The sequence below is a fragment of the Panthera pardus genome, unplaced genomic scaffold (genome assembly GCF_024362965.1).
Source record: "Panthera pardus isolate Hobbes unplaced genomic scaffold, ASM2436296v1 HiC_scaffold_1, whole genome shotgun sequence".
NCBI lineage: Eukaryota > Metazoa > Chordata > Mammalia > Carnivora > Felidae > Panthera > Panthera pardus.
The window spans coordinates 78,653,737-78,714,684 of NW_026526654.1; the positions used below are offsets into that span (position 1 = coordinate 78,653,737).

A 60,948-nucleotide genomic window follows, 5' to 3' on the forward strand; every position below is an offset into this window, starting at 1 on the left:
TATAGAATGAAACACAGGAGAAATCTTTATGGCCTTGGGTTACACAAGGATTTCATGACACTAAAGATAACCTATAAAATAAAATTGATAAATTGGACATTGTCAGTATTAAGAACCTCTGCTCATCAGAAGATTCACTGAAAGAATGAAAAGATGAACCATAGACTGCAAGAAAATCTTCACAAATCATTTATCTGAAAAAGGACTTTTATCAATAATAAAGAACTGTAAATATGCAATAATGAGAATACAATTAACCATTTAAAATTTTTTAATGCTTATCTATTTTTGAGAGTGAGAAAGAGTGAGAGAGAGCGAGCACGGGGGAGGGACAGAAAGAGAGGGAGACAAAGAATCCAAAGCAGGCTCCAGGCTCTGAGCTGTCAGCACGGAGCCTGAGGTGGGGCTCGAACTCGCAAATTGTGAGATCGTGACCAGAGCTGAAGTCAGACGCTTAACTGACTGAGCCACCCAGCTGCCCCACAACTAACCATTTTAAAAATGGACAAATAGGGGCTCTCAGGTGGCTCAGTTGGTTGAACGTCTAATACTTGATTTCAGCTCAGGTCATGATCCCAGGGCCAAGGGATTGAGCCCACACTGGACTCTGTGCTGAGTGTGGAGCCTGCTTAAGATTCTGTGTGTGTGTGTGTGTGTGTGTGTGTGTGTCCCTCTCCCCTGCTTGCATGCACTCTCTAAAAAAAAAAAAAAGAAAAGAAATAAAAAGGATAAAGAAAAAAATAAATGAATAAAAAATGGATAAATACTTTGAAAGACACTTCATCAAAGTAAGTATAGAGATAACAAATAAGCACATTAAAGAGACTCTGCATCATTAATTATTAGGGGAATGCAAATTAAAATAAAAAATATTAAAACCACTACATACCTATTAGAATGGCTAAGGTTAAAGAGACTGACCATTCCACGTGTTGGTAAGGATCTGGAGTAACTAGAGCTCTTCTGTACTGCTGGTGGGAATGTAAAATGGTACACTTTGGAAAACAGCTTGGCAGTTCTTAAAAGGTTAAATACATACCTATCACATGTTTTCATCACTCCACTTCCTTGAGAAAAGAAGAAAATATCAATAAGAAGAATTACAAGTGGATGTTCATAGCAGCTTTAATTGTAGAACCAAAAACGGAAAACTACCTAAGTTGTCCATCAGTAGAAGAATGCATAAGCAAATAGTGATATCTCTATATAACGGAATTCTCAACAATAAAAATGAAAACTCTTTTTTTAAAAAAATTTTTATTTATTTATTTTTGAGAAAGAGATAGAGAGGCAGAGAGAGAAGAAGAGAGAGAATCCCAAGTAGACTCTGCACTGTCAGCGTGGAGCCCAACACAGGGCTCAAACCCACAAACTTTGAGATCATGACCTGAGCTGAAATCAAGAGTTGGATGCTTAATTGACTGAGCTGCCCAGGCATCCCATAAACAAAAGCTTGGTACATAAAACAATGCGAATGAATCTCAAATGCATTATGCTAAATAAAAGAAACCAGAAAAAGTAGATACTGCATGAAATAATGGTCAGATCAGTGGTTGTCTGAGGACTGGAGGTAGGAGGCAGGAAAGAGTGTGAGTGGTGATTACAAAGGGACAAGGGAACTTTCAAAAGGCAGATATGTTAATTATTTGGGATGATGGCTTTGTATGTCCAAATTTATCAAATTATAAACTAAATTACATCATAATGTATAATTATATAAATATACATTTATATAATTTGTATATATAAATATATACATCATAATGTATAACTATATAAACAAATATATATTTTTATATATTTATATATTTTTGTATATATTATATATATTTATATATTTATATAATATATATTATTTACATATTAAATATTTATATATTTATAAATATATACTTACATATTTTTAAATATATAACTATAAATAAATAATATAGCATAATTATAATATTAGTGTAATAAACTAATAATTAATATTAAATTGCTGATAAAACATATAATAATTACAATATAACATAATGCATGATTATAATAGTTCTGTATAATTGCATAATTATAAATTATGTAAATATATTTACATACATATAGATATATATAGTTACATACATAAACTAAATTATCAGTTTATTCTATGTCACTTATACCTCGACAAAGTTGTAAAATTGAAGAAAGAAATGGTCATGAGATTAATAATAATAATAATAATAAAACATGCTGTGTAGATTGTTCCCTGCTCAGAGGAGCCCTTCCAAGGGAGTGACTAGGCTTTGAAATCCTGGGGTCATCTATCAAGATGAAGGTGGGTCTTTTGTAACTTAGAAACCCAGGGGAACCCTCTTTGTGTAATTTTTTTTTTCAGCAGATGTTGCCTTTTTCTAATTCATGGAAAAGTTCTCTTTGTGTTAGCAGCAATCTTGCCAAATCTACATGTAATCATCATCATAATTTTTTATAGTTCAATTTTATTTGATGGTAAGAAAAAGAATCCAGTGAGAGTAATGGAGTTGCTAACCTTAAAAGTTTCTATACACATGAGAAAGCAGATCATAAAGATTCCTTAAAGTTAATAGAAGACATGAAAACCATTAAGTGATTGGGTTTGTTACGGTTTTGTAAACTACATATTTCAACTTTACTATCTGCTAACTCTTGTTATAAAAGATAAGGAAATCAGCACATTTGTACCTCCCCTTACATGCCCTTCCCCACACTTTTTGAATTATGGTTTTTATATGATTATTTTGGCATTGTCAGGATAAAAACCTAACTGTGTGAATTATAGTTATAAAACTAAAACTATGTAAGCCTGTGTAAATACCTTGATTCTGTATTTAAATGGATTCGGTGTCCACTACCTGTCCTTGTATCATGGTTTCCCCAGCTGTGATGATTTTTCACTTCTATCTTCCTCTTGGTAGTCTTTGTTAACAAACTATATTTTTCAAGGAGGTGCATTGGATATTCCTTGAATTCTTGCAATCCTACCTGTTGTTTTTATACTTACAGAACAACTTGATCAGGCAGATGCTTTGGGGCTCACATTTGATTTTCCTAACACCTCTGTAGACAAATGTTCATTGCTTTCTGATTTGAGTGTTTCCATCCAGACACCTATATGATTCGTTTAAAGGGCAGTATCAGCCAAGTTCACTGGCACTTAACATTGTAGATTTTCTGGAGCACAGTATGTCCTATCAAGTAGCAAAGTTAAGTTGTTCTTTTATTTCAGAAACTTTTCTGCTACTATTTGAATTCTGTGTCCTTATTGTTCTCTTCTCCAGAACACCAATTCTATGTATGTTACACTTTTCTTTTTCTTCCATATTTATCCTCATACTCTGTACACAATCACTTTCCACCTCTCAAATTCTTCAAGCCTAACTACTGCCTGTGTTTTCTGTCTAAACTAACTTTTTTAGTTTTGTGGCTTCAGATGTAGTTTTAACATCTTCAACATTATGCTGTTTCTCTTCTAAGAGAAAGAGTCTCTTCTCTTCTAAGCTTAGGCCTTAGCTTTTAAGTGGTTTCATAATACATTGTTTTAATAGGTATATGTCTTTTCTGTAGCTTAAACACTTGTAAGAAAAGATCATGTGGAATATAATTTCTTTGAAATGATGGAGAATGATCATTGTGAATTTTTATTGAGTTCTTCGTGTAATTTATTTTGAGATGCATGTTCGCTTATGTTCTCATCCTCCTACTCTAAAATCTGCTACCCCCTCTCCACTTTTTTCTTCTGAGTTTCTTTGTACATGTCCCTCAGTGGTTCCTCTGTGATTGTTACTCATATTTGAATATTATCTACTGATTTCAAAGAATAATATGAGCCTGAGACTGAGGTGGAGGACAAACCGAGGACTCTGCTGTCTTATAATAAATACTCTGTTACCAAATCTGTTATTTCCTCTCAATTTTTTGGATATTCTTGGAGAACCTCTTAAGTGAAGGACAGGATAGTAAATATTTTAGGTTTGCAAGCCATACAGTCTTTCTCTCAACTACTCAACCTGGCTGTTGTAACCTGTTATGGACTAAATTGTATACCTTAAATTCGTAGGTTGAAGCCCTAACTCTCAATGTGACTGTATTTAGAGATAGGGCCTTTAAGGAGGCAATTAAGGTTAAATGAGACCATCAATGTGAGGCCCTAGTCTAATAGGACTGGTGTCCTTAAAAGAGGAGGAACAGACACCAAGGATGTGCATACACAGGAAAAAGACTATGTGAGGATATAGTGAGAAGGTGGTCTGTGAGCCAAGGAGAGAGGCCTTAAGAGAAAACAACTCTACCAGCACTTGATCTTAAATTTTCAGCCTCCAGAATTGTGAGAAAACAAATTTCTGTTGTTTAAGCTACCCAAACTGTGATATTCTGTTATGGAAGCAGCCATAATAAATAAATAAATAGCCTGAAAGCAGCCATAGAAAACATGTAAACAAATGAATATCGCTGTGTTTCAATAAAACTTTATTCCTGGATGCTGAAATATGGATTTCAGAAGTTTTCTTGTTTCACAAAATATTACTCTTCATTTGATTTTTTTAACCACCTAAAAATATAAAAACCATTCCCAGCTCATGGAACAAAAACAAGCAATGGCTGGATTTGACCAGCAGGTACTAAATGCAACCCCTATGCTAAAGGGAAGGTTGATTCAGAGTGAAGCCTAGTGAGTCACAAACCTTTGTGTTAAGATCTGATGATTGGTTATTCCCCTTGGTCCTTTACCCTCATTCACTTCTGGGTATAGAAGTTAATATGGCACATTAGCCTGTGCTCATGAGCCCTCTTCTCCTGCCTTCCTTCCATGATAAGGAACTGCACACAAGAGCACTCCCTGCTTGTCTCAAATTCTCCTAGTACTGGTTATTCTAATCAAAGGATCATTGGCTAGACCTTCCACTATTGTGACGCTTATTTCTGGAGAAGTCTGCATCCTGTTCAGAGTCTGAGGTTTGGGGCCACTCTCAGTGCCCTCATGTTGGCAGAACTTTCCATGGTAATTGACTTCTGTGTTTCATAGTCTGTGGTTTAGGCTTATGGCCATCTTCTTGATACACTGGTGGTGGAGGTTTGGGTTTTTTCTTTTTTTCCATTATGTCTTTGGTCTTTAAGGTACTGAAGTACAGTAAAAGATCCTTTACACACACACACATCTTTGAATGGAAGTCAACCAAATGCTTCTGGACAATTAAGAATGTGTCTTTTGTTTTCTGTCTTCCCAGAGTGTAGCCCAGAGCTCGGCCCAGGGCTAATACCTGCTGAATCAAAAATCTGTTTTCCCTATGAAATACTTCCCCATCTCTTCTATCTACACTGGAACTGTTCTCACATGTGCCACCATCATCTCTTCCTTGGCGATTGCACCAGTCTCCGAACTGGCCCCTCTCATCTGCCCTTGTTCCCCTTCAATTCATTCTTCACTTTGCAGCAAGCAATCTTATATCACAAATATGAGCATGCCACCCAAAGAAGTGCTCTTTATTCTTAAGATAAGGCCTGGAACCAGGCATATAGAAGGCATTCAATAAATATTTGTTAAATCAAAGATTGTGGGAATCAGGAGCCTCAAGCCGTTGAGTTATAGTATCCTCTTTGGCAGTTTATTAAATCTCTCTTTGCTTCAGCTTTTCTGTTTGTAAATACCTGCTTATGACCATAAAACAAAAGCAAGATAGTAGGTGAATATTTTAGTTAATGTCTTCCAAGAGGCAGATACCAAGTAGGATTAGACATGCAAGAGATTTATTGAGAAAGGGAGCAGGGAAATGTGGGAAGAGCCTCCATACAATATCGGAGGCGTGATACCAGTGGGAGGAGAGAGGGAATAAGGAGCCACAGAGCAGTTCCAAGAAAGATTTAGCCAGGCCAATGGGAAATCCTGGAGCAAAGTCATCCATAGAGAGTGTCCTGGCTGGAAAGGGCCTATATCAATACCCCTACGAAGTTCATTCACTGGGTCAGAACAGCCTTTGTGAAGTGCAGCATCAGCACTAAATGGGTGGTGGTTCCAGGGGGGCATTAGCTCCCTGAGCAGAAGATCAGGGTAGTGTATTGTTATAATTGCCACAAGTAGGAACCCCTTGAAGTTAGAAGAGGAGGCATTAACTGAACACAAGAAAAAAAAAGGCATCATTCAGTAGTTGTTCAAGGACTGTCTGCTGAGCTTGTGAGTTTCATATCATAAACTCATCAGCCTTGCCTTTTAAGTTCCTTCTTCCTGCTGTGTTCCTTTCATCCTTTTCACTACTCACCAACACCTTTATTCAGAGGTTGCAGGAACAGAGAAGCAAGAATTCAGACCATTTTTTCAACAAATAGCAAGACCAAATAGCCCACCTCCCCCATTTTTATTTTCTTTAGCTCCTTCTTTCCTCCCTCCCTCCTTTTCTTCTTCCCTCCATTTCTTTCTTTCTTTCTTCCTTCCTTTCTTTCTTTCTTTCTTTCTTTCTTTCTTTCTTTCTTTCTTTCTTTTCCTTCCTTCCTTCCTTTCTTCCTTCCTTCCTTCCTTCCTTCCTTCCTTCCTTCCTTCCTTCCTTCCTTCCTTTCTTTCCCTTAGTGGTAAAATGCAGCAAAGTGTTTATACAAGTGTTTTTGTCTAAAGATGATGTTTAATTATATTTTGATACATAATAGTTTTGAAGTCCCAGACCTCCATTAGCACAAACAAAATTAGTGATATTATATTATTATTATCTCCTAGATTTCATCTCTTATTCTCATTTTGTTAAACTATTGATTTTTCTGTGACTTTCAAATTCAGAAGGAAAAGGGTGCTCCAGGAAAGCCAATATCACCAGTGTTTCTTCCATACTCAGAAGAAAATATGTTCTTAAGAGTCATTTTTGTTTTTTAAAGTACTTAGGATTTATTCAGGAAGTTACTTGAGCTGAGGCCAGACAGAAGAACAGACCAGCCAACTTCTGACATTTTCCAGGGCTGTGTGTCCAGAACGTGGTGACCCAAATTTTCTCTGTTGGCCTATATTAAGCTGAACATGTCACGGCCTAAGTCATCAGGCTTATGAGACGTTTCGTATTTTTAAACCCAAAACCACTCTTATAAAGAAAGTGAAGCATTAAATAAAATATGCCACTATAATTTTTGAATAATCTTAAAAGCTGGCAGTGCTGGTCTATTAAAATAAACCAGAAAGCCAATGCAAATAGGCCTATGAAGCAGTCAAACCCAGGGGTTGCCCAAGGAGGCCGGCCATGTGGTAACAGACAGACCAAACTCTTGATTTTGATTTCTCACTTATGTACACCTAAAAGCAAGGTGGGGTTATGATTACGATAGTACAGAATTGGGGTGTGGTAGAATTCCTGCTTTTCCATAACTTTCTTAATGGGGGGCAATATTTTTAAAGTTAGAGATGAAACCGAGTATAGTAGTTGGACAGAAAGATATTTTCATATAGACACACATAAGTGTTCACTTCACTCGTTTATTTAGAATGCATAGAGTAAGCATGTTATGTGCCCAGTCTGATCCTAGATACTGTGGATCAGAGATGGTCCACAATTTTTAATTTAATCTTTACATTTCTATGGAATCTCATTCAAGTTGAGAATATAGTTTCTTCCTAATCCAACTGGATGTCCAACAGCACACCCAATTGTAGTGAAAGTTTTTTACTACTAACTTTAAGGTGTTCTTAAACATGTTAACCTCACTTATCTAAGTCAGTTAATTATGTACTGTAATAAATTCTTCACAGAATAGCATTCTAGTTAGTTTATGTGTGTATGTCTTATATCTTCTAGATTATCAAATCTTGGAGTTTTTTACTCACCCACAAATTGTCTTAGAATGAATCAGCCCTCTTATAAAGCTAGATAGCTGGGCCAACACATTCAAAGTATTTCTCACTGAGCCTATGATATTACTTGGCTAGGAAATCTGTGTTTAAATCATGAAACCAAACACTTTTTATGATTATTAAATAATTCCAAACTAAATAAGGAGAAAAAATGTTTGATTTTGAGCTGATTAATTCATACTGCCATTTCTCCATTTTTAACAGATTAATTCATTGGATTTGCAGTCAGAGTTTTGTTTTTTACTTTGAGTGTCTCATAACATGATATTATTACTCATAACATAATATGTTATTACTATCTGGTAAATGTTTGTGTAAGTATAGTCATTAATTTTCAAATTTTCTAACAAAATATAATGAAAATTCATATGATGCTTTATAGTATTGCATTGATGTTCCCAGATAAGTAGTGACATCTTCTAGAGGAAAGGGTCAGGAACTGGTATGTTGGGGTCAATCTGGGGCAGCCCAAGTCCAATGTCCAAGTTGGAAGGGGACACTCAGTACAAGGTCTAAAGGAAGGAACACAGGAAGTCTGAGCAAGCAGGACAAGACCCATATTTTTGGTTCATGGTCCAGAGACAAGAGGAACATCTGGAGGCTCCATGCCAGTCTGGTTGTCCCAGGAGCATCGTGCTCAGCTGCTGCTTTCATACAGACTCCTGGTACAGGCTGCCTCGAATCAAAGGATTGGTCAACTTTGCCTAGTGACACTATGGTTGTATGAAAGATGGAAGTTTTTAGGTCCTTATTTTTTTTTCAGTTCTGGAAAACTTAATTCAAATATTTATCCAGATGTAAAATTCCTTGGATCATTGTTTAAAATGAACTTTATTAACTAAACTGGATCCAGGAAAATTCTATAATCAGTTTTGTTATTAAGAAATGAATTTTTATTTGAAGCATTCCTTTCTTCCTTCATTTATTCATTTCTGGGACTTGGTCCAAAACTTATATAAAATATACACAGAAAGAGAGAAAACAAGTGGCCTCTTTATATAAACTAATCAAGAAGGAAATGAAGCCACCCAAATGTGGCCTATGCCATCTGTGCTCTGTGATAAATAGCAAAACTGCAGTCATGTTTTTTCTTTAAATGTTAACTATAAAATATAAAATCCTTTTTATTAACACCAGATGTCAAGAATGCTTATTAAAATGCCATGGTTTATTAAATAACATCATTTTAGACTCACTGAGCCAGTAAAGACTGGTGGGGTTTTTTTGCATTTAGATTAAGCATCTGAAATTATGTATTACTTACCAGATCTATCCAAATATGTGAATGCTAATATATATATATACACCAAAATTTAAATTTAGAAGTGGAAAGATTTATACATCATGGGTTTGACCAAAATATTTTTAAATCTGCAAAGTAGATTTTCATTTGGCTGTTATGTTTAAGATTTATTGAGATTTTTATATGCATGAAAAAGACATTACTTTATGTATCTCAGGTCTAGAGGAAAGCAGAGAAGTTCGAATAAAAATAAACAGTAGCTCTAAAATTATGTATTTTCTCTATCCTTTTTAGCAGCCTTTTCTTTGGCTTTCATAACAAATGTAATTGTGAGGAAATCTATTCTCTTCTGTTTCTCCACATTCCTCACCAAGTAAGAGTTCCTACAGCCTTTTCTCAAGCCGAGTCAGGGAAGGAATAGCTTTGAGAACTACTATATAGAATTTTTGCAGAAATCAGAAATAAAGAGTTTTGGGAAATTTCTCTGCAAGCCCATGCTTGGAATATTTTGAATTCAAATTTAAAGTCAATAATGAGAGTTTAACATGGTGATTAAGGAACATTACATATTCATTTTTTTTCTTCATGTTTTGATACTTTGGTTGAACCTCTCTTAGCAGGGCTCCTTGAAACGATTCTGGAATTGCAGAGCTTAATGCTTTGAATATTTTCTTTTCTCTTTCATTTTTACATATAGTTTATACATGACCTATTAGGTAGCTAACATGAAGATTAGGAAAGTTATTTTGAGATGTAAATTCACCTACATCAATGTCAGTCAGCCTTAAATTACTTAGGCCAAAGTCAGTGTTTAATACTCATCTCTTGTATTTATTTGTCCAAGGAAACCAACTTTCTAATGGTGATCTGGTGATGAATCTTATTTGCTCATTGCTACTTAGACATTATTTTGTAATGTTTAAATCAGGGTCACCCCTGAATATTATTTATTGAGTTTGAAACCAGCAGGTGTATTCTGGAAAAGTAAAGAGCAAATAGTAAATGGCTTACATGTTTACCTAAGAGTTTATTTTCTTTGATATTTTATCTGCTGCTTTGGGTTTTAAAGGTTTACTATGAGAGCATTAGGAACAAATGGGCCCTTTGTTTTTCAGGAGCAGCAGGTGTTGAAACAGCTTTTCAGTTTAACTTGGACAATAGTAGTTAATGTATTTATTGACTTGATTGATCATTACATGCCCCAAGGACGATAGCCTCCCAATAAAAATTATCTGGATATTTTTATGGTTATCTGGTATTGTTCTGTTCATTTAATCTGCGTATTTGTCTATGTGGGCAAGGGATACGTGTCTGGGTAAATTTGCTGCAAGAAGCAATTGTACTTTAAATCCAGCCATATCATAAGACAATTCCTAAAATGTTGTTATTCTTAAACCATGTGAACATGGATTTATAATTACCATGGCTTTAGAGGTATTATAAACTTAATACCTTGTGGAAGATCTCACCAAATGAGGCAAATGATTCTTAAACTTAGTTCAAAGGAATTTACTATGACTTATCCATGAAATAATTCTAACAGTTCTAGAGTTCCTAAATCTCCAACTTTAATTATTTACTTGCCCCAGCCATCTACACAACAAAGTGTCAAACATGCAGCATAATGCTAGAAATGTGTATTTCTATATATTGACAAAGCACTCAACAAAGACTTACTGAATAAAATATTCAGAGGAAAAAAACCCATTGGTGGTCTAGAGACATTTAATTAACTAACCTGGCATCAGTGAATGGCATTATCCCACATTCTGCTCCCAAGTGCACCCTTCTTTCTTAGGTTTAAAAAAAACATGTTTTTTAAACGTTTATTTTTGAGAGAGAGAGATAGAGCATAAGCAGGGGAGGGTCAGGGAGAGAGGGAGACACAGAATCTGAGGCAGGCTCCAGACTCTGAGCTGTCAGCACAGAGCCCGACGTGGGGCTTGAATTCCCGGACTGCGAGATCATGACCCGAGCCGAAGTTGGACGCCCAACTGACTAAGCCACCCAGGGGCCCCTTTAAAATTTTTTTAAATATTTGTTTATTTTGTAGAGGGGAAGGAGGGGCACAGAGAGACACGGAATCACAAAATCCTAAGCAGGCTCCAGGCTCTGACCTGTCAGCACAGAGCCTGTCGCAGGGCTCAAAATCACGAACCACAAGATCATGACCTGAGTCAAAGTCAGATGCTTAACTGATTGAGCCACTCAGGCACCCCTTTTCTTTCTTATGTTTCTGAAACTGACTATAATCTAATGATAACTTTAGATGAGTATAAATAACTATCTCCAAATTAGTATCAGTTCCTTTATTATCTGTCCATTAGTCACATTTTAGATCTTAGACCTATTCTGTTCATGTGATGTTTCTGATCTAGGGTCTACAGTGCTTCTACCCTATCATTTGGGTTTCCAAATAGAGGGGTTTGAGTTACAACAGAAGGCATGTATCTAGAGAGTTTTATGTGTCTTTTTTAATTGTGAAAAAAAATGTATATAACATAAAATTTATTATCTCAACCATTTTGAGTGTATGGTGTAGTGGCATAAGTACATTGACATTGTCATACAACCCCCACCGCCTCCATCTCCAGAATCGTCTCCATTTTGCAAAACTGAAACTCTTTCTTCAATAAACAATGACTCCCCATTTCCTCCTCTTTTGGGCCCCTGCAATCTAGTGGTTTTTAGTGGAAATTACTATGCTAAAATATTGCTGTATTTCTATAAGTATATTTATGCTCACCATCACATTTATGAATGTTTAGGACTGATGGATTACAGAAAATACATATGATATATTTATTTTTTGCCACATCAGTTTTCTGAGGTAATGGGTGTCCCTACTTCTACTTCTAACTTTTCATGTACTATTTAGATGGTTACATGTGTTAAGGGTTCAATTTTAAATATCTCTAAAATCTTGGAACTTCAGTAATCTCTTCCAAATATCTTCAGTTTTCAAAAACACTAACTTTTGTTGCATTAATTTCAGGCACTTAATTTCTACCTTTTTTCTCATCATGTCATTCAACATTAATGTTTTTCGTATTTCCATGTCACTTTATGTATTTATCAAACGTAAACTCTATATACCTTTTAATGTAACGTTCTATACTTAAGACTAAATAATACTCAACCATACTTTTGTCAAATGGTCTATTTTATCTGAGAATCCCTATTTCATCTGGGTTGCATTGTTTTATTTTGGAATCAGGTAATCTGACTTTCAGTTCTTCTGTCAAGGATTATTTGTTATTAATGTATGAGTGGCTATGTTAGCACTCAATCTCAAGGAGTGGTGGAGGAAGCATACTGAATATGTTTTGTTTTCTTTTTAAGCTCTCAGGCTGAAATTTCTCTGCAGTAATTGTTCTCATAAGTCAGAGTTTTTAAACAGCTGAGCTTGAATTCTGCTTTATTTCTTTCTATGATGATTATTTCTTTGTATGATGATTTCTTTGTCTGATGATTAAATAATTTATTTCTTTGTTTCTTTGTATGATGATTATTTCTTTTTATGATGATTAAATATTATTATGATATTTAGAAAATAATTCTTAATATTTTATTATGTTCACATAACAAAAGTTACTTTCTAATTTTATTCTACTTACTATTCCAAGTCAAATAGTCATTAAATAAATTTGCTTCCAAACCAAGTCAAAACCATTTAAATATTCTATACTACTACCTATAGTCAGGTTGGATTCTTTTTAGAGCAGTGAGTAGTCACCTAGTGGATGTTACCTGAGAAATGTAGAGAGAGATTTTTCTCCTCGGTCTCACATGTCTGAAATTTTACCATTAGAGGTTCAATACTTGGTGTCTGCTCTCAGATGGTACCCTTTATTTTTATTTTTTTTTGTAATATAATCACCTTTTAATAAATAATGACAAAAAATCCTATGTATTTGTGAATATATGTATGTATGTACGTGAGCTTATATACTTTTTTATGATAACATGAGCATAGAAAAAAGAAAGATACATCTCAGGTTGTTGGTGTGGGTTACAGATGGTACCCTTTAAAATGTGAAGATCCTTGGGAAAAGTGACTCTTCTTATTGTCAGTCACCAACTCTTTTGTGGATTTGTTTTATCCAGGGTAAGTTCAAGTGGAGGTATAGAATAGGGTAAGAGAGACAGAGAGAAGGAGAATAAAAAATAAGGTAGGTAGGAACTGAGGTAACAAGGACAAAGCTTTTACTGCATCAATAGTTTGCCTCTTTCATCCCTGACTCCCATGGAGTATCATTTACTTGATGCTTTGAAAAAGTCAGTAAAATTTAGGTTTCTTTTTCAGAATTTCCTTCAGAAAAATCAACAAATATCCATTGTATGTCTCTTCCATGCCACAGTTGCTGCTCAGCACCTCACATGAATTATTTTACTTACTCCATAAAGCAACCCCATATGACTGACAAGGGAATGAGGTTCAAAGAAATTTGGTAACTGTCTGAAGGTCATGCGGCTAGTTACTATCATTCTGATTGCTAAGCGTATGATCTTCACCTCTAGACTGTATTTATTCTTAGGATTAATGGGCAACCATTGAACGTTTTCAAGAAGAGTGACCTGATGAAATTGTATTTTAGAAAGTTCACATGGGTGTGACTAGTTTGGAGGGGACTAAGACTAGAATCAGGCTAGAAGTTAGGAAGCCATTACAGTTATCTAAGCAAGACCTGAATGTTGCTCATAGGTGGAAGGAGGAATGAAAAGAAGTAGATGGATTCAAGCAAGATTTGGGAATAGGCATCAACAATGTATTTAGAAGGACAGGAAAGAGTCAAGGATGATCCTTGGGTTTCTGATTTGAGCAACCGGGTAGATGGTTGTTTTAGTCAGTTCAGGCTGCTATAACAAAAATACCATAACCTGGATGGCTTAAACAACAAACATTATTTCTCTAGGTCTGAAGGCTGGAAGTCTCAAATCATGGCACTGGCAGGTTTGGGGTCTGGTGAGAGCCTGTTTTCTAGTTTGCAAATGCCCATCTTCTCGCTATGTCCTCACATGACAGAGAGAGAGAGAGCTCTGAGCTCTTCATCATCTTAAGGGCATTACTCCCATCTTGGGGGATCCACCTCCATGTACTTATCCAAACCTAAATATCTCCCAAAGTTCCCGTCTCCAAATACTATCACACTGGGGATTAAGCTTCAACATATGAACTGGAAGGTCAGGGAGACAGTCAGTCCATAGCAATGGTGAAGCCATTCACTAAGATGGGAACACAGAAAAAGGGTCAGCAAGAGACTGTGGGGGTGGGGGGGTGGGGTGGGGGGTAGATAATGTTGAGCTTTGGACACATGGAGTTTGAGGTGTCTGTGAAATGTTCCAGTAAAGATGTCCAATAACAGAAAAAAAAAATTAAAAAAAAATTAAAAAAAAAAAAAAAGATGTCCAATAACAGTTTCCTCTATTGGCCTGGAGCTCAAGGAAATAGATATGGGCTGGAGGTATAAATTTGGAGGCTATCAAAATATGGATGGAAAGTAGATGAGATCACCCTGGAAAATGTGTAGAGTGAGAAGAGAAGGCCCTGACCAATGCCTGAAAAACAAAATAAAACAAAAGTAAATGAAATCAACATATAAGAAGGGCACAGGCAAAGAAAGAGCCCACTGAGAAAATGAGAAGGAACAGCTAGAGAGGTAGGAAATACAGCAAGGACAATGTAGGAGAACAAAAGCCCAGAAAAATAAAATTTCAGAAAGGAGGAGTGCTCAGCTGCCTTAGCTGTTGGAATGTTAACTGAGAAAGTGAGGTAGGGACTGGTTTTAGCATTAGGAGGTGGCACAAGGGCAGCAGAGTAAAAGATAAAAACTAGACTTCAGTCTTCTTTTGGCTACTAAATGGATGCATAGGATTACATAATACAGAGGGAAAAAGTTAAACACATTTCCCTTGTGAATGACTATCTTAATTATGTTTATTATTCCAAATGATTTGTCCAGCCTAAAATCATTCAATCCTAATACCCATGTGGGAATTTTATTTTCATTTCTGGAGGTCATTCAATTCTAATTTTACAATCTGATGGTTTTTTTTTTTCAAACTTAATGATGTCATTTTTGATGAAAGCAGTGGAATTTTGAGATATTAAGATAGTTGTGATTTTTCCTTGCAGGTGCTCTCTGGCAAACGAAGCAAAGAGAGAGCAGGTAAGTCTCCTTGATGAAGGATTTTTTACTCTATTTGCTTATCAAAGTTGTTTGAAGAGCCTTGCCTCATCACTATAAATTTAAGCATGACATGAGTTTTGCAGAATAATCGATAGTCACAGTGTAAGGTTAAATTAGAATATGTCCTACATCCTGAAGACTGGATCAGTTCACTTAGTTTTCTGCTAGTTGTCATTCAGTCATATTATGGGTTTAATCCTCATTTTGAAGAGATAGTTTTTACACAGAAAGAAATCCCTTTGTCTAACCAGTGTTTATCTTGAAAATATACTGTAGATTCCATATAGAGTACACCTATATGGAAACAACTGCCTAGAAGATGAGTCTTCCTGACAATCATGAAAGGTAGCAATTTTTATTTGTATGGCTTCCATATTTGGAAATGTTCTGTGTAAATCAGTATGTTTTGCACCTTACTTTACTTAATTTCTTATTTAAATAACTACATAAAATAACAGCTGGCAACTCCCTGAACCACCACTTCTTACCAACTAGGTAGTAGCTATTTGTATTATTTCAACGGTATTTTTTTTTTAATTTGAGCAGTCATTGTGGACACATCATTCTGAACTTTCTCATTTTTCCTTACTTCATATGGCCATTTAAAGGCTTGTACATAGAAGGAAACCACTTCAAAAACTATGTGATTTTCCACTATACTTTTCTTCTTATATTGAAGATTATATACTTTTAGAGGAGTTCAAATGTAAATTTAAAGCTTCTTTTCTCTAAGTTTATATCTTTAAAGCATGTTTTGGAAATAACCTTTTCAAATAATGCCACTAATTATAATCCTCTAATGCTGTCCTTGTTTGGGTGACCATGATTATGTCCATTTTTCCATTATTTCCATTTTTTAATGCTCCCTTTTCTTTAATTGTTGGAGAACCAGTTTTAGTTCATTATTCAAAAACACAAGATCTCAGCTTCAGTCAAATTGGATCAGTATCAGCATTGGATCTCTGAGATATTGTCATCTGCTGTTCTATCTCTTAGGGAGATTTGCAAGGAGACTCTTACACTGGACCACCAGGCAAAGTGACTGGCTGGAACTTTGTAATGAAAATGTCTTTAGTGAGACAGTGGGGCCCAGCAACTGTGCCACTAAAACCAACAGACTTTATCGCTGCTATTTTGCGAAATACTTGTAGCATCAAGTATACGTAATTTTGTCCATATTCACTTCTTTATTTGAGACTTTGACAGTACTGAACCCTCAGCCACCCAAAACCTCAGTGGAGTGCAAGCAAAGCCCTCTTTCAAGTTCATGTGAACGTGTCCCAATAGTAAATTGTGCCATAAGTAGAAAGCTCTGTGCTTCACCTCTCGTTTTGAAATTCCAACCCGAATTCAAGGAGTCGATACTACGTTCACGTCAGCAAAGAGGGTGCTTCACTCCAGAAATGTCCAAGTGAGAAATTTACACAAATGAACAGTATGTGAAAGTTTTAGACAAAGTGTTTCCCCTGGATATTTGATAACTAGAATATGTTAGATCTGTTTTCTTTTTATCATAAGCATATCCAACTTAGGATAATTTCCATCATGTAAAAGCTATAGTCAAGGGAGCAAATAGAAAAACAACACGGTCAACTCCCAGCAAGAAATGACATGTAGCTTTCTAACAAATCTCCAATGAGGAAGTTCAGCTTTAGTGGCTCTGATGTGGTGAAAAGTACCAGTGTGGATGTGGAGTTTATCTACGATTCAGGTATCACACAGTGGGTGTTCCGTCTACCAGAGACTACATTTTTAGCTGCTTATCAATTCTGCCAGCTGGTGTCATTTTTGACAGAAAAAAAAATTGAATAGGCAAGCAGGCCAGCAGAAACTAGAAAAGAGTCAAATCACTTCTCACATAAATATTTATGGAAAACACTCTGGGAGTAGGCAATATTGGTGAAGGATGTCTGAGAACAATTTTTCTGCACATGTAAATCAGAGGAGAATTTTTGAAGCCTAATTCAAATTCCCTGAGAATGTAACATAGTCCATAAGTTTGGGGTGTTTCAATGATAAGTTGTCCTCTTTTTTTTTCCAATCTCATCTTTCAAATTAAATTATTTTCACAATTAAAATTTTTAATGATCCTTCCTTCTTGACATTTGTAAAATATGGAATGGGCTCCCCTTGCTTCTAATTTCGCTTTCCATAATGGCTTCTTGGTTGGAGTATCTAGGAGCTTCTCTCTGTATGTTTTACCAAAGATGTAATAGGGCAGCCAGATGGAAGATATATTGGTGGCTGCTTAATGCATACAGATGTAAGGTGTAATATGACAAAGGAGGAGGATGTGGCTGTGAGCCAGCCTCACTGTTTGCCCTTGTAAGGTGACTTCTGATGATTCTTTCTTGTGTGTTAAAATGGCCTGATCCACACTTTCCTGTGGTTTTAGTCACTGGTAAGGGATAAATGTGGAGCCCAATGGAATAGCGATCTTGAGCAGAAAAGCTGAGGTATGATGATGTGGCCTAAAGTCCAGTCATTGTTATTGCTTTCACTAATAGATTAAGAGAGAGTGTCACAAGATAACCATACTCTTTTTTTAAAACAGTGTAAACTGTCCACTAGGACCAAGAGATCTCAGCCTAGTGAAGAAAAAAACATTTACTATGGTAACAGTGCAGTAAATTCTCTGAGTTCATGCCTATCATCCTTTGGTCCTTGTTGGATAAAAAGTCAAAATAGAAATACATAGTACATATTATGGAATGGATTCTGTAATGGAATGAAAATTTATTTTTAAAAGTGAATATAAATGTTCATAAATAGGGGCGCCTGGGTGGCTCAGTCGGTTGAGCGTCTGACTTAGGCCCAGGTCATGATCTCGGGGTTCGTGAGTTCAATCCCTGTGTCGGGCTCCGTGCTGACAGCTCAGAGCCTGGAGCCTGCTTCAGATTCTGCGTCCCCCTCTCTCTCCGCCCCACCCCTGCTTGTGCTCTGTCTCTCTCTGTCTTTCAAAAATGAATAAACATAAAAAAAATAAAAAAATAAAAAAGTTCATATATATATATGTATATGTATATATCATATATATATATATATATATATATACACTTTAAAAATTAACTCATACAGCTATGGTTGACTTAATCTGTCTTTAAATTTAGTTTCTCATTGTATCTATTTTTCATTTCTTTAAATTTGTAAATAGGATAGCAAAGCCAAATTCCAGCATTCGTCACTATCAAAAATATTTGATTCTTGCACTGGTGTGCTATTCTTGCATATATTGTACATATTTTGCTTTGAGATTATAAAACATTTCTCTTCCGTGTAGAAAACAGTTTTAAAGCCTAAGGAAAAGAGGATCACGTCTGAAAAAAAAAACTTGCTTTTTTTTTTTTTTCTTCATATTTTCACTAGGGCAACAGGGATAACTCCTCTAAGAACAGTTTCAAAAGAAGTTTTGTGGCCATAACTATTCATCCTTTCTGCAAGTACTGTAATTACTTTCTGCCTCCTCAGCTTCATTGTGTTATGGCGTTTTGTTAGGCCTATTATCAAGGTTATGAAGGATCTGTCACAAACAGAATTCCACAGGCATTGAAGATACAGAGTATGCACAGAGTCAAAAGTATGGCCAAACCCAATGATTGCAAGCAAAAATGAATACTATGGAATGTGCGTATTTTTCTATTTCACTGGAATTAATTGTAATGATGAATGCCTGAGCTTGAGAGAGTCTTGGTATCCCTCACCAATCCGAATTAGAAACTATAACTTCATTGTAATTCATCAAGTGTATGTTGAGCAACTATGTCTCTGGCACTATGCAAGGTATTAGCAACACAAAGATAAATAAGATAAAATTATCCCTCCTTCAAGAAACTTACCTACCTTAATCCTCTCTCTAAATGTTTCTTCAGTGAAACCAGTGCTTTTCAGTATATTTATAATAATTCAATAAGGTTTACAATTGTGATTCCCTTTATCTGTATAAAGATGAACAATTATCATTTTGTTGCAGTATGCCCACATGAGGCAAAAGGAGAGCACGCGTGCGCTGAGAGGAACCTTAGTTTTATTTTATTTTAGTGTGAATCTCTATCCTGAATTGCAAGTGCCACATAAGCAATATAAATCTAGCTACATAATCTTTCCCTCTATATTTGAGCAATGCCAGTTTATTCTGAACACTTAGTTACAGGCTTTGCAAGCTGCTAACTTAAATACAGGGGGGGAAGAGAGTGATTTTTATCTGCCATTCCTACATCTTGCAGCTGGCATTCAAAGTCTCCGCTGCAATACTTCCCAAATATTTACCAAAAATCTCCAAATAACAGGGAGATTGCTAAACCAGCAAATATGAAATTTGTTTTATGTGAAGAAGTCATGTGACTTTTGCATTGCTGTTCCCTCTGCTTCAAATGCTCATCCCTAGGTCTTCCCATGTCTGTCTCCTCATTATTCAACTTAATGCCACTGCTTTTAAAAGACTTCTCTGTCCACTCTGTCTAAAGAGGTTGGCCCCTCCTTCCACTAGTTTCTATCTCTGTAATTTCTTTGTTTCCTTCACAGTACTTGTCAAAAATTGTAACTTCCTTCCTTCCTCCCTCCTCCCTCCCTTCCTTCCTTCCTTCCCACTGGACTAGAGGATTCATATCTTATTATTTTATCCCTTGTACCCAGCAGACTGATGTTCCATAGCAGGTGCTCAAAAACATCTGTTGAGTAAATGCATCCATGAATAAATGTTTTATATTAATATAATTATGTGTCATCCAGAAAAGCATATGCAACAGGATGACCATAATGTTTATCCAGTGGCTTTGTGGCCCTCTTGACACATTGCTGAGGACCCAGTCTGAAGAAGATAAGTCTGGGATATTAGAGGAAGATAGAGGATCGGTATTTATTGGGTGCCTTTTATGTGCCAGGCAAGCATCATGATACATTGTGTGAATATTTGTTCATTCAATCCTCAAAAAACCTGTATAACATAGGAGGTATTGTCCTTGCTTTATACATATAAAACAGTAAGGGTCAAGGAGATTGAATTGCTCAATGAATGTCTACATTAGAATTTTAACAGGGTTCTGTTTGCTTTTCAAGACCATATACTTTTGGGGCGCCTGGGTGGCTCAGCTGGTTAAGCGTCTGACTTCGGCCTAGCTTGTCATCTCGCCGTTCCCAAGACTAAGCCCCACGTCGGGCTCTGTGCTACAGCTCAGAGTCTGAAGCCTTCTTCTGCCCCTCTGCCCCTCCCCCGCTTGCACTCTGTCTCTCTCTATCTCAAAATTAAATAAACATTAAAAAAAAAGACCATATCCTTTTCACTAAACAAATACTTTCTCAGGAGTATAGTGCATGAGGGGATGGTGGCGGGGGGGGGGGGGGTAGCGGTGGTGGTATTGCTAGTTGCCACAGCTTGTCTCCCCATAAACTTCAACCACTGGGTTTTATGTATATAGAAGTCTATTGAGTGGGTATTATAACTCATTACATAATGGACACAAAGAAGAAAAAGACAGTGTCTTTCCTCAAATGGCTCAGGGTTAGTGGAGAAGAGAATAAATAAATAGATTACATAGAGCGAAATTATATAGATATTTTCTATTACGTTTATATTTCTACTGTTATTTAGAATATAAATATACCAGGGACACAAGCAGGATCCTTAAAATCAGGGAAACAGTCATTATTTTTGCAAATATGATTAGTGAACCTTTATTTAAATATCCTCTAATAAGTAGCAATTTTTTAAATAAAAGAATGAGTTCTAAACACAAAACCAAAGCCAAGCAAGAGGTTTGTCTTCCTGTTGCTGTTGTTGCTTCTAAAGTGCCTTTGGAGGAAACCAGACCTGAGCAAACCCTAAATGATAAAAGACAAATCAGTACCTGGTTTCTTCGTTTTGTGGTCTTCTGGGAAATGAGGCAGGCTCTCCTAGAGGATGACACACCTTGCAAAGATGAGATCATGACCAGAAAGCAGAAAAACAGAAAGCTATTACAAGACTTGGTAGCTCATTTATTGTCAACAGGGAAAGAAGATTATCTTGTTACAAGAATCCTTCTTTGATATAATCAATAATTTCTTCAGTCAGAAACACAGAAGCATCAATTCGCTTTGTTGTTCAATACCATTTATTGAAAATAATATACTTTAGCTGAAAAACATCCTTCTAGCCTTACATCCTATTTGTTTCATGATCTGAAAGGAAAAGATTAAAAATCTCTATTCAATAACATGATTTTGCCTTATGTGCTGTCTAAAAAACAGGACTTTCTACTTTTATGTGCAGCATATTGATTCCTTAAATAATGAAAATAAAATATGACTTCATTTTCAGGTTCTACAATATACCCACAACTTGTAAATAGATTTGTGATTAGTCAATGTTTATTTTTATTATTCTTGAAACCGCAATTTCTGTAAAAAGTGTGCTAAAGAAAATACTAGAGTTAAAAGGCAGCCATAATTTTGCTTCTGAAATTGATTTTTATAAGTATGTTATGTCCAAATATATAATCTTGAATGTATCATTCATGTACCATTATTTTCATTGCAATTTTAATATAAATAAATATAGTCCCGTGGAAAAATTTAAATCATATTGACTGCAGCATTACAACAGATGAATAACTTTGATATATGTTTATTTCTAGCAACTAATTCAGTCTTTGGAAATACTGGAAGGTATTTCTTGTAGGTACAAGTTGTTTTGTGAAGCTGCTCCTTCCTCTAGGGAGCCCTGCAATTATCCTGTTGAAAATTATCCTTTTATGAAGCATTGTCCTAACCCAAAGAGCTAAGCATATGCTTAAAAAAAAGGAATATTTTGCCCCATACAGTTTTTTTACAGATATTTTTATTGAATGCTATTCAATTAAGTCTTACTAATTTATATCTATGCTTTTTGTTAACATATTCCTCTAAGAAAGGAATAAAGATTCTAAAATCACATTAGAATATGGGCACCGTTGCCAAAAGCTAGCAAGTGATCGTGGTTCCTCTTTTTTCAGCTGTCAGCACCAGAACCTTGTAACCTAGAACCTTCCAACACTGGAAACATGGCACTACCTACCCTACTCCTTTACTTTGCAGAGCCGTAACTGCCCTGCCCTCCTAACCCCGTCACTAGGCATACCCTGCTCTTTCACACTTAGGAGAAAGGAAAACAAGATACTCCCTGACTTCTTTATCTGGCAAATTCCTCCTCACATTCAAGAGGCAGATCAGAGGCTAATCCATCTGTTGAATTTTTCCTTAATCCCACAAGCAGAGTTAACCAGTTACAGACACTATCATGCTGTCTGTTAAGGCTCCTATAAAATTTGTAACTTCAGGGCACCTAGGTAGCTTAGTGGGTTAAACATCCGACTCTTGATTTCGGCTCAGGTCATGATCTCATGGTTCGTGAGTCTCATGGATCATGAGTTCAAGCCTGCATTGGGCTCTGTGCTGACAGTGCAGAGTCTACTTGAGATTCTCTCTCTCCCTCTCTTGCTGCCCCTCCCCTTGACTCAAAATAAATAAATAAAAAAGCCTTAAAAAAATGCTTGTAACTTCTACTGTAAGCTGCTTGAGAGCAAGTACCAGAACTTACTACTCTTTGTATCCCTGGTACCTGCACACAGTAGATTCTTGATAAATTTTTGTCAGGTGAATAAACGAATGAAATAATTATTCATTTTATATTTGTAACAACCCCTGAGGCAAGCATATAGAATTATCTTGGTTTTACCAAATAACTATTAAATGATTAATAGGTATTAAATGATTCATCAAATTTATGCAGCTCTTAACTGGTAGGCAAAACTAAAATTGAAACTTTAGTCAAATAATTTTTCCAGCACACTAAGTATTGAGTTTCATTTGTTTGTTGTTTTGCTTTTGCTCTCGACAAAATTTTTCCATGATTCAATTTTAAGGTTGGTTATTTGAAAACACATGTGGCTCATAACAGTGCTAATAGAACCATAATGCAAACCACAAATGTGAGCCAAATATGTCATTTAAAATCTATTAATCTCATTAAAAAAACTGGTGAAATTAATTTTAATAACATTTTATTTAGCCCATATCTCCAAAATATTATTTCAACATATAATAAAAATTTTTTAAGTTTATTTTTGAGAGAGAGAGAAGAGAGCAAGTGTGAGTGGGAGGGGCAGAGGAGAGAGGGGGAGAAAGAAAATCCCAAGCAGGCTCCGTGCTGTCAGCTCAGAGCCCAATGCAAGGCTTGAACCCATGAACCATGAGATCATGACCTGAGCCCAAATCAAGAGTCAGATGCTTAACTGACTGAGCCACCCAGTCACCCCAACATATAATAAAAATTAAAACTATTAGATATTTCACACTTCTATATTAAGTACTTATAACCTGGAGAGTATTTAATACTTTATAACACATCTCAGTTCAGACTAGTCACGTTTCTAATGCTCAATAGCCACCTGGGTTGGTGTAATTCTACCATGTTGGACAGCGCAAGTTATAACATCTTTTTATAAGTCAGTCTGCAATTTGTTATTTGATGTGGTCCTGTGGAGAGCAGTATTGTGTGAATCAGTTCCAAACGGTGAGAAAGGGGAGATCATCATGGCATGGTTAGTGAAAATCTGTAAGCCACTAGTGTGAATTATAGTGTCTTTTCCTCCATCATTTTGATTTGGAATACTTGTAGGAATTATTGATTTCCTTAATGGATTCATTCAGAACACTCTTACCTTACTCTGAAATTCAAAATAATATTTTTAGGTTTCACATTTCTTAATGCAAAACTAAAGAACATTGTTCTTTTTGGAGACAGAACACCTGGGTGTTGGAAGCAGAGAGGACTAAGTGTGAGTCTGGGCCTGTCACCTCCTCATCTCCTCATCAAGGGCAAGTTACTGAACTGTTTAAGCTTCATTTTCCTCCTCTGTGATCATAAATAACAACATACCTATTAGGCACAATTATTATGGGGGTTGTATGAGATAATAGATGGAAAGTTCTGAGTATGATGCCTGCTTGTGGTTGATGCATGGTGGCTATCACTGGCATTATTATTAATAATAATTAGCTCTATACAAAGTTCTCATAATCCATTCCAACTACAACATATTTACTGAGTACCCAAATGATGAATGATACAGCATTTTAATGGTCAACACAAGTTCATAAACTGTGAATGGAGTGAGCAGCAAGGTTCTCTGACTTTTGAGATATCAAAGCTCATTCTTTATGCAGTATCTTGGTTAAGTCACATTCTGTTTTCTTGGATATAAAATGTGAAAGGTGTTTTGTTACAATAATAGGAGTACAGTGCCACTTAACAATATTTCATAAAAAGTTTTATAACAAGTACACTCTATTTACTATTCTGAAAGGTAATTTATAGTTAACAGATGCCCGTAATTTCAAAAACTGATATAATGCCTTAAGTGTAATAAGTGAAATAAAAATGAAAGCAATTTTTAGTTAAGTGATTATATATTTAATATATAATGTTCAGGTTGGCTACATGAGAAGGTATAATGAAATAGTCCAATGCTTATTATGAATAGTTTTATATTTAAAAGAAGTAAGAATATGAGAAGCCATTTGGTAGAAGACTTCTAGGAAAACAGCTATTTTACCAGCAAAATGAATTTATTGGGGAATAGGAGAGGAATTGCAATTTGGGACATGCAAGTTATAGTGAGCCATAGGCCACTCCAAAGAGACAAAGGGGAGGTCAGCTTTTATTATGTTTTAGGAGGCAATTTGGGAGGGTTGTTTTAAACAAAAGTTCATTGGAGAAGAACAAGAGTTCCAGGTCGTGGCAGTTTCTTAGTGGCTGCAAGTCGTTAGTGTGTGGTTGCTGGAACAGGGAGGGATCTGCCTTCTTTTTCTTAAAACCAGAAGATGAAATTCCTATGTGGCAAGTGTTGTCCCTTGTCATAATAATTTCTGTCTTTCTACATTCTGCTGGTTATGGAGGCTGCAATGAGTGGTACATGCGGGAGAGCTTTTCCTTCAGGGCTTCTTAACTCCATTTTCAGTGAGGTCTCCTTTATTCATTTGCACAGAATAAAGTATCACCAAAAACCTATCTCCTTTCTTGAAATTCCGCCACATATCAGTGCATCCAGTCAAGCTCATCTTTCAAAAGACACTAGAGATAATTTCCTTCAATGAGCAACAGAATATTAAGGAGGGATTAGAAAAAGTAGCTCTAGTACGAGAAGCTATAGTAAAATTGTGTTAAGTGATGTATGAAAACAGTGTTGAAAAACCTAGGTACCTAAAAAATAAATCATTTGAACAGAGATGATCATATTTAGCATTTTAAAATAAGGACAAAATAAGACTCAGTATCAGTCTTCCCCCAATGTATATGGTGGTTCAATTGCTGGATAATTCAGTACGTATTAAAATCATACTTGTTTGTATCTAAAATGGAATTAGGGTTTAGTTTCAGAGAAGGTCAGATAACTTAGGTGGCAGGAGATTTGGAAGTCATGTTGAATGTAGGGCAACTCTTCACTCTGCAGTCCTGTCCTGTGGTTTTCAAGATAGTCACTAAATTCTAGCAGTTCCCCATCAATGAAATAAACAAAAATGCACTCCCTTCATTTTTTCCCCAAGGGCACACATTCTAGTAGGTGTAGGATCTCCATTGAGAAGCACTGGCTTAGAGAGGAAGAGCAGCCTCGCATTCGGGACTTTCCACGCAGGTGCACGGCATGTCTTGAGGTTCGGGTACCACCTGGAATAAGACTGGGTGCACATTTGTTACCCGTTCCTTCAGCTGCATGGTGCCAGCCTTGGCGTGCCAGTTCTGACAGTTCCTAGACATGTCAAATGCTTGCTGGACACTGCTTGTTGATGACTTAGATGAATCTTTTTCCAAGTAGGAGGCATAGGCAAGGTTTCATGTTGCCTACAGTACAGTCAAAAAACCAGACCAGAAAACGAAAAACAAAGCAAAAAACCCCACAAAAAACAAAAACCCCCAAATCCACCATAGAATAAACAAGTATACAATGCATATCAGCTACTCCGTTTGAATAATTGCATACATGTGGTTTTCCTTTTCACTGAGCTCTTATATAAGGTGAAACTGCAGTTTTCGTTCATCTCTTGAGGGTTTTAATGAGATTTAAAGGCTTCCATGATCTATTCTTAGCTCTAAAACTCCTATCAAAATCAGTCTGTCATCATTTAATAACAATCAGATCAAATTAACAAATTCTTAGACTCTCAGAGGATTTTAACTTATCATTAAAAGTCATCTTTCAATTGTAGAAGCAAACCAGTTTCTCTCCTGGAAAATTCACTAAAGGCAAGCTTGTCAAACTGTGTCTATTTTGAGTAACATGGCAAGATTCCTGAAAGGTACAACTGAGCTATATAATAACATGCAAGACAAACTTGGATTTTTACACATAAAAATATATCCTCATTCCTACTGCATATGGCCTTTTTTGATAAGGAATCCTATGTTCCCTATTACCCACAGGATGAAATCCAGAAACCTTGTATGGCCCTCAAATTCCTAAGCAGACTACCTGCCCTTTTCCCCCCACCCTCTCCCACACTGCCAGACAGACCTCACTTCACTCACTCCGTCTGATGGCCTACGCTTCCCTCCTCACAGTCTCACTCAGGCCAGATGCAGGAGACCTCGGACCTGTAGTTGAACCCCTGTTTGGTCCCTTAATCACTTCACATTCAGAATCATTTTTTCCCATAAGTAAGTACAAAGCAGGAGGAATGAGCTGCAGCAATGTACAAAGAAGGCTTACTGAAGACCCTGGCACAGATTAGATGCTGAAAGTGTTAGTGCCTTTTAAGGTCTTTATCTCATGATCTAAAAAAACACTATCTTTGAAACCGGCCCAAATTCTGCCTCTGTGAAAATTTCCCTTGAGATCTCAGCTGGAATTAATCATTCATTTACAGATGAAGAAATTTTGTTACACAGAGATAAAGAAACTTGCTCAGAGTTTTGTAACTGGTAAGTGGTAGAGATTCCATCCTAGGTTGTCTGGCTCTAGTATCTGTATGTTTTTATTTTGTTTTTAAAGTGCACAGTTCAACGGTTTTTAGTATATTCACGGACTTGTGCAACCATTCACCAAAGTACATTTGAGACCGTTTTCCTCACCCCAGAAAGAAACCCCACACCTGTTAGCAGTCACTCCCCATTTCCCCCTGTATCCCCTGGCTACCACTAATTTACTTTCTGTCTCTGGATTTGCCTATTCTGGATACTTCACATAAATGGGATCATATGCTATGTGATCTTTTGTGACTGGTCACTCTCACCATAATGCTTTCAGGGTTCATCCATGCTATGGCAAGTATCAGTATTTCATTTCTATTTATTTCTGAGTATTCCATTGTATGGATATAAGGCATGTAGCTTATCTATTCATGAGTTTATGAACTTTTGGATTCTTCCCACTTGTTGACTGTTATGACTAATGTTATCGGGAATATTCATTTACGCGTTTTAGTGTGAACATATGTTTTTATTTCTTAAGTACATATTTGGAATTGCGGGGTCATACAGTAACTCTGTGTTAAACTTCTTGAAGAACTGCCAAACTATTTTCCAAAGTGGATACACCAGTTTAAATTTCCACCAATAATGTATGAGGGTTCCAATTTCTCCACGTCCTTGCCAATACTTATTATTGTCTGTCATCTTAGTGAGTATGAGTAGTGGTACGTATCTCATCATGGTTTTGATGTGCATTTCTAACTACTAATGATGCTGGACTTTTTCCACATGCTTATTGGCCTTGTGTATATCTTCCTGGAAGAAATGTCTGTTAAGTCTCTTTGTGAAGATATTTTTAAAGCCCATTTTTAAATTTTTTTTTTTTTTAAGTGTTGAATGGTAGGAGTTTTAAAATACTCCTATTCTGGGCTGTCTTTTCACTTTCCTGATGATGTCCTTTGGAGTAAAAACTTCTGAAAATTTGATAAATTCAAATGTATCTATTTTTTCCTTCTGTTGCTTATGTTTTTGGTGTTACGTCTAAGTAGTCTTTGCCTACTCCAATCCAAGTTCATGAGGATTTACTCCCATGTTTCCTTCTAAAAGTCTTACAGTGTTAGCACTTACATTTATGTCTGTGATCACTTGGAATTAATTTTTATGTATGGTCTAAGGAAGGAGTCTGACTCTGTTCTTTTGCATGTGGATGTCCACTTGTTCCAGCATTATTTGCTGAAAAGAGTATCCTTTCCTGCCCTGAATTGACACCCTTGTTGAAGAAGAGCCTGTGTACTTAATTTTAATAGTGTGCCGCTTCCATCATTTCCAAAGCTTGCCAGTCAGATCCATTCATCCTTACAAATGACATTTTCTTTCTCAGTCACATCATGCTCTTCATACTTCCTTGCTTCCCCACATTCTTACAGCCTGTCTGGAATATAGTTCCTGATCTTGTCTGACTGCCAAACTCTTGCTATCCTTAAGAGGAGCTCAAATGGAATGTACTTTGTCTCGTTTTTATGGCTTTACCTCCTGCACATTATTAATCTTTTTAAATGTTTTACTTTTCATATTAGGTCATTATCTTGTTATTGTCAATTCCTCTCTTTTTTTCTGAGGCTCTGATTCTCTTTCTCTAAGCCCCTGCCAGCACACAGTAGACACTATAGATATAAATCTGTTGAATTGAATTAATGAAAATGGCCTTGGCCAGGAATTTTAGGGCCCATAAGAAGCCCAGGAAGATCCTAAAGAAATCAAGTATTCAATAAATATAAAAGTTAATAAAAATGAAAACTGCAACCCACAGCGAAAACATTATCATTTTCTCGTGCTTCTGATAAATTTCCTGCAGACTTATCATTGCTGTATCACTGTTCAGAACAGAGAAGCTGTTGACAATTTTACAGGCTGATAAAATGTTCTGTGAGCTAATGCACTTTTCTAATGTATCTTATAGACTGCATTACTGAGAATATTTTAAAATCAATTTTGTTAATGCTGATCTCTTGCTTAGTTTTATAGCATATTTAAAGAAGATTAAGAATGTTTTAGTTGCCAATCCACAGCCACTTTCAATGCATAGGCCCTTAGTTTTAAAGAAAATTGATTTATAAATGTGTTTATGAAACAAACATTGTATACAAATGTCTGAAATGGAGGTCTCCAGAATGCTGCAGCACATAGAGAATAACAGTAAAGTAAGAGCACTTTTCCAAAGGTCAATTCCAACAACAAAATGGAACATAGAACATTTTTATTTCCTCTTGTAAATTTTTTCCGCATTTGATTTTTTTCAAATTGTAGAAACCAGTGAGGTAATATAAAGACATATAAGCTAACAGTTTATCATCTCCCCTTTCATTCTTATTGCCACTGCTAAGCAGCCACTCTTGATAGGTAAGTTTTTGTTCATAATGTTCTCTTTTCTGGTCCAAACATTTACATATCTATAAACATGTCTCAGGTATCTATTGCTGCATAACATTTATCCCAAAAGAGGTGGGATGGGATGATTGGTAGCTGTCCTTACAGACATTGGTACCCCAACATTCATACCTAGAGGTTGGGTGCTTTGTTTGATCTGCATGAAATAGAGGCACAATACATATTACTATAAAACTTTTCGGGGCTCCTCGGTGGCTCGGTTAAGCGTCCAACTTTGGCCCAGGTCATGATCTCACGGTTTGTGAGTTTGAGCCCCATGTCGGGCTCCGTGCTGACAACTCAGAGCCTGGAGCCTGCTTCAGGTTCTGTGTCTCCCTCTTTTTCTACCTCTCCCCCACTCACGCTCTGTCTCTCTCGCTCTCAAAAATAAATAAACATGAAAAAAAAAAACTTGTCTTCCTAATATAGTAGACATTCTCGTAGATCACAAAGATCTAATTCTAGCCATCTTCCTCTATTTTTTATGCATATTACCCACACATATATGTATGAAATCAGTGAAATTTCCCTGTCCTCTTTCTTTTAAAAAAAAGTTTTTTTTATGTTTATTTATTTTTGAGAGAGAGACAAAGCATGAGTAGGGGAGGGGCAGAGAGGAAGACACAGAATCCGAAGCAGACTCCAGGCTCTCAGCCATCAGCACAGAGCCCAAAGCGGGGCCGAACCCAAGAACTGTGAGATCATGACCTGAGCCGAAGTTGGACACTTAACTGACTGAGCCACCCAGGCACCTAGTCCTGTCCTCTTTCTTTATTGCATTTTAGTAATCCCTTTCTCTCTAGCTTCTCCCATGGTGCCCTCTCTGCCTCACCTGCATTAAACAACCATGTTGAGAAATGATGTGTTTTCTTCCAGACTTTTTTACTTAATGGTTTGTGTCATTTTCTAACAAAAATGAAGTCATACTATGCTTCTTTTGTGCATCATTTTTTCTCCTCATTCAAAACTTTGTCATTGAAACTCTAACCAAGTCAGTTGGTGTAGAAAGGAAGAGAGAAAGAGAGAGAAAGAAATTACCTTTCTTTATTTCCTTCCTTTCCCTTGTCTTTCTCCCTCTCTTTCTGTCTTTCTTTCACACTTCCATTCCTTTAAAACTTTTTTAAAATTAAACTTTTTATTTTGAGATTCGCATAGATTCGTATGCAGCTGTAAGAAATAATATAGACAGCTCTCATTTACCCTTTATCCAGTTTCCCCCAATGGTAACATCTTGCAAACCTATGGTGCAATATCACAACCAGGATATTTGACATTGATACAGTCGAGGTCACTCTGGTCACTAAAATTCTTTTTATACCTACACCCATTTCCCTTCCACCACCATCCTTCTTCACCTCTGGCAACCAGTAAGCTTTTAAAATTTTTTTCTATAATTTTGTCATTTCAAGAATGTTACATAAATGGAAGCAAGGAGTATGTAACCTTTTGGGATTGACTCTTTTCACTCATCATAATTCTCTGGAGATCCATCCAGTTTGTTTGTGTATCAGTAGTTCATTTCTTTTTGTTGTTGAGTAGTATTTCATAATATAGATTTACTATATATTATGAGTAATGCTGCTATAAATAGTCATGTACAGATTTTTATGTGACCATGAGTTTTTGTTTTTCTAGATAAATGCCCAGGAGTTCATTTGCCAAGTCATATAGTAATCCCATGTTTAAAATGCTTTTGAGAGGGTTATATCATTTTGCATTCCCACCAGCAATGTATGAACAATACTGTTTCTCTGTATCCTAACATTCAGAGTTTTATTTTTTTAACCACTTTGATAGATATGTTGTAATATCTCATTGTGGTTTTAAGTACATATATCCTTAATGGCTAATGATGTCGAAATTTTTTCATATACTTATTTATCACCCGTATATACTCTTTAGTGAAATGTCCTTTCATGAATTTTGCTATTTCCTTTTTTCATTGTTGAGTTTTGAGAATTCCCTGTATGCTGTAGATGCTAGTCCTTTGTCAGATATACAGTTTGAAAATATTTTCTTTATAGCTTATCTTTTTATCCTCTCCACATGAATGTCACAGAGAAAAAATTTTTAATTTTGATGCAGTTTGTTAATTTTAATGATGTTTTCAAAGAACCAACACTTCGTTTTGTTGGTTTTCTTTTGTTTTTGTTTTGTTTTGTTTTCAATTTCATTGATTGCTCCTCTTATTCTTATTTCCTTTCTTCTCCTTGCTTTGGGTTGATTTTGCTCCTTTTTTTTTTTTTCAGATTCTTGAGGTGCAGTCTTAGATTACTGACCTGAGACTTTTCCTATTTTGTAATGTGCATGCATTTAATGCTATAAATTTTCCCCTGAGCTTTAGCTGTGTCCCACAAATTTCGATATGTTGTATTTCATTTTCATTAATTTAATGCATTTTTTTTCTTTCCGTTGAGACTTCCTCTTTGACTAATAGATTATTTACAAGTGTGTTATTTGGTTTCCAAGTATTTGTAAATTTCTGTTAACTGCTATTGATTTTTAGTTTGATTTCATTGTGGTCAGAGAATACTTTCTGTATTATTTCAATTTTTAAAAGTTTGTTGAGGTTTATTTTATGGTGCAGGATATGATCTGTCTTGGTATATGTCATATGACTTGAAAAGAATATGTTTCCTGTTGCTATTTGGGTGGAGTGTTGATTGTACCATATTAGATGATGTCATTGAGTTATTCCATACCCTTGCTGATTTTTCTTTACAGTTATTCTATCAATTGTTGAAAAAGAGATGTTTAAGTCTCCAGCTGTAATTACAGATTTATTTATTTCTCTTTTCAGTTATATCAGAGTTTGCCTCACCTATTTTGTTTTTATTTTTTTATTTTTTATTTTTATTACTATTATTATTTTTTATTTCAGAGGAAAGAGAGAGCATGAGCAGGGGAGAAGGCCAGAGGGAGATAGAGAGGGAATCTCAAGCAGGCTTTATGCTCAGTGTGGAACCCATTATGGGGCTCTATCCCACAACCCTGAGAACATGATCTGAGTTGAAATCAAGAGTTGGACACTCAACTGACTGATCCACCCAAGTGCCCCTGCTTCACATATTTTGAAGCTCTGTTTGTTGGTACATACTTGTGCAGGATTACTATACTTACTGGTGAATTTACCCTTTTATATTCATTTAATGTCCCTCTTTATCTCTGATAGTTTTCTTTGTACTGTGTCATACTTTATTTATATTAATATAGCTACTCCTGACCTTTTTTTTTGGTTAATTTTTGCATGATACATCTTTTTTATTCTTTTATTTTTAAAACTGCTTATGTTTTATATTTGAAGTGAGTTTCTGCCACTTAATTCTACCAATTTCTGTCTTTGAATTGATACACTTAGACCATTTACATTTAATGTAATTATTAATGTGTTAGGGCTTAATTGTACCATTTTAATTGTTGTTTTGTTTTCTCTGTTTTTCATTTTTATTTTCTTTTTCCTGCCTTCTTATGTGTTACTTGAACAATTTTAGAATTTTATTTTCATCTAGCTATGGTGTTTTTTGAGTGTATCTTTTTGGGTAGCCTTTTTAGTCATTGCTCTAGGTACTACCTCATCTATACATAACTTTCCACAGTTTGCTGGTGTTATTTTACTAGTTCATATAAATCATAAAACACTTATCTCCCATTGCATCCCTTTACTCTCCCTTTACAATATTTAATTGTCTTAAATATTTTCTCAATATACATTTGGAACCACATCAGACGGTGGTATAATTTTTGCTTCAACCATCAATATAATTGAGAAGATGCAAGAGGAGAAGGAAGGCCTATTGTTAATTACCCATAGTTTTGCTCACCATGTTCTTCCTTCTTTCTTTTATTGTTTTCTTTTGGTTTAGAGAACTTTGTTTAGCTGTTGTTTTAGGGTAAGTCTGCCAGCAACATGTTCTCTTTTCCTTCATCTGAGAATGAGATTTTTCTTCATTTCTGAGGAATACTTATGCTGGATATAGGATCCTAGATTGATAGTTGTTTTTTCTTTTTTCCACACTTGAAAAATGTAATGCCATTTCATTCTGGATTCCATGGTTTCTGATGAGAAATGTGCCATCTTTCCTCTCTCATTAGTTGCAAGATTTTTGTTTTGTCTTTGATTTAAAAAAAATGTTATGTTTATTTATTATGAGAGAGAGAGAGAGAGAGAGAGAGAGAGAGAGAACAAGTGAGGAATGGGCAGAGAGAAGAAGAGACAGAATCCCAAGCAGGTTCTGCACCATCAGCACAAGATCATTACCTGAGTCTAGATCAAGAATTGGAAACTTAACCGACTGATCCACCCAGGTGCCCCTGTCTTTGATTTTTAGACTTTTGTTTTTCTCTTTTAGTTTTCAGTGTCAGTATGGATTTCTTTGACTTTATATTGTTTGGGGTTTACTTAGCTTCTTGAATGTATACATTTATCTCCCAAATTTGAGGAGTTTTCACCCAATTTTTTTTTTTTTAGTATTTTTTAACTCCACCCTCTTTCTCCTATTCTTCCAGGACTCTGATGTTTGAGCTTTTGTTATAATTCTACAGGTTCCTGAGGCTTTTGCTTTTTTTTTTTTTTTTGAGGCTTTTGCTTTTAAGTAATATTCTGTCTGTTGTTTTAATGGGTAATTGTTATTTTTCTGTTTTGCCGTTCATTTACAGTTCACTACAGTTTTTTTTTTCTTCAGTCCACTCCACTCCATCCTACTGTAGCATCCATTCATTAGTTTTCTATTTCAGTTGATATGTTCTTCAGTTCTAAAATTTACATTTGGCTCTTCATTATACTATTTGTTTGTGGAGAATTTCTATCTATTTGTTGAAGTTCTCTATATTTTATTTGTTTTAAGTTTATTTGTAATTGCTTTTTGAAGCATTTTTATAACTGCTTTCAAATCTTTGCCAAATAATTCTGATATTTCTGTCATCTCATTGTTGACATCTGTTGATTGTCTTTTTTCACTCACTGTGAGATCTTGCTGGATCTTGGTGTGACAAGTGAATTTCAGTATTCAGTATTCAGGATTAAGTTATGAAACCCTGTATCTTATTTAAGTCTTCTGTTTTAGCTTGCTTCTTCAGACACTACTCTGACTGGGAAAGGATAGGGTCCCCTTGTTACTGCTTAGTGAGCATAAAAGTCGAGATTCTTTATTTGGCTTTCATATACCTGGGGGTGGGGTTGAGAATTGGCTCCTTGTTATTTCTGGATAGGGGTAGAAGTTCTGGCTCTCCACTAGGTCCCTACTGATCCATTCCTGTCTGGGAGGGTTAAGAGTGCTGTAGCAATAGCTCTCCAGCTAGCCTCCACTGTCACCATGACATTGACTCTTCCATAAGAATGGTCAGTGGTAAAAGTCCTTATTCTTCTCTAGTCTGGGCCTCTTCCAACAACACCCTGTGGGGAGGGGAAGAGGCAACTTATTACTGATAAGTGATGATGAAAGTCTAAGCTCCTTACTCTGCGTCTTCCAACACCATCCCTGGCAAGGAGCATTGGGTCCCTTGTTAAAGTCTGGTGAAGTCCCCATTTAACCTTTGCTGATTTAGCTGGGGGAGGGGATACAATTTTGGTTCTTTTCCTGTGGTGTTTGGCTGCAGTAGAATAATCATTTTTAAAAAATTTCCTGTCTAACTGGGCCATCCCTTTCATGCTCCTTTGGCTAGAGAGAGCAGGCTTTTGTTGGACCTCTTTTGGTCTGCACCCAATGGCGTTTCCAGGTTACCAGCTTCTCCAGCAAACAGTCTTGGATGTATGAGGCAAAAAGAAAACCCCAGGGAATTAACTACATTTAGGTCCTGAGGTCTTTAGCTTGTCTGCCTTCTTCCTTCAGACGCTGCTTGTATTTGTTTTATGTATAATGGTCAGAGTTATCAGTTGTATTTAGCAGGACAAATGAGAAATGTATGTCTACTCCCTCTTGCAGGAAGCAGTTGTATTTCTTTTTTTTCTTTTTTCTTTTTTTTCTTTTTTTTTTTTTACATTCTGTGCGATATTCCCTGTTGTGAATGTGCTACAGTTCATCAAGTATCCCCTACTGAGGAATATTTCCACTAAGAAAATACTGGAATATTTATATTGGTACTTATACCCTAACATATTATTGCATTTATTTCTAAGAAATGCAATGGGGACTGGGGTTGGAGATGTGTATTTTAAAGTATAGTAGCTATTACATTACTTTATCAGTTCACATTTCCACCAGCAATATATTTAAAAACCTTTTTTCCCACATGTCTATTTACAATGGTTATTATTGACCTTATTGTATTTTTTCCAATATTAGAAGCAAAAAATGATATTTTACTTTATTCTATATTATCTTTATTCCATATTTTTGTATATTTATTACCTATTTATAATCAGTTCTGTTATTTGTCCCTTCATAGCTATTACCCCTTTTTCCCCATTGGGTTATTAGTCTTTTTTTACCCATCAATTTGTAAGAACTATTTGAAATTATAGACCCTTTATGTGACATATGCCTTATCAATCATTTTTTTCAAAGATACCAATTGTTTATTGATGTTGCTTCTGATGTCTTTTGGCATATGATTTTTTAAATTTTTATGTAGTCAGAGATGTTTATAATTTCTTCTATCAGACTTATTATCATAATCAACAGTTTGATATGTATACTTTGCAAATATTTTATCTGAGTTTTTGTTCTTTATTATCCAGTAACTACTTGCTCAGAGTAAGGCTTGGTCTGGTTCAATGAAATCTAAAATCTTCAGTACATTTGGTTATTGAAATTAAAATCTTTCTGTCTTATAGGCAAATAAAATTTACAATAATTAGTGTTTTGGTGAAAAATAACTAATTTTATCTTCCCCCCAATATTTATACTAATTATTTTATTTTTCTGACTTAATTGCAGTTTCTCATAGCAGAAATCCCTAACTGTATTCTTATTTGACTGAAATGGTTTAAATTTGTTTTATAGTTTTGAATAAATTTCCTGTTAAGTTTTGATAGTTTTCATCAAACTTTAAGGATTTTTTATTACCATCATTTTGTTTAGAGTTTTTATTTAATGGCTGCATAATCTTATTTGATCAAATGACCTTTTCATATGTATTATGTACTTATTTCTTTTTTATTGATTCAAATCATTCCTGCATTCCTAGAAATGATTTCATTGGTCATAATATATAATTATTATTATGCTAATATTAACATTCTTCTTCTTGAAATAATTTCTAGTTTACAAGAAATTTAAAAATAGTTCAAAAAGATCCTATATGCTCTTTGACTCAATTTATCTATATAATCATTACTCAAACTTAACCAATTTTTAACATTTTATCATTTTTAAGACATTTTACCCATTTGCTTTGTCATTTACAATCCCTCTGGTTAACTCAGTTTTTTTGTTTGTTTTTTGTTTTGTTTTGTTTTGTTTTTGCTAACCTAAGCAAATACATGTTTACTTTATTATTTCCTCTTCTTTTTTCCCCACAAAAGTTAGCATTCTGTTTATACTTTTTTGTATTTTTTTTTTTGGTATCACTTAATATATCCTGGGGAGCACTCCATATCAATTGAAGATTCTTTCTTGTTTTAAATATTTGCATAGCACTCCCTTGTTTGTCCAAACTGTCTTCTATGTTTGAGCTTTTAGGTAAGTTTCCAACATTTTGCAAATACAAATAATGCTGAAAAGCATAATCTTACACATATGTATTTTCATATCGCAAGAATATGTAAAGGGTAAATTCCTAGAAGTGTGATTGCTTGGCCAAAAAAAAAGCTTATATCCATTTGTATTTACACCAGCAATATATCAAAGTGCTTGTTTCCTGCAGCCTCACCAACTGAATATAATAGCAGGCTTTTAATTTTGCCAATCTGGTAGGCTAAAATGATATCTCAGTGTACTTTAAATTTAGATTTCTCTTATTATGAGCGAAGATGAGCATCCTGTCATTTGTATAACTGTTTTGTGTTTTGTGTGTGTTTGTGAATTTATATTCATGTCCTTTGCCCATTTTTCTGTCAGTTTTTTAAAAAGTTTATTTATTTTTGAGAGAGAGATAGAGCACACGAGAGTGGGGGGAGGGGCAGAGAAAGAGAGAGGGAGACAGGAGATCTGAAGCAAGCTGTGTGCTGACAGCTCAAACTCACAAGAGCCATGAAATCATGACTCAGCCAAAGTAGGATGCTTCACTGACTGACCCACCCAGGCACCCCTCTGTCAATTTTTTATCTTTTTCTACCTTCAAGTTTTAAAAGTTCTATACATATTAGGAATATTAGCTCTTTATTTGTAATACACATTGACAGTATTTTCTGCTGGTTTGTTATTTGTCTTTTGCCTTTGCTTATACAGTTTTGCCATACAAAAGTTTGTTTTGTTTGTGATGTTTTGCCTTGCCCGGGTTGAATTTATCAATATTTTGTTACATTGCATCTGGACTTTGAATCACAGTTAGGAAGCTTACTTTCCCCACACCTAAATTATTATGTAATTCACTCATGTTTTCTTCTCATTCTTTTTTTAAAAATATTTTTATATTTATTTTTGAGAAAGAGAAAGAGAGAGAGAAGGGGAGAGAGAGAGAGAGAGAGAAACAACACAAATGGGGGAGGGGGAGAGAGAGATGGACACTCAGAATTCGAAGCAGGCTCCAGGCTCTGAGCTGTCAGCACCGAGCCTGATGCAGGGCTTGAACTCATGAGCTAGAGCTTTGAGATCATGACCTGAGCCAAAGTCAGATGCTTAACAGACTGAGCCACCCAGGAACCCCTCTTCTCATTCTTATATGCTTTCCTTCATTTTATTTTTTTAACATTGGGTATTACAATACTAATATGTTGCTGGATATTTGCTAATTTTTAATTTTAGAATCTTGCCCCTATCATAATTAGGATTAATTACAATTTTCTGTATATTTCTATATCTTTAGTATAAAGTTATCCTGGTTATATAAAATAAATTAGGGATGTTTCTTTTTCATGATAAAAATAGTTTAAATACACATCCCTATCAAAATAACACCAGCGTTCTTCATAGAGCTAGAACAAACAATCCTAAAATTTGTATGGAACCAGAAAAGACCCTGAATAGCCAAAGCAATCTTGAAAAAAACAAAACAAAACAAACAAACAAAAAAAAACACAAACCTGGAGGCATCACAGTCCCAGACTTCAAGATGTATTACAAAGCTGTAATCATCAAGACAGGATGGTACTGGCACTCAGATCAGTGCAACAGAATAGAGAACCCAGAAATGGACCCACAAGCATATGGCCAACTAATCTTTGACAAAGCAGGAAAGAATATCGAATGGAATAAAGACAGTCTCTTCAGCAAATGGTGCTGGGAAAACTGGACAGCGACATGCAGAAAAATGAACCTGGACTACTTTTTTATACCCTACACAAAAATAAACTCAAAATGGATGAAAGACCTAAATGTAAGACAGGAAGCCATCAAAATCCTCGAGGAGAAAGCAAGAAAAAACCTATTTGACCTTGGTCATAGCAACCTCTTACTCAACATGTCTCCAGAGGCAAACAAAAGCAAAAATGAACTATTGGGAACTCATCAAAATAAAAAAGCTTCTCGGGACGCCTGGGTGGCTCAGTTGGTTAAGCAGCCGGCTTCGGCTCATGTCATGATTTCACGGTCCATGGGTTCAAGCCCCGCGTCGGGCTCTGTGCTGACAGCTCAGAGCCCGGAGCCTGTTTCAGATTCTGTGTCTCCCTCTCTCTGACCTTCCCCCGTTCATGCTCTGTCTCTCTCTGTCTCAAAAATAAATAAACATTAAAAAAAAATTAAAAAAAAAATAAGCTTCTGCAAAGAGAAGGAAACAATCAGCAAAACTAAAAGGCAACCAATGGAATGGGAGAAGATATTTGCAAACGACATATCAGATAAAGGGTTAGTATCCAAAATCTATAAAGAACTTATCAAACTCAACACCCAGAAAACAATCCGGTGAAGAAATGGGCAAAAGACATGAACAGACACTTCTCCAAAGAAGACATCCAGATGGCTGACAGACACATGAAAAAATGATCAACATCACTCATCATCAAGGAAATATAAATCAAAAACACACTGAGATATCACCTCACACCTGTCAGAATGGCTAACATTAACAACTCAGGCAACAACAGATGTTGGCAAGGATGTGGAGAAAGGGGATCTCTTTTGCACTGCTGGTGGGAATGCAAACTGGTGCAGCCACTCAGGAAAACAGAATGGAGGTTCCTCAAAAAATTAAAAATAGAACTACCCTATGACCTAGCAATTGCACTACTAGGTATTTATCCAAGGGATACAGGAGTGTTGTTTTGAAGGGGCACATGTACCCCCAATGTTTATAGAAGTGCTATCAACAATAGCTAAAGTATGGGAAGAGCCCAAATATCCATCAATGGATGAATGGATAAAGAAGATGTGGTATATATATACAATGGAGTATTACTTGGCAATCGAAAAGAATGAAATCTTGCCATTTGCAACTACGTGGATGGAACTAAGTGAAATTAGTCAGAGAAAGACAAATATCCTATGACTTCAGTTATATGAGGAATTTAAGATACAAAACAGATGAACATAAGGGAAAAGAAGCAAAAATAATATAAAAACAGGGAGGGGGCAAAACATAAAGACTCTTAAATATAGAACAAACAGAGGGTTGGTGGAGGGGTTGAGGGAGGGGGAATGGGCTAAATGTGTAAGGAACATTAAGGAATCTACTCCTGAAATCATTGTTGCACTAGTGCATATATATATATGCACTATATGCACTATATGCTAATTAACATGGATGCAAATTTAAAAATAAATGAATTAATTAATTAAAAAAAATAAAATACGGGAACAAAAATTGCATTGCAATGATCTTGTTTTATAATAAACTAGAACTTGAGAGATATTTACTTACTTTTTATCCTGTTTTATAGCAAATATTCTGTTTAACTTCTGTTGCGGATCATTAGGCAATTTTCATTTTCTTAAGAAATCATTCATTTCCTGAACATTTTGAAATTATTTGTCATAGATCTGTGTATAGAGACTTATACATGGTCAAGAGAGACCAAATGCACCCTCTCTATAGACTATCTATTAAGAGAGAATCTTAGAATATTGGGGGTTTTAAATGTTTATTTATTTTTGAGAGAGAGAGAGGCAGAGCGTGAGCAGGGGAGAGAGGCAGAGAGAGAGGGAGATGCAGAATCCGAAGCAGGCTCCAGGCTCCAAGCTGTCAGCACAGAGCTCAACATGGGGCCCTAACTCAAGAAGTGTAAGATCATGACCTGAGCAGAAGTGGGACACTTAACAGATGAGCCACCCAGGCACCCCACTGGAATATCATTTTTTAATATTAAATGTTATGATTCTAATTTGTATTACAGTACTCCAGTATTATTCCTATAAGCTTCCACATAAATGGGTAAAAATGGAGGGAAAATCACAAACTGTAGGCTTGTTTGTTTTATTTTACACAGTGCTAAATAATTTCTTTTACTTAATAAGCTAGTGGGTGTTTTTTCATGTAGGCACATTCTTAGTGTAATGTTTGCATGTGGATTTTATGATATATTAGAAATTCTAATTATAGTGAATGAAATTACTAACTAAACAGTGTACCAGAGCAATTGTAAGAAATCAAGAAAATAATGTCAAAAAACAAGATCTGCAATGTGCCTTTTCCTGTTTCCTTCTTAGTGATCCAAATATAATAAATAATTGACAGCCTCAGGAAAATAAATTGTTTCATTGATCATCAATATCATTTAGACTCAGGGAGTATTAAAGCTGGAAAAAAGATTAGAGATAATTAGTCCAGCTCTCTCACCCTGTAAGGGAGGAAATGGAAACCCTGACTTTATGACTTGCTCAGACTTAGCCATCACATACACGTGGTTAGCAATAGACCAAGAAGCCAGTTTGCCTGCCTCCTGCATCCTAGTCCAGTGCTCTTTCTCAATTTCCCCTTCATGTTTAATGGGGAAGGACTCGAATGTTGGGCTTAGTGCAGATTCTTGCAGACTTCTGCTTTCAGTCAAAATGAATCAGTGTATGCAAAAGGAGATGATCCTCCAGGAAAATGAGTGTGCTCTTGGCAATTCAGAACTAAGCTTTGTGATGGAGTTATTTCTTCAAGATCCATTAGTAAATCTCACCCTCCCATTGGAAGTCCAGCAGAAGAAACAAATCTGTTGATGTTTGGCCTTCGTTATTATTCTCAGTGTTACCCTCTCCCATTGGAGATTTTTTCCCAAAGATCTTCAGAATCCTCAGATGCCATTCAATGAGACTGTAATTACAAAATATCATGAAGGTTATTATCATTTGGTGACAAAATTTGGCCGACAATCAAATGTTGGATGTATGCATCTATTGTTCTAGTGAAGCCTGAAGAGTCTGAAGTGAAGCTGACCACACAGGTGGTGTCTTCAGGCATACAGGGCCCATGGAATGGTCTCAATCATTTGCCAATTGCTTTGTAAGTCACCTACAACAAAGCAAAATGCAAAATTGAACCAAGGAGTTTCAAGAAGCTAGTTTAAAAAATAAACTGAGTAAAGAATATAAAGAGAATGATCAAAATGATGATTCTTTATCCAACACTCATAAAGATAATACTTCTTTATTTTTTAAAAATATCATTTCCAAAGAAATCTATCTCTTTCTATGCCTGCTAAATTAAGATCCCTCTTAGCTTGTCTCTGATTGGGAGACTCTTCCCACCTTCTCTGTGTTTTCTCAGAACATCAGCCTAGACATTGCTGAATTGCACACCAGTGGAGCCCCCTGCCAGGGTGCCCAGGCCTTAGAAGGATCAAACAGAAGTCAACGGCAGAAATGCATTTGAGGGGGGTGGTGTCTCCAGAAGGTGGACAACAGCCGAAATCCCAATGAAAAGAATGGAATCTGAAGTGATCAATCCACTTCTGGCAAATAAGAAAGTAAATAACAAAGAGGGTAGAAATAGTCTTTGCCTGCTATCTGTCATATTTATGCCTTTTATTCTGGAGAATGGTGCTTATTTCCACTGACAGGAACTAACTCTGTTAGGGAATTTTCTAAATGTAATTAAAAAGCCGTGGTTGTTAATGAACATATGTTATTTCTCTAATAAATTCTAATATTATATCAGTGATATAATAAATCTTGCTATGTTTCAATATTCAGAAAACCAAGTATTTCAAGTCAGAGATAATTGCCTTGAAATAGATGGAGCCAAAGATATTGTAGTGGTATGACTAGCAAATTAAAGAGCTGCTCTTTTTAAACAACCTTTTAAACACTAAAAACTTTTGAGGCCATTTTGATACTCAGAGCAGCTGGATTGGGGGAGGCATGGCTAGGAATAAATGTCGAATTTCTAGAAGTTGTGAAGAAAATGAACCACATTCTTCCTTGAGCTGGTAACACAATGCCCTGCTGATGTTTCAGGCTGGGGATTGGCAGCTCCTGCCTCCTGCCTCCTGCACTGTTCTGTATTGAGCACAGACTGCAGAGGCTGTCTGCCAGAGTGTTCTGTGTGGATCTAGAAAAGGATGAATGCAGGGAAGTTCATGACTCCATTTTACCACACCATTTGTGAGGGTAGTTCAAAAGACAAAAGTCGAATTATTTTGTGGAAAGAGTCTAGTTCTCTTTTAGTGCAGGCAGATGGTTTTAACCATCCCTCATAATGGGTCCCCTTTTATAAGGGAAGGCTCTTCTTCAACACAGAGAAGGTAGAAAGCCAAGCATTCTGGGTGGGTGCTGCAGATTATGAACCAATGACAAGTCCTTCTTTGTTACCGGAAAGGAGTGAGTTCTAGAGTAGGAGATAAAGCCTGGTGGCTGCGGAAGTTTGTAACCTTGGCCTTTTGGTTGGAAATGCATTAGGCATCCTAGTTCTAATTTCTCTTGAGATGTTATTCAGATCAGGCAAGATGTCCCCAGTCCACACATTAGCCTTTTTGCTCTCAACAAGTCATTTGAAGGAGAGGGTGTATAGTACCTATTCTTCTCCATCTGTTCCCTGCTTCTGCTTCCACTTATTTGACCATTAGCATATTCCATGACACCAATAAAATGAAGGTGGCAGATTATCTCAGAAGATTTTCATAAATCACCCAACAACTACCTCACCTAGTCATATATCACAAGCATATCCCTACAGTGGAGAGGCACACATAGCTATTGATTTTTATCAAGCTTGCATTAAGCACTTAGGAGTAGACAGCAATAAATTAGTAATCACCTCAGTGTTTTCCAAGTTCAACTGAAGTAGCATTAGAGGAATTCTGAGATGCTATATCAAATATACACTCCATGGCGAAGGACACAGAGAAGAGAAGACAGGAGAAAGAGGACGTTACATGGGAAAGATAGGGGAAAATTAAACTGTAAAGAAGATGTGCTGGGAAAAGTTATTGCTCTCAAGGTTGACATTTGTGTATAACACAAAGGCAAGTTGAAATTATGGAGTATAATCCTTTCTTTGTAAGGTATTAGCACTTTCAGTTAAGACTGGTAAATACAGATGGCTGTATCTTATTTCCAGAAGGATGTTTGTGTGTCCTGACCTGCCATGTTCTGAAACAAATTTGACAGTATTTAGTCAGGCAGGTACCATGCTAACTTCCACTGCCCAAGCACTGAGCATGATATCCAGAGTGGAGAAAAACTTCGTGTGCCAGGGCTTTTCTCTGCCAGCAGAGGAGAAAAGGCAGCAGAAATATTTTCTCTTTCCACCCTGTGCCCCATAGCATCTATAATTCACAGTACAATTTGTCACCAAACAAGAACATTGTGATGCATAATGGGAAGGAGAAAACTCGCTACCTCTTTCCTCTCATTTTGTAATTGAAGCGTTATTCTCTTTATTCCTTCACTCATAGTGTAATGGCTAAGATTCTGGCACCACACTGTTTGAGTTACACCATGTTTCCATTCCACACCAGCTGGGTGACCTTGAGTAAGTTACTTGACATCTCTGTGCCCTCATATTATCGTGCAACCAATCTCTAGAAATATTTCATCTTGGAGAACTCTGTACCCATTAAGCAACAGCTCTCCTTTTCTTCTCCTTCCCAGCCCCTGGCAACCAGCATTCTACTTTCTGTCAGCCCCTGGCAACCAGCATTCTACTTTCTGTCGCTGTGGATTTGACTACCCTTGGGACCTCATATGAGTGGAATCATAGAGTGTTAGTCTTTTTGTTTCTGACTTTTCACTTGACGTAATGCCCCCAAGGTTCATCCACGTGAGCCTGTGTCTCACAATCTCCTCCCTTTTTAAGGCTGAATATATATACCACATTTTGATTATCCATCATTCATCTGTCATTGGATACCTGGGCTACTTCTACCTACTTCTTTAAAATAGTTAAAATTGTAGACAAAAATATGACAACATATGCCCTTGGAATGAAGTTGATTTTGTGCTCTTTTTTAAAAATTTTTTAATGTTTATTTATTTTTGAGAGACAGAGAGACAGAGCATGAGTGGGGGAGGAGCAGAGAGCGAGGGAGACACAGAATCTGAAGCAGGCTCCAGGCTCTGAGCTGTCAGCACAGAGCCCAACATGGGGCTCGAATTCACAAACAGTAAGATCATGACATAAGCCGAAGTCGGACGCTTAAGGCGCCCCAATTTTGTGCTCTTTTTAAACTTAAAAATTAAGTCTATTTCTTAGAGATAAATGATCTGATCATGGCCATGTGATGCCAGCCCATTTTGTATTTCTCCTCATCATACTGGCTGCACAACAACATGAATATACTTAACGCTACTGAACTTATACCTAGAAATAGTTAAGATGGTAAATTTTATGTTACATATAATTTACCACAATTAAACATTTTTAAATTAATAATAATAATAATGCAAATTCTATGAGAATAGACTAAGATTAAGGGGCATTTACTTTATTGTAGACTTGATGACTTTCTCCCATGACCTTGCTCTGCAAGAAGAGCTGCCACCTGCCACCCACGCAGGTGAGGCAATCTTCCAGCCTCAGATACAAGCATTGCCAAGAAGCTCCCGGCTGCAACTTGGGCACTAATGGAGGAAATAACATGGCTCACTTAAGTTCAGAGATAAGGATGCGAAAGACCCTCCGGGGAATACGTGTAGTCTGAATGCTTTTAAAAATACCAGCTACTACAAAAATCATAATTAGTCATGATTAGTATTTTTCACAATTATGATTAAACTGTCTCTACCCATTATTGCTTAGAAAAATGCTCTCACAACAGGAAGAAATGACAAAATAAAAACAAAAGCAAAAGTGCAGGACGCCCAGGCAGCACTGTGCATGAGTTCCATTTCTGTTGGCGTCCTATCCTTGTGGTGCTTGAAGCCTTTTTGTTCCCCTGACATTTAGCCACCAACTGCATGACAGAGCTCTCGGGCTTTTCTGTGGTAGAGAGGTAATGACCGTGAACGTAGCCTAGATAGGAAGGGAATGTGGTAGTAGGACCTACCAGCAGACTTGAAGGAGGTCTGGGTGATGGAGAACACCCCACTGCTTACCTGAGTTGGAATAAGCAGATGCAAAGACCACATATCCATGGGGCCCCTGGGTGGCTCAGCTGGTTAAGCATCTGACTTCAGCTCAGGTCACGATCTCACAGTTCGTGAGTTCAAGCCGCCTGTCTGTGCTGTCAGTGCAGAGCTTGCTCTGGATCTTCTGTCTCCCTCTCTCTCTGCCCCTCCCTAGTGCTCTCTGTCTCAAAAATAAATAAACATTTAAAAACAAACTGACAAAAAACAAAGACCCTCTGTCTTTAACCTCTGTAGCCAGAATGTAAGATATTATTCCATATGTATTATTGGAGAATGGTTTCAATTGGCTAAAATTACAGTGGGAACCTATATGAGCTGCTGTTTCAAAGAATAAGCTAGTACAACATTGCCTTTATTCAACTTAACTGCCATGATTTCCTTCAAGTGATTCAGTTGTACCATTGATCCTCATTATTCATGGATTCAGTATGTGTGAATTCACTTCCTTGCTGCCCCCCAGAGTTAATACTTGGGATGTTCTTGTGGTCATTTGTGGACATGCACAGAGCAGTGGTACAGGTCCCCAGCTGAGGTTGAACAAAGCTATGTTCTACCTTCCTGTTTCAGTTCCTATACTAATAAACAAACAAGTATCCTTCCTTTTCATGGTCTATTTAGTACCACGTTTTCACATTTTTGTGCTTTAATTGCTGATTTTACTGTTTAAAATGGCCATTATGTGTAGTCCTAAAGTGCCGTCTAGTGTTTCTAAGTGCAAGAAGGCTGTGATGTGCCTTTCAGAGAAAATATGTGTGTTGGATAAGCTCACTCAGTCACGGGTGTTAGTGCTGTAAACTATGACTTCAAGTTAATGAATCAACAATATAGATTATATAAGGTGTCTTTAAATAGAAAACACACGCAAATAGATTACATATAAATGTTCTGACCAGAGTCTGACAGGCACTAACCCTGTTATTTTCCCTAGGAGTAAGGGCTCAGAATTCACTAGTTCAGTGTTAATAGCTAATATATGGGACATAACTATGATGAATAATGAGAACTATTGTTTATCAACCTAGTTGATAGTATAGCCTGCATGTTTTTATTTATCATTCATTCAACAAATATTTATTATGCACACAGAACCATGGGACTGGAAGGCTGCCAAATTACTTAACGACACTTATATTAAATTTCTAAATACAGAGTTAGATCCAGGTCAATCTGCTGGCAAATGCCTTACAAGGAGGACCATATTTAGATAAGTGCCAGCATATAGAAATTACAGAGCTCTCAACAATTCTCAGAGCAGAGATCATGTCTTCTCTGTCCTGTGTAATAGTATTCTGAGTAGTGTGAACACAATGAACATTTGCTGCCTTCCTCAGGCAGGCCGCATGAGCACCCTTGCATGTGGAGAGGGGGATGCCTTGATGAAAAGGTGGGGCCATCTTCTGTGTATTTAGTCCACTCTCTTCCCGGCAGAGCTGGGAGCCCAGCCCACAACACAGATGGTCACATGAAGCAGGGATGTACACTTACTGAGATGGTGGTTCTCAGCTTACTCTCTGCCCCACCCCACCCAAGTGATATGATAACCCACTCATCAGTAAGAGTGGCTCCTTTGGGCACTAACTCTTCAGGAGGAGGTAGGATTGTAAGCAGTGGTGGTGGGGGCTGGGGGTGGTGGTGGTGGAGTCGTCAAAATTTCTTTGAGCTTGAAAAAAATCCCAGAGGTGATTTTGACATAGTCCCTCCCTCAGCAGGGTGTGACATTTCCTTCTCACACTTCTGTCTGGTGAGAGAACGTGCCTTATTATTTTACAGAATGTTCAGTTCTAACTCAGTAACCACATTTGGTGTTTTCCTAGCTCTAGATCTTATTTTATTGTTTAGAGTGACTTGTTCTTAGTCATGCCTTTAGGTAGCTTAAGGGACATATCTTAGATTCTCTCTCTGGATCACTACCTAGTCCCAAGTCACCACTCATGCATTGCAAACATCAGAAATACTCATTCCTGTAAAAGATCATTGTACCATTTCTGCTTATGGTCCATGATTTCTTCTGTTAGTATCTCTCTTTCTCTTTAAGTTGAATAACAGAACAGCACTTTACTTTGATCTTCCTTGTTTGTGGCAAAACACATCCTTTTTGGACTCCTGCCTTTAAAAAAAGACTTCAGTAGGATATAATATAGTTGAGAAAAGATTTATGTCAGCAGATAATCTAGTTCCTTTTTTGTTCTCTTTGAATCTGCTTCTTATCAAGATGTCCTTTGTAGTATCATAGCTCCTTTATTTGTATTCCAGGGGCCATTGAGACATTTTTTCCACTATCTATGAGAACATATCTCGTTATTATTTATTTCAGTTACAGAAAAAACCCACAATGATTGTCAGCCTCTTCTGCATATTACCGTTCATCAATAACACTAGCTGTTAAACTAATTAAAGATGAAAGTTTGCTTATGATTCAAGAGATCTAAAGAGAAACATGTAATAGAATGTTCCTATTATTAGCCTTTAGAGTAATAGAAGAATCCAAGGGAGAAAAAGGATAAAAGTTTTAGCCATGATTTGTGGAGAAAATTGAACCACTGATTTGGTATGATTTCCTTATCCATATAGTTAATGGTGTTTTGGTTCCCTTTATGAAATATTGTCCATGTTCATGAGTTCTAAAAATATAGAGTAGACAATAATCGTTTTTATCCTATAGTCTGCTACCCGATTGGACCAAAGATTTATTAAGGGACAACAACCTTAGGCAAGATGACAATTTACACATTGATAGTGCTTTCTAATGGTGTCGTATGGTGGCACATATTTGAAATCATGTCTAGGTTCAGCCTCTTATTAATCACAATATTTATCGTGATATATTTATTTCTGGCCTATTTCATTTCTTATAAAAAAAGTGCATGAATTCTATGAGCTAATGAAAGGTATAAGTATGTAGTACCTTTTAAGTGCTTAAGTATGTAGTACCAAAATTATTTTTAATATTAGCATGGATATCCGTGATAAAAAAAATTTTTAGTTTATTCTCTTCCTTACTTGCCAGGCATTACCTTGGCCTCCACGCAAATTATTTTTGAAACAATTAGTTTGAAAATCCATAGCTCCCATATAATCATTTCTAAGCCTACATACAAATGAACTATGCCCTTATTACAACACCAAGTATTTTTTTTCTTGAATTATCACAGTAAACAAAGAAGCAAACCACCAAATCCCTATTTAAGGGAATCCAATTACATTGCTTTTACAAGTTATTTCATTTAGAAGATAGTTCTTGATATTCTAAGAGCTGAAATTTTTATGCTGTCATCCCTACTCTAGTAACAGAGAAAAAGAACTACATGGCATATTTTTATAGCAAACTACAATTATCAACACATATGTGCAAAATACTATAGGAGGAGATATACAATTTGATTATAAGGGTACTGCCCACCTTCTAGCTACATATAATTTACTATTCTTATAATTCTCTAATATTTTTCAATTTATGAAAACATGGACTTTTCTATACTGTCAGGTCAGGCTTATTATAGATTTTGATTGTATGATCAAAAGGGCCTGTCATTTGACTATTCCGGTTTAATACTTTTACTCACAACTTGAAGAAGACACATAACTACTCACCGTTTTTGGACCTCATAAAGGTGGGAAAAGTAACAGAAGTAAAAGAATATAGAATCATGATTCACAAATACCTTAATTTGTTGGAATAACGGACCTTAAGCCAACAAGATGGAATTAAATAGGTATAAATATAAGAGAATAAAAGCCATCAATGGGCCTCTATTGCTATAAAAGGTAATCAAATATTGGACTATGTATTTGTTCAGGTTCACCAAGAAATAGACATCAAAATGAGATTAAATCTATAAGGATTGTATCGAAGAGAATGCCTATTAGAAAAAACTGGGAAGGGAGCTGGGAAAGGATGGGCGATTCATCCAGTTATGATGCAAATCTGACTCCTAGTGAAGGAGAGAAAGGAAGGTAAGTTGGGTAAAAGTGTTTTTGACCTCCATTAAGTCTAATGAAAGTTCATCAAAGTGACTGGGGTGTCCTTGCGCCAAAACTAGCCTTCTGGAAAAAGACCTATGGCTCTCAGGAACAAGCTGCCTTAGTATGCGTGCTGCAATCAGTCATGGGCTTGGAGTAGCCCACTGGAAGTATGGCCTCAGTGCAAATGAAGCAATGCATTTCCAAATGTGACAGGTGGATGTGACCATAACTAATGGTCAGTTAATGTCCCTGTAGTTGGAAGTCTGCAAGGTACATTCTCAAGGCATTCTCAAGACAAGCCTACATAATTTGGGTTTTTAAAATGCCATCCAAGTTTTGCTTAGAAAATATTACAAAAATATATTTTTTAATTAGTAATTCAAAACCAATAAAACCTGAGATCCTAAAAGTGCAATAATAGCACTTCAGAATCAAAAACTGTTTCAGAACAGTTACTACCCACAGAAAAGATGTTTAAGAAAATAAAATTAAATTCTGGTCTTTGATGTGAGTGTGTGCACATGCATGTAATTATGGAGTAATGTCTTTTTATATATTCATTGTATTTTTTCATTTTATTTTTTTAAGTTTTTATTTACTTATTTTGAGAGCAAGAAAGACAGAGAGAGAGCATGAGCGGTGGAGAGGCAAAGAAAGAGAGGGAGAGAGAGAAAGAGAGAGAATCCCAAGCAGGCTCCACACTGTCAGCCTGGAGCCCACAAGGGGTTTGAATTCACGAACCATGAGATCATGACCTGAGCCAAAATCAAGAGTCAGACGCTTACCTGAGTGAGCCACCCAGGTGTCCTCCATTGTATTTTAAGCATCCACAGCCATCATCCTCCTTTTGTCAATTTTTGTCAGTGGGAATTCTTTTAAGGTTGGCTCTGAATCATTGACGTAATCATGTTAATCTCTTTTTTGAATCTGTGGATTTTTTCTTCTTAAATCAACTTTATTGAAGTACTATTTATATATACTGAATGTACCCATTTTAAATTTACAGTTTGATGAGCTTTGACAAATATATCTCCCATGGAATCACCATCACAATCAAGAATAGCCATCCACAAATTTGCCTCGTGCCACTTTACAACCATTGCCCTCACAATCGCAGCCTCAGGCAATCGATGATCTGCTTTATTCCACTGTAATTCACTATACCTATTCAAGAATTTTACATAAGTAAAATCACATAGAATGTGCTCTTCTGTTAGTTTTGGCTTTGTTTTTTCACTCTCATAATGTTCTGGAGATTCCTTTGTGTTTTTCCATCGATCAGAAGTCCATTCCTTTTTGTTTTTTGACAAGTATTTCCTTCTGTGGATATACTACAACTTGTTTATCCATTCACCCCTCAATGGACTTTTGAGTTTCTAGTTTGGGACTATTATGAATAAATCCATTGTAAGCATTCATATAAAAGTCTTTGCAAAGACATATGTTTTCATTTCTCTTGGGTAAATACCAAGGAATGGAATTGCTGAGTTATATGGTTAAGTGCATAAGAAAACTGCCAGAGTACTTTCTAAAGTGCTTGTGCTACTTTACGTCCTCTCCAGCAATGTGTAAGAGTTTTAATTGCTGCACATCATGACTGATACTTATGTGCAGTATAGTATTTCATTGTGATTTTAATTTGCATTTTCCTGGTGCTAATGATATTGAGCATCTTTTAAAAGTGCTTAGTGACTATTTGCATGCCTTCTTTTGTGAAGTGCTTGTTCAAATCATTTGTCCATTTTAAATTGGATTCTTGTCTTTTTAATTAGTGAGATGAGTAGTTCTTTATATATTCTGGATATAAATCTTCAGATATATTTATTGTAAATATTTTTTCACTTGATGGATTGGTTTTAATTTTCTTAACAATGTGTTTCAGAGAATAGAGGAACTTACTTTTGATTATGAAATTCAATTAATTTTCACCTAGTTTATATTTCTGTATCCTAAATATCCTTTTCCTACCCTCAAAATCTTGATTTTATTTTATCTTGCCTTCTTAAAAGTTTTATAGCTTTAGCTGTTTTTTAAATCAATTTTGTGAACATTGTAAAGTCATTTCAAGGTTAATTTTTTCCATATGGATATCAAATTCTCCCAGGATGAATATTATTATTAACTGTTACAACAGGACTGACCTGAGGCTGACTGCAAAATTGGTTGAGGAACAGCATCCCTCCTCCTCAAAGGAGAGTCAACAACAATCAAGGGAGTTGTCTTCAGTCAATTTTCTGATACTCAGCCTGTAACCACCTCCTAAATCCTATTCAATAAAAGCCAATAAAGGGGAGAATCATTATTTTGCCCCACTGACCATGCAGTTTGGCCAACAGTTTGCTGTGTTTGCTTATCACCAAACGGTCCAAATCTATGAAAGGTCTGAGGTCTTACCCTACTTGCAAGCTAACAAGTTAGCCAGCCATAGTTTCAAGGATGTCAACAGAAGACATGATTTCTGGGTCAGGGACAAAGAACTTTATTACTCATCATAGGAATAGGTGCTGGAGTGTCAATATTCGCACTACCTTCCTGAGTGCTAGTTTTTCCAGGGCAATATCTGCACATGAAGTACAGTGTGGTAAAGGAGACGAACCCTGAGTTACAGAACCCGAATCTTTTATAATGGGAAGTAAGTTTTTCTACCCTTTGCTCCTGAGAGAGACAGTAGCTCTATCCTTGAAGGCTATTTGCTATATAAACATCTCTGGGCGGGGGGTGGGGGGGTGGGGAAGGTCTAGAATAAATGTAGTCAGTACCTCTGGTTGCAAGGTATGGGGAAATGTGAGCAAACAATGGAGAATTGTCACTCATGCTTACAGCTCCCTAGTTGTTCGTTTATGGCCCCATGGAGTTTCTTTCTGTGTATCCCAGTTTAGTATTTTGCACAGACTCAAGGCAATCCCATGCAGATTTCTGTAGGTTTTTATCTGCATAATTCCCTTCTCTCTGATTCTCTGTTCTGTAAATTCTAGTCATTTCAGCTTCCCTGAATTCTCCTCTTTGTCTTCTCGATTTAAATATGACTGTTGTGTTTTGCTGGGGTTCTCTCTCTGTGCCTCAATTCAGACAGTACTCCCAGGCAGAAAGCCTAGGAAATTGTAGGGCTCCCCTTATCTAGTTACCTTCTGTCAGGGATCACAGTTTTATGCTCTCTCTTTTATAATGTTTGAAACAATGATTTTGTACATTTTGCCCAATTTTCTATTGTTTACAATGGGATTATAAATGTAGTACCAGTTTACCTCAGCATGGTAAAAGCAGATGTCCCGTTTTTAAAATTTTTCAATAGTTTCTGAGACAGTCATTAAATATAATTAGTCTTTAAGTGGCATATACATAAAATTAAAATTAATCACATACCTAAAATGGAACAGAATAAGAAAACACTTATACTGACGCATGAAACACTTCTGAAGCAGAGATGCAGTCTGAGAGTGCCTTTCAGGGAGGCTGGCGGGATCAGTCTGTCTGCACTAAGGCCAGTCAGGTGGATGAGGAGACATGAGGGGAAGCATTAGAGATGCCGCAGAGGCTGCTCCCTGCTCCTTCTTTGAGAAGGCAATTCATCCAAACCTTTGGGAAAATGTCAGATTGATTTTTTTGATGCTGTTATGTACTTCATAGTAAATGTTTTAGTCCTGAACAGAAGTATCTCTTTCTCCATGATTAAGTCAGGGCATCCAATCTCATAATGGTTATGAAGAGTGCTAGCTTACTCCTAGTTATGGGACTGGAGCCATCTCCTGGCCCAGACACATTGGTTCACAACCACAAGGCACAGATCTGGGCTGAGGCTTCATCAGGGGAAAAATGGTTTGCAGCATACCCTCACTTTTTTACCTCAGGACCAAATTAGTAGAACGGGAAAAAATGAGAGAAGAGTCTGTCACTCATTTTACCAAATCTTTTTCCAAAACGAACAAAACACCGCTGGCACAGTGAGGATGCCCTGGCTTATCTCTCATATTTCATATTTCATCCATCTTTCCATTTTATTTCCAGCCTGATAACTGTCCGTCGTTTCAATTCTTTCATTCTGTAATCTTATAAAGCCAATTAGTAGCATTATAAGTATTATAAATATATTAACCAAGAATGGACTTAAGCTGCTTTCAGTAGATGACTGAAGTTCTCAGGCCATGCTAATAATCCATTTTACCAGCACATATTTAACAAAGCACTTAATGTGTCCTTTTAGTGTCATTATTGTTTAATGTCAAAAAATCAGTAGATATTTTGAAAGTCATTCTAATTTGGAACTATGAGGTATTATGATTTGGAGGTTAGAGCTCAATAACATTACCACAAGAAAATCCAGAACTTGTTTCTCAACCTGTGACCGAAGACACCCTCCTCACCTCTGTCATAGTTACCTTCCTGAAAGATGAAGCTATGCCAGTCATGTCATCCACATCTTTAAGACTCCTGATGGCTCCCTGTGGCCTAACAGATAATATTAAAACATTTTAGGGAACACAAGATCCATTAAAATTTGAGCCTGGTTTTAACCTTCAACACCTGTTTCTGCTATTGTCTCATCTTGGGATTCTACCATTCTGAAATCACCTTACACCATAACCAGGTCACAAGGCTTTTTCAAGATTTGGTGCCTTTGCTTGGGCCATTTCATCTGCCTAAAAAGCCCTCTTTAAACAACTCTGATGGCTGTGGCCAGAGCTATTTGCTCACTTTCCCTCACCCATTTCTCACCTCTGTGGGGCTAAAATGCAACGGTGAACATATCACTGCCAAGTCCTGTGCTTTACCGAGCAGAGAGCCTAAAAGATTAGGGTTAAGATAATTGTCCAAACTTGATGCCTTAATCTTCTCTCCTATTGATTCACAATACACCCTACCTCTTTCCAGTAGCTATCACCCTAAATATCCGTGCAAAATCCCCTGATATGATTACATATGTAACTTTGCGGCACCCGGGTGGCTCAGTCCATTAAACATGTAGCTAGTGGCTACCATATTGGGCAGTGCCATTCTAGAATCCTCGTAGGCTTAGAGACCAACTCATAGGACTATTATTTCAGGGCTTAGGCCTTTAATTGTAAAGAAAAGAATTTTAGAAATGGACAACTGATCATAAAAATAAGGTGCTAGTAGGGTCATATGTTTGCAGGAATTTTTTTCTTTTTCCATTCTTCGGGACTTAATTATCTACAATTGAGCCTATATAATTTTGCATTAGTTTTCATGCTGCTTTTTAAATGTTCTACACCCTTCCTTTTGTAAGTTCTGCCACTCTAGAATAATAATGCTAATTTTCTATTTTGTTAATTATGTATTTATACCTTTGTGAATGTGCTGCATATAGACAACATGTATTAAGCTAGTGATTGGGCTAGTCAATGAAGTATTAGACAAGAAAGATTGCTTTTATGTAATACATGAAAACATACAATCGCCCCTAAATGAATTCAGATAGCGTTCATGGCGGTTAAAATAGGGAAGGCAATACAGTGTGGAAGTAAAAGCACAAATGTAGGTGCGAGATAGACTTTGGTGAAGTTATTCAACCTAGCTAATCTTCACAGTTTCCTATTCTGGAAAATGAGAAGGATAAAAATAGTATCCTACCCAATGACATAATGCCTGTAAAGCTCTTAGGTTAGTGTCTGGCACAGGGCAAGTGTTTAAATGTTAGTTGGTATTGTTACTGTGATAATGATTATTATTATTTTATCAGTGTTCTCATTGGGGTAGAACTTTACAGTTGACAAAGCACTTTCAGAATGTAATCTCATCTGACCCTCGAAACAGCCTTCAAGGCAGGTAGATAGTCCCACTTTAACAGAAAAGTGATATTTAGAAACTTTAAGCAACTTGTTCAAGCAACAAAAGGCAGAGCTGTCTACAGACTCCAAAACCCACACACGGGCCACTATGCTGCTGCCATCATTACTGGTAATCGTCTTGCTGCCTTTTTAGAGACACTTATTAATTCAATTCTTCATCTTCAAATTCTTATTCTTAATCAGGGTTTTAGCAAATATCCCTGTTTCCCAGGAATACCCTCTCCATAAGGTTGCCTCTCTTCCCAGCCACATGCTGCTATTGTGTTTTAAATTTGTTTCTTATGTGTTAGGCAAGCAAATGTTTCGTAATATGTGGTAGTGCCTTGCGTAAGCATTGGCAAATGGATTTTTTGAAAAACTCTTATCCATATCCAAGAGCAAACACTTATGGTTTACTTCTGAAAAGCCAGGCCAGCATCTGAAGCTGAAGCTCAACAAATGTGTCTTTGTTTCAGCTGATCTCAACATCAGTTATAAAACTCTTAGGCATCTGCCAAGAGCCTTTGCCTTATTGTACCTTACAAGTAAGAGACAAAAGGCTTTGGAATAATTAAACAAAGCACAATTTCTACATTTTGTTTACTCAGGACCCTATCCTGTAATTTTTTTTATGCCAGCAAAATTTAAATGGAAGTTAGCTGAAAGGTGGCTTATGTGAGACTCAGAAGATTGGGTTCGTAATCCATACTCATAAAAGTGTTTCTACCAGTGCCTATTAGGAGATATTAAGATTTGACTTCTCTTCTTAATTAGCCAGAATACAATGATGTGGCTAAATAAATGCAAAACTCGATGACTACCTTCATTCCGCCACGTCAGACCAAACATGATGGTATGGCCAGATGAACACAGCATCCTTCACATCCAAAGGCAATAGGAGCCTCTTCAATCTGTGTAATGATTTCCCAGCCATACCTCCAACCTGCTTGGCTTGGAGCCACTGGGCATGAACACTGAGCAAAGAATGCATAGTCAAACACAACTTGGCTTAAGGAAAAACAAGAGTGAAGAAGCAAAGCATATCACAGGGTGTTTGGGGCCTCTCTGCATTTTAATTTTCTGATTAATAAAGTGTGAATTAGACTAGTGCTTTATAGGGATGTCTATATAATCATGAGAAACTCAGTTTCTGTGTTTTTTTTCCTTTTACATGTAAAGCAAAATACTTGAGGAAAGAATTCCTACAACGGAATCAAGTTTATATGGGCTCGTCCACATGATGCCAGAACTGGCCTATCCTGAAAAACTGTCTCGTGGAGCAGTGCAACTAAGGCCTCTTACAACAGCAATACTGTAGGATATTACACAATAAAGGCTTTTCAGAAGACAGTCACTTTACAGTTGGCTGGGTTCTTTCCAGAATATCATAGGGTGTTTGAGGATTTTTCTCTAGCATCCTGCCAAGAGGCTCCCCACACATAGTGGGTGAATGCTGCTCTAAGGTTCCACTGAGGGGTTCCTACAACTTCTAACTCAATTCAGGTTGGAGATGTTCATGATGAGTGATAAGCAAACACTGACCCCAAATTGAGAACATGTGGTCTGTCCTCCCAGCTGATTTCCTGAGCTGTCCTGGGCATCTTTACCAAAACACTCCCTGTTCCATAATTTGTGAAGTCCAACTAAGAGTTATTTGTAAATAATTCTGCCCCACCCATAATAACTTCCTACACATGTTAATATTTGTAAGAAATGTTTCTGAATTATGTGTTAAAGTAATGTGGGGGTGCGCTTGGCCTCTAAATCAATCCTGCATGTACTCTACACACTTACCTTGCTATAAGGACACTGCTTTTGCAACATTGATGTACAGTGATGTTCTGAGTAGCAAACAGAACAAAACAAACATTCAATCTGATTTAAACATAAATTGCACACCTTTCAAAGAGCGAATACTTTGGTAAATGCAGTGAATGTTGAAAGGCAAAACTGGTGACATCTGACCCGCTCATTTTGAAGACTTTATAGTTGTGGTTTTTGTTTTGCCAATGGTAAAAGTTGTTTGATCTGGCATTCCTTACCTAAAGCAAGTAATAACAATGTTCAAATATATCTAATTGCTTTCCATTTCGTAAGATACAGCCATTTGCCTTAAAATAGAATAAAGTAATACATTCTTCCTAAGTCAGGGACATTTTCTTGTATTTTTACTGTAACCTGGACTGTGATGTTTTCTAGTCATTGAGAGGGGTAAAAATCTGCTTTTTCTGGCCATAAACACAAACACACACGCTTAGAAGGTAACCTGCTGAGTGATTAAGAGAATTCAAGTGCTTCTGTACAAAATTAATATGTCATGGAAAAGAAATACGGAAACAGTGACTAGGCTTGTGAAACTGCACCTGAAAATACCATATATACTCCTCTACAGGTATAAAAGGGGCACAGCTTTTCAGTGATACATATGCAACTGTTTTCTTCCTGGGCCAGTATACAAGATGAAAAGAATTCTTGTATTGTGGTGATAGATGGGATTTCCTAGACACCAGCATGATGTTCACCAAGCTAAAGCTGTCTGGTTTAGCCTGGGTTATTCTCTAAAGGGGCTAAGCCAGAAAATCTCTCTTCTTGGGCCAGGAAAAACAACACCCTCCTCATACTTGAGCACAGCATTCTTGGCATGAGCAAATGTGTTCTTGAGTTATATTTCCAATAATGCTGATTTGCATTGATCCGTCTTTATCCTCTTGTTTCTGCTTTGTGACAAATGATGTGAATTTATGAAATGGCTGGATACACAAGTGCCATCTGTCGTTGTAGAACAGAACAAGGCCTGAGCTGCAAAAAAGCATAGAACTGGTGCCCTTGGAATCCTCGACTTGTTCTAACATACTAAGGCAAGTGGACAAGGACACAGGGTAGCCAAACTCAAGTTCTGTCAAAACCCAGAGCTGCTGGTAGAACAAATCTTGCAGCAGTAATCCCTGTCAGTCATTCTGGTGGTGATGGAGGGCAAAGCAGCCCAGGGAATGCTTTTTGGTTCTGATTTTGGACGTGAACTTACACTCGGCAATTCTCCTACCTTTTATAAAATTATCAAACATGGGGATTAAGTCTTCTTTTTCTCTTGAATTTGTTAACAATAGTTTATAAAGAGAAGTTCATAGGGGAAGCACTCAGACATGCTTTTCATTGATTTTTCAGTGTTTTACCTTTTCCAGCCTGTAACATCATTCCTTCGGTTCTAGATTTTATAGGTTCCATTCATGGCATGACATATCTGCTGCCTGGAGGGACCTCCACACCTTGTACCAAAGAATAATGACTAGTATTCTTGTCCCAGAGTGGGTCACTCTTGTTTTTGTTTAGCCAGTTGATCTTGGGGCGCCTGGGTGGCTCAGTCGGTTAAGCGGCCGACTTCGCTCAGGTCATGATCTCGAGGTCCGTGAGTTCGAGCCCGTGTCGGGCTCTGTGCTGACAGCTCAGAGCCTGGAGCCTGTTTCGGATTCTGTGTCTCCCTCTCTCTCTGCCCCTCCCCTGTTCATGCTCTGTCTCTCTCTGTCTCAAAAATAAATAAACGTTAAAAAAAAAAAATTTTTTTTTTAACCAGTTGATCTTTTTAGATAACACTAGAAGGTGATCTTTTTAGATAAGATGGTAGGGACACCTGGGTGGCTCAGTGGATCGTGCGTCTGACTTCAGCTGAGGTCATGATCTCGCGGTTCCTGAATTTGAGCCCTGCATCTGGGTCTCTGCTGTGAACCAGAGCCCGTGTGGGATCCTCTGTCCCCTTTCTCTCTTTTCCCCTCCTCCTCAAAAATAAATAAACATTAAAAAAAAATTTTTTAGGGCACTGAATTCTACTCCTGAAACCAATATTGCACTATATATTAACAAAGTAAAATGTAAATTAAAAAAAAAGAAAAAAATAAATAAAAAATAAATAAGACTAGAAAATAAATCAGACTTTTAACAGTATAACGCTAAAAAAATATTGTAATTACTTCCAGACTTGTGAAGATATTTAGATCAAAGTCACAGGACAGTCTTGCTTCCTAAGCATTAAATAAAATGGGTATAATATAGAAAATGGATTTTAATTGCCATTGACATGATTATTAGACTATATGACTATATAATATAGATTTAAGGGACATAAATTTTTAATTTTTATTTATACATCTATAAGTACTGAAATGTGAACATATGGTTTGGATATCAGAGAATGATTAATTTCCAATTGAGTTAATGGAGTGTTTTCTGTTTTTGTTCTCTATAGTTTATGATAGTGAAAGATTTGCAAACTCATTTTATTACCATATGACAAGAAAATAAAGAGCTACAGGTGGTAGGTGATGGAGAGGATGAGTGAGAAGCAACCCAGACCTTCCCTGGCTCAGCTCACCCCCCTGCCTCCTTTACCAGAAAGCTCCACAGCCTTCCTCCCCCAGAGTTCCTTCTACTATAGCACCCCCGGTCAGGGGAGGAAGGAGCTTCTTCCTCCCAGAAATGTCTGATTACATGGGTCATTTTTCCCCATATACCAGTTACATGTGCCTTATGCTTCAGCTATTATTTTAGCATGACCTCGACCCTCTGAAAGACTGATATATGAGGCAAAAATATGAAGAGTCAGCAAGGCACTGGGGGCTTGGGACACAAAAGTCACCAGCAGCAAAAATGACACAAGGTAAATGTCTGCGGTAAGGCCATCAATATGAGAATTGGTGTCCCAGGCCATGGCAGAGCTTAGCCTGCCAGTGTGAGTGACATGGGTATAGCTGCCGGGCTGTAGGACAGGCGCCAAGCAGGCTATTTTGGGTCCTGTGCTTCACTAAGTCAAAGGATAGGGTGTGTCTACAAAGATGAATTGACAATGCAGAGCAACATGTTGCTAATTTCCTAACTCCTCTTAAAATTCAGAGGAAACAGACATCTCAGTGAGGCTCTAGAAAAGATATGACTTAGGTGAGCTCTGAAGAAAGGACAGAATTTAAGTAAAGTAACCCAAGAGGAAAGCAGGAATCTCACCAGTAGGATTTGAGCTTCGGCATCTTCTTAAGCTGCTTCCCTATTGGGGTGCTCAGCCCGTGGCCTCTCTCTGTAGGCTTC

General features: G+C 36.7%; 2 long non-coding RNA genes across 2 annotated transcripts; one reads left to right on the plus strand and one right to left on the minus strand.

The window, feature by feature from the left end:
- Positions 1 to 41,257: 41,257 nt before the first annotated feature.
- LOC109266058 (uncharacterized) lies at positions 41,258 to 52,463 on the minus strand. Its single transcript, XR_002079507.2, has 3 exons — positions 52,231 to 52,463; positions 50,875 to 50,976; positions 41,258 to 42,071 (listed from the first exon to the last, which is right to left on the minus strand). It is a non-coding gene; the product is annotated as an uncharacterized LOC109266058 (long non-coding RNA).
- A 1,779-nt stretch (positions 52,464 to 54,242) lies between these two features.
- On the plus strand, positions 54,243 to 57,234 carry LOC109266057 (uncharacterized). The gene is made up of 2 exons (XR_002079506.2): positions 54,243 to 56,005; positions 56,650 to 57,234. It is a non-coding gene; the product is annotated as an uncharacterized LOC109266057 (long non-coding RNA).
- Positions 57,235 to 60,948: the final 3,714 nt, after the last annotated feature.